This window comes from Salmo trutta, chromosome 38, assembly GCF_901001165.1.
Source record: "Salmo trutta chromosome 38, fSalTru1.1, whole genome shotgun sequence".
In the NCBI taxonomy this organism is placed as follows: domain Eukaryota; kingdom Metazoa; phylum Chordata; class Actinopteri; order Salmoniformes; family Salmonidae; genus Salmo; species Salmo trutta.
This window is the reverse complement of record NC_042994.1, coordinates 22,567,961-22,640,049: the sequence shown is the minus strand read 5'-3', so window position 1 is coordinate 22,640,049 and position 72,089 is coordinate 22,567,961. Positions and strand designations below refer to the sequence as shown.

Genomic DNA, 72,089 nt, shown 5'->3' with positions numbered 1-72,089 from the left:
ACCAGCTCTGAAACCAGATTGCATAGCGGAGAAGGTACGGTGAGATTCGAAATGGTCGGTAATCAGTTTTTTAACTTTGCTTTCGAAGACCTTAAAAGGCAGGGTAGAATAGATAAAAGTCTGTAGCAGTTTGGGTCTAGAGTGTCTCCCCCTTTGAAGAAGGGGATGACCGCGGCAGCTTTCCAATCGATGGGAATCTCAGACGATACGAAAGAGTTTGAACAGGCTAGTAATAGGAGTTGCAATAATTTCGCCAGATAATTTTAGAAAGAGAGGGTCCAGATTATCTAGCCAGGCAGATTTGTAGGGGTCCAGATTTTGCAGCTCTTTCAGAACCAAATCTGGATTTGGGTGAAGGAGAAGTGGGGGAGGTTTGGGCGAGTTGCTGTGAGGAGCGCAGGGCTGTTGACCTTGGTAGGGGGAGCCAGGTGGAAAGCATGGCCAGCCGTAGAAAAATGCTCATTGAATTTCTCAATTATTGTGGATTTATCGGTGGTGACAGTGTTTCCTAGCCTCAGTGCAGTGGGCAGCTGGGAGGAGGTGCTCTTATTCTCCATGGACTTTACAGTGTCCCAGAACTTTTTTGAGTTTGTACTACAGGATGCAAATTTCTGTTTGAAAAAGCTAGCCTTAGCTTTCCTAACTGCCTGTGTATATTGGTTCCTAACTTCCCTAAAAAGTTGCATATCACGGGGGCTATTCGATGCTAATGCAGAATGCCACAGGATGTTTTTGTGCTGGTCAAGGGCAGACAGGTCTGGAGTGAACCAAGGGCTATATCTATTCCTAGTTCTACATTTTTTGAACGGAGCATGCTTATTTAAGATGGTGAGGAAAGCACTTTTAAAGAATAACAAGGCATCCTCTACTGACGGGATGAGGTCAATGTCATTCCAGGCTACCCAGGCCAGGTCAATTAGAAAGGCCTGTTCGCAGAAGTGTTTTAGGGAGCGTTTGACAGTGATGAGGGGTGGTCGTTTGACCGCAGACCCATTACGGATGCAGGCAATGAGGCAGTGATCGCTGAGATCTTGGTTGAAAACAGCAGAGGTGTATTTGGAGGGCGAGTTAGTTAGGATGATATCTATGATGGTGCACTACTCACTACTCAGGCGATGCAGTATATTTTCTATTTATTTAACTAGGCAAGTCAGTTAAGAACAAATTGTTATTTACAATGACGGCCTAGGAACAGTGGGTTAACTGTCTTGTTCAGGGGCAGAACGACAGATTTTTACCTTGTCAGCTCGGGGATTCAATCTAGCAACCTTTCGGTTACTGGCCCAACGCTCTAACCACTAGGCTACCTGCCGCCCCAAATTATATTGACACTAGGATGTAACAAGGGTCATAGCTAAAGGTAATTCACTAACAGATCATTGTCGTTGTTCTAATCTGTCAACGTTTATATCTACCCGTGAATATTTGATTTAGAAGCACATTGGTATTCTTTTACACAATCTAACTCACTTCAGCTTCAGTTGAAAAGGGAAATCCAATTCAATGTCTCCGAGGGGATTGTAGCTCAGATCCAGCTCTTTCATCTGGAAGGGGTCAGACCTCAAAGCTATGACCAGTACAGAGGACACGTTCTCAGGCAATGTGATCAAACAACCAGAGAGTCTGTAAATTAATAGGGAAAATAATGATGAAATAAACATGTGTTTCACCTTTAAAACTAGGAACATTGAAGAACCATCTATAACAGGTCAGCAGAGTTCAGTGATTAAGGCAAACCCTTAATGTGTTATTGTCTAATTTGGCACCGCTGTACATACCTCAGTGCCTGCAGCGTGCAACGCTCGTGAAGGGCAAAAGCAAGGGACTCCAACCCCAAGTCCCCAAGGTCATTGCAGCTGAGGTCCAAGGTCAGAAGCTTTGAGGTGTGACCAATTAGCACTTTGCAGAGTTCCTTGACACCTTGCTCTCCAACATTGTTGTGGCTGAGGTTCAGAGTTTTCACCTTGCAGTTGGCGTTCCACAGCCCATCACAAAGGCGTTTCACCCCTCCATCGCCCAGGTTGTTGTGGCCCAGATCCAGGACTGTAATACAGGAATTCGGAGATCGGAGAACTGAGGCCACAGTTGCACATAGCAGTGGTGTCATGTGACAACAGTTGAGCCTGTGAAAGAGTTCAAAATTGCGGTTTTAATCTTTTCAATTTGAACATCACAATGCAAACTTAAACATGTTTGATATACACACTTAATGTAATGATACACATTTCACAGTGATACTTACAGTGCTGTAGTGCAAGACGGCAAAGCAGGAGCCAGTCTGTAGAAACCCTCCTCCGAAGTTTGTTTATTCCTGAAGTCAAACTCTTCAGGCTTCTCTGACATGAACATAAAAGCCAAGAGAGAGCACTGAAAGGGAGTTAGCGGTGTGTCTGAAGACGATACTTGGTTGTCATTCTGTAGTATAGTGCGGTCCTTCAGCTCAAGCAGACAGTGGATCAGGTTGATGCATCTCTCTGGGGAGAGGGACTTTCTTTTCAACACCTTGATGTATCCAATTAACTTCTTGTTGTGTTCTGAACTGCTGGGTGTCTCTCCCAGAAGTCCTTGAAGGAGGTCCCGGCTGGAGTCGTGAGAGATCCCGATAAGGAAGCGTGTGAAAAGGTCCAGGTGTCCATTTTTACTATCTAATGCACTGTCCAGAGCACCTTTGAGAAAATATAACAAATCAATGGGAGTGCTTCCATTCTTCTTTTTGATTAAGGCTTTCACTGAGTCAATCCTGCGGTTTTCAAATTCATGAAATGCGTACAGAGCTGCGAAGAACTCCTGAACACTCAGGTGTATGAAACAGTACAGTTTCTTGGGATACAGTCCATGCTCTAATTGTACAACTTCAGTACACAGGCCAGGGCATTTAGCAGCATCCATGACACTAATACCACAGTCCTTCAAGTCCTGTTCTGTGAAGTGCACGTTTTGAATTAACAGGTTCTGATACGCTAGCTGTCCCAATTTGAAAATGACATCTTTGTTTTGCTTCAAAGTATTTTCTTTACCATCTTCATGAGTTGAACCGTACTTCTTAAAACTGACAATTATTTGGTTCACTAGGTAATGGATGTACAATTCGGTAAGGGTTGTAGGTAAAGATCTAGACTTTGGGCCGACTTTACCCAGGATATCCTGAAAAACAGTTGCTGCTATCCAGCAGAACAACGGTACATGGCACATGATGTAGAGGCTCCGGGTTGATTTAAGGCCTGAGATGATTCGACTGGCCATCAATGGATCACTGATTTTCCTTGTGAAGTACTCATCCTTTTGTGAATCATTGAACCCTCTGATCTCTGTCACTCGATCACGACTCTCTGGAGGGATCAGATTGGCAGCTACTGGACGAGAGGTTATCCAGAGGAAAGCATTGGGGAGAAGATGGCCAGTGATGAGGTTTGTAAGTATAACATCCAGGGTAGCAGACTCTAACACATCAGATATAGGAATGTTTTTTTGAAACTCCAGTGGCAGATGGATCTCATCCAGGCCATCAATAATGAACAAAATCTTATGGTCATCATACAGCTTTATGTCTATGTCCTTAAGTTCAGGGTATAACACCTGAAGAAGTCCATGCATTGCCTATGTTTAAACAAATTTAGATCCCGTAAAGAAAGAAGAATTAAAAGGTCTAGATGTTGATTCTCTTTCCCATCTGCCCAGTCCAGGATGAATTTCTGGACCGCCACAGTTTTCCCAATGCCAGCTACTCCCTTTGTCACCACACATCTGATGGGTTCTTCTTCATCATGCTTGAAGATATCTTGACATTTTATGACGGAGGCCTCCGAGGTGTCTTGGAGGTGTGCGGTTTCAGCTTGCCACACCTCATGTTCTTTATTGACGGTGGCAGAATCACAAGTGACCATATAAGTCTCTGTGTAGACCTTGTTAAGGGCTGATTTACTTTGTGTCACACCCTCTAGTATGGTCCCGTACCTCTTCTTAAGGGCTAATTTGATCTTGCCTTTGAGGCGAATGGTGTCTGCAAAGAAAAACAAATATATATATATATATATATATATATATATATATATATATATATATATATATATATATATATATATATATATATATATATTACTTTGGGTGAAATTAATGGATTGTCTTATTTTTTCTTCATCTGAGGTACCAGCTGAATTTGACTTACTTTCTTCCTTCTTGCTCTGGTCATTCAGTGGCACCAGTCTTGGTTGTGTCATCTACAGGAAGTAAAGACAGAGCAGTAGATACATTTCCAAAACATGTAGAGCAATCTTATGAAGATTGTGTATAATAAATGATATCACAAAACCTATCCATTACCTGGTCAACCATCTCCGGTCCAGGGTCCACACCTGTCTGCCTGGCATGGCCTAGAGAGAGGGAACATTTTATAAAACACCTTCAAATGAAAACGGTAAATCAATCAAATCAAACTATCTTCTGTCCGGAGATGAGCTTCTCTCACCGTAATAAACGTTCAGGTCCCCTTTAACTGAATTCCGAGTTGTTATTGGTGCAAAAATATTGCTTCTATTAGTTGCTGTGATGGAAGTATGTTCAGCGAGTGCTCCTCCAGCCTGGTTGGCCTCAGACAGTGGTGTTACATCCATCGCCGTTGGTGTAGGAAAAGAAACAATAACAGCTTAGCCTCGTCATCACGTACACATCTAGAGGGGATATTCATCTCTCACTGGAATTAATTGACAATGTATTTACAGTACCAGTCAAAAGTTTGGACACCTACTCATTCAAAGGTTCTCTATATTTTTACTATTTTCTACATTGTAGAATAGTAAAGACATCAACTATGAAATAACATATGGAATCATGTAGTAACCAAAAAAAAGTGTTAAACAAATCAAAATATATTTTATATGAGATTCTTAAAAGTAGCCACCCGTTGCCTTGACAGCTTTGCACACTTGGCATTCTCTCAACCAGCTTCACCTGAAATGCTTTTCCAACAGTCTTGAAGGAGTTCCCACATATGCAGAGAACTTGTTGGCTGCTTTTCCTTCACTCTGCGGTCCAACTCATCCCAAACCATCTCAATTGGGATGAGGTCGGGTGATTGTGGAGGCCAGGTCATCTGATGCAACACTCCATCATTCTCCTTCTTGGTCAAATAGCCCTTACACAGCCTGGAGGTGTGATGGGTCATAGTCGCACTAAGCGCAAACTAGATGGGATGGCGTATCGCTGCAGAATGCTGTGGTAGCCATGTTGGTTAAGTGTGTCTTGAATTCTAAATAAATCAGTGTCACCAGCAAAGTACCATCACACCTCCTCCTCCATGCTTCACGGTGGGAACCACACATGCAGTGATCATCCGTTCACCTACTCTGCATCTCACAAAGACACGGCGGTTGGACTCATCAGACCAAAGGACAGATTACCCTTTGGTCTAATGTCCATTGCTCGTGAATCTTGGCACAAGCAAGTCTTCTTCTTATTGGTGTCATTTAGGAGTGGTTTCGTTGCAGCAATTCGACTATGAAGGCCTGATTCAAGAAGTCTTCTCTGAACAGTTGACGTGTCTGTTACTTGAACTCTGAAGCATTTATTTGGGCTGCAGTTAACTCTAATGAACTTATCCTCTGCAGCAGAGGTAACTCTGGGTCTTCCTTTCCTGTGGCGGTCCTCATGAGAGCCAGTTTCATCATAGCGCTTCATGGTTTTTGCAACTGCACTTGAACAAAGTTCTTGAAATTTTCCGGATTGACTGACTTTCATGTCTTAAAGTAATGATGGACTGTCATTTCTCTTTGCTTATTTGAGCTGTTCTTGCCATAATATGGACTTTGTCTTTTACCAAATAGGGCTATCTTCTGTATAACACCCCTACCTTGTCACAACACAACTGACTGGCTCAAACGCATTAAGAAGGAAAGAAATCCCCTAAATTAACTTAACAAGGCACACCTGTTAATTGAAATGCATTCCAGATGAGCACAAACCCACCGTCGCTGGACCAGACAGGAATGGCAAAGAGTGCTCTTCACTGACGAGTTGCGGTTTTGTCTCACCAGGGGTGATGGTCGGATTCGCGTTTATCGACGAAGGAATGAGCGTTACACCGAGGCCTGTTCTCTGGAGCGGGATCGATTTGGAGGTGGAGGGTCCGTCATGGTCTGGGACGGTGTGTCATAGCATCATCGGACTGAGCTTGTTGTCATTGCAGGCAATCTCAATGCTGTGCGTTACAGGGAAGACATCCTCCTCCCTCATGTGGTACCCTTCCTGCAGGCTCATCCTGACATGACCCTCCAGCATGACAATACTGCTCGTTCTGTGCATGATTTCCTGCAAGACAGGAATGTCAGTGTTCTGCCATGGCGAGCGAAGAGCCCGGATCTCAATCCCATTGAGCACGTCTGGGACCTGTTGGATCGGAGGGTGAGGGCTAGGGCTATTCCCCCCAGAAATGTTTGGGAACTTGCAGGTGCCTTGGTTGAAGAGTGGGGTAACATCTCACAGCAAGAACTGGCAAATCTGGTGCAGTCCATGAGGAGGAGATGCACTGCAGTACTTAATGCAGCTGGTGGCCACACCAGATACTGACTTACTTTTGACCCCTCCTTTGTTCAGGGACAGATTCCACTTCTGTTAGTCACGTGTCTGTGGAACTTGTTCAGTTTATGTCTCAGTTGTTGAATCTTATGCTCATACAAATATTTACACATGTTAAGTTTTCTGAAAATAAACGCAGTTGACAGTGAGAGGACGCTTCTTTTTTTGCTGAGATATATATATACACACACACACACACATTTTTTTAAAGCCCATTATGCCTACCTGTTGGTCATCCACCTCCTCGTTAATGGCAGTTGAGGTCAGATTTCCATCGTTCTCATTGCCTATGGACGAAAGGCGTTTCTTTATCTGAACTTGGTGAAAAACCTGCCAATAATTTACCACCCTTTTTAGTTAAAGGTCGACTTTGGGCACGAAAAACTGTCCAACTCCTCTTCCTCAACCTTCAAACAGAAATGGGGTGTGCCTTTGCTGGTTCATTGATGTGTCATTTTTGTCATGCACGCTGCGTTTGATGTAGCTAGTTTGCTAGCTAAACTAGCCACTGTAGCTAGCCAGTAACTCCTCCAGTATGTGTTGACATCATTTCACAGGGTTTGTTTTGGACGGACGCTGTTGTGATCGTTAAATGAAACTTTTGTAGCCAAATATCTTATTGTTTTCTTATTTTGTTTATAAAGTTTAAAGCTGTTATTTTTGCGGTTTTGCCCAAAGTCAACCTTTAAAGGAGTAGGTTCAATCTGGGTCCAGGAAACCGGCCCATAAAACACAGAATAACCCTGCATTGGTTTAACAGTTGTAAAATAAATCACACACACATTTTTTAATCTGAGGGGAGTTTAACCTGTCTGGGCTTCACGAAATAGTCGTCACATGCTAATGTAAAAAGCTGTTTTTTGATATAAATATGAACTTGATTGAACAGACATGCATGTATTGTATAACACAATGTCCTAGGTGTGTCATCTGATGAAGATCATCAAAGGTTAGTGCTGCATTTAGCTGTGGTTTGGGTTTATGTGTTTGATATGCTAGCTTGAAAAATGGCTGTCTGATTATTTCTGGCTGGGCACTCTGCTGACATAATCTAATGTTTTGCTTTCGTTGTAAAGCCTTTTTGAAATCGGACAGTGGGGTTAGATTAACGAGATTCTTGTCTTTAAATAGCTGTAAAATAGTCATATGTTTGAGAAATTGAAGTAATAGTATTTCTAACGATTCAAAAATCGCGCCACTGGAATTTCAGTAGCTGTTACGTAGGTGGGACGAGTTCGTCCCACATACCCCAGAGAGGTTAATGCCTATACTCACCCGACCGTTGACGCGTTTTAGAATTGAGGACACAACGTCACTAGCACCTCCTCTATACGTGTCTGTAATAACTGACACAATGGCTTTCACGTCCATCCTCCTCAGACTGACGTCATACATCTTCCTCAGACGGCGTTTAAATCGTTTTAACTTCCTTGAACTCAAACGCATCAATTTGGATTCCATGCTCCTCATCTTAAAATGAACACAAATAAATAAAAAGGTATTTAAAGTGGAACTGACAGCGTTTTAGCAACATGAACTCTGATAAATCTGTTCATATATACCCCCAGGAAGAATTACGTTTTTTTTATTACATTTTCTGACAAGCGAGCATTTATATGGCCATTTTCACGTTTTCATGAATTCATAGAATGTTTGGGAATGACGTATAGTAAGGCATTTGTGAAAATTCTATAGCGATGTAGTGAGAAATGATCAGACACCGCAGTAAATAAAACCACCTGTCTTGTCCAGGACCGGAGTCTACACAGATAGGTGCCATAGCCTGTATGCAAATAAGCCATTTGCCACACGGGCCTGCCATTATTCCCTTTGACCTGGACTGTGTTTTTACAGGAAGTAGCAACAGCTCAACTTTAGATCATTAGAATGCATTCGCCACAAAATACACCTGAATGGATTTCAGTAAATACCACGGGAGTCCGTTTACATTAGGGAACTTCCCAGTCCTATTGATCAAACAACCATGAAAAGGTAGTCTCTCTCTCCCTCAGTTGTCTACGCACATCAACAACTAATGCTAGCCAGAGTGAGAGAATCTAAAATCTAACAAGGGAACTGAAACCCTCTCAAACTTTTTCAGCTAGTTGGCCGTCAAAATGGCACTGATAACTGCGAACCTGCTCGTTCTTATACAACTAGCCTGCCAATGCATGCTTCTCCCAAACCACATTTTGACAAGTGAATGTGAACTTGCTTCCCCGCCCATTTGTTCAATGCCAAATTCATTTGATTGACAACTAAGAGATATGTTAACTGTGGATATCAGTCGTTTAAGTTCAGCCTAGCTAGCAAAGTGATTGGCATGTCTTGGTGGCTAACCAAATGACCCCTGCCTGCATCTTTAGCTGTAACCACCGACAAACAATGAGGAAAAAAGGTTGGTCACTCACCCACTCCAATGACATGATATCCTCCCAGCAGCTAGCTAGCTAACTGTTAGGCTTTGTGTGTTTAGTTTGCTAAATATATAGCTAGCTACATAATAGATATGCTAGCCCAGGGGTGTCAAACTGAATCAGCACATGGGCCATATTGGAATAAAAATGATGAATTCGCGGGCCAGACAAAGCCCATGTCTTTTTACAAAAGAAACTTGCAACTGCGACCCAACCTGGACATTGTTTGAAAAAATATGGCCCTTTCTAAAGTCCACTTACTGTATGTACATAGGATGCTGTATATAGCATTTTAACATATTAAAACAAACAAAAGAGATAAATCATATTCGTCCAGCCTTAGTTGCTATGCTTGCAGATGTGCATAATATTATGCAACACAAATCAAAAAGTATTTAATAACAAAAACGTACCAATAGGTTTTTTTGCACTACATGGATCACCAGTGTGGTTGAATGCAGCATAGCTGTATGGTGCACTCAAAATGTATTGTAGTTGAGTAGCCAGCCTAGGCTACAGCTCTAATGTTGCCATAATAGGTCTATATGTTTCTCCTTTGTGTGGTGTTTTGTTGCAGGTTTAGTTTTTTTGTTATTCATTGTCAAGCTTTTAAAACCGAAGACTGAGTACAATATTTTAGCAGCCTTGCTAGGACTGTGGCATGTGTGTGTACACTTTCCCTCCGCTGTGCGCTGTAAACGGGACACACGAAAGCAGCACAATTGAAGTTGAATTCACTGATGCATCAGGTTGTAATTTCATAAAGTAGATGACTCGACTGTTGACTCATTTATGTAGACCCACTTGTGTGTCCTATTCAGCCCGCGGGCCTTGTTTGGCACGCTGCCACCAGCCTATTAGCCCGGGTTATGACTGACTTGTGATCATTTCCCTTTCTAGTTGGATTGTATTAACATGCCCAGCCTTACAGTTTTTGTTAATTTATTTATTTTTATTTATTTCACCTTTATTTAACCAGGTAGGCAAGTTGAGAACAAGTTCTCATTTACAATTGCGACCTGGCCAAGATAAAGCAAAGCAGTTCGACAACATACAACAACACAGAGTTACACATGGAGTAAAACAACATACAATCAATGATGCAGTAGAAAAAAATAAGACTATATACAATGTGAGCAAATGAGGTGAGAATAAAAAATGCCATGGTGGCAAAGTAAATAAAGTATAGCAAGAAAAACACTGGAATGGTAGATTTGTAGTTTGAAGAAAGTTCAAAGTTCAAATATAAATAATATGGTGCAAAGGAGCAAAATAAATAAAATAAATAAATACAGTAGGGGAAGAGGTAGTAGTTTGGGCTAAATTATAGATGGGCTATGTACAGGTGCAGTGATCTGTGAGCTGCTCTGACAGCTGGTGCTTAAAGCTAGTGAGGGAGATAAGTGTTTCCAGTTTCAGAGATTTTTGTAGTTCGTTCCAGTCATTGGCAGCAGAGAACTGGAAGGAAAGACGACCAAAGGAGGAGTTGGCTTTAGGTGTGACCAGAGAGATATACCTGCTGGAGCGCGTGCTACAGGTGGGTGCTGCTATGGTGACCAGTGAGCGGAGATAAGGGGGGACTTTACCTAGCAGGGTCTTGTAGATGACCTGGAGCCAATGTGTTTGGCGACGATTATGAAGCGAAGGCCAGCCAACGAGAGCGTACAGGTCGCAGTGGTGGGTAGTATATGGGGCTTTGGTGACAAAACGGATGGCACTGTGATAGACTGCATCCAGCTTGTTGAGTAGGGTATTGGAGGCTATTTTGTAAATGACATCGCCGAAGTCGAGGATTGGTAGGATGGTCAGTTTTACGAGGGTATGTTTGGCAGCATGAGTGAAGGATGCTTTGTTGCGAAATAGGAAGCCAATTCTAGATTTCACTTTGGATTGGAGATGATTGATGTGAGTCTGGAAGGAGAGTTTACAGTCTAACCAGACACCTAGGTATTTGTAGTTGTCCACAAATTCTAAGTTAGAACCGTCCAGAGAAGTTATGCTGGACGGGCGGGCAGGTGCAGGCAGCGATCGGTTGAAGAGCATGCATTTAGTTTTACTTGTGTTTAGGAGCAGTTGGAGACCACGGAAGGAGAGTTGAATGGCATTGAAGCTCGTCTGGATGGTTGTTAACACAGTGTCCAAAGAAGGGCCAGAAGTATACAGAATGGTGTCGTCTGCGTAGAGGTGGATCAGAGATTCACCAGCAGCAAGAGCGACATCATTTATGTATACAGAGAAAAGAGTTGGCCCAAGAATTGAACCCTGTGGTACCCCCATAGAGACTGCCAGAGGTCCAGACAGTAGGCCCTCCGATTTGACACACTGAACTCTGTCAGAGAAGTAGTTGGTGAACCAGGCGACGCAAACGTTTGAGAAACCAAGGCTACTGAGTCTGCCGATGAGGATGTGGTGATTAACAGAGTCAAAAGCTTTGGCCAGGTCAATGAATACGGCAGCACAGTATTGTTTCTTATCGATGGCGGTTACGATGTCGTTTAGGACCTTGAGTGTGGCTGAGGTGCACCCATGACCAGCTCTGAAACCAGATTGCATAGCGGAGAGGGTGCGGTGGGATTCGAAATAGTCGGTAATCTGTTTGTTGACTTGGCTTTCGAAGACCTTAGAAAGGCAGGGTAGGATGGATATAGGTCTGTAGCAATTTGGGTCAAGAGTGTCACCTCCTTTGAAGAGGGGGATGACAGCAGCTGCTTTCCAATCTATGGGAATCTCAGACGACACGAAAGAGAGGTTAAACAGGCTAGTAATAGGGGTTGCAATAATTTCGGCAGATAATTTTAGAAAGAAAGGGTCCAGATTGTCAAGCCCAGCTGATTTGTAGGGGTCCAGATTTTGCAGCTCTTTCAGAACATCAGCTGAATGGATTTGGGAGAAGGAGAAATGGGGGAGGCTTGGGCGAGTAGCTGTGGGGGGTGCAGTGCTGTTGAATGCAGTAGGGGTAGTTAGGTGGAAAGCATGGCCAGCCGTAGAAAAATGCTTATTGAAATTCTCAATTATAGTGGGCTTATCGGTGGTGACAGAGTTTCCTATCCTCAGTGCAGTGGGCAGTTGGGAGGAGGTGTTCTTATTCTCCATGGACTTTACAATGTCCCAGAACTTTTTAGAGTTGGAGTTGCACGAAGCAAATTTCTGTTTGAAAAAGCTAGCCTTGGCGTTTCTAACTGCCTGTGTGTATTGGTTTCTAACTTCCCTAAAAAGTTGCATATCGCGGGGGCAGTTCGATGCTAATGCAGAACGTCACAGGATATTTTTGTGTTGGTTAAGGGCAGTCAGGTCTGGGGAGAACCAAGGGCTATATCTGTTCCTGGTTCTAAATTTCTTGAAAGGGGCATGCTTATTTAAGATGGAGAGGAAGGCATTTAAAAAAAATAACCAGGCATCCTCTACTGACAGGATGAGGTCAATATCCTTCCAGGATACCAGGGCCAGGTCGATTAGAAAGGCTTGCTCGTTGAAATGTTTCAGGGAGCGTTTGACAGTGATGAGTGGAGGTCGTTTGACCGCTGACCCATTACGGGTGCAGGCAATGAGGCAGTGATCGCTGAGATCTTGGTTGAAAACAGCAGAGGTGTATTTAGAGGGCACGTTGGTTAGGATGATATCTATGAGGGTGCCAGTGTTTGCGGCTTTGGGGTTGTACCTGGTGGGTTCATTAATAATTTGTGAGATTGAGGGCATCAAGCTTAGATTGTAGAATGGCTGGGGTGTTAAGCATGTCCCAGTTTAGGTCACCTAGCAGCACGAGCTCTGAAGATAGATGGGGGGCAATCAGTTCACATATGGTGTCCAGAGCACAGCTAGGGGCCGAGGGGGGTCTATAGCAGGCGGCAACGGTGAGAGACTTGTTTTTGGAGAGGTGGATTTTTAAAAGTAGAAGTTCAAATTGTTTGGGTACAGACCTGGATAGCAGGACAGAACTCTGCAGGCTATCTCTGCAGTAGATTGCAACACCGCCCCCTTTGGTCGTTCTATCTTGTCTGAAAACGTTGTAGTTAGGGATGAAGATTTCACAGTTTTTGGTGGACTTCCTAAGCCAAGATTCAGACACAGCTAGGACATCCGGGTTGGCAGAGTGTGCTAAAGCAGTGAATAAAACAAACTTAGGGAGGAGGCTTCTAATGTTAACATGCATGAAACCAAGGTTATTACGGTTACAGAAGTCATCAAAAGAGCGCCTGGGGAGTAGGAGTGGAGCCAGGCACTGCAGGGCCTGGATTCACCTCTACATCCCCAGAGGAGCAGAGAAGAATAAGTATGAGGGTACGGCTAAAAGCTATAAGAATTGGTCGTCTGTGACGTCCAGAATAGAGAGAAAAAGGAGCAGGTTTCTGGGGGCGATAAAATAGCTTCAAGGTATAATGTACAGACAAAGGTATGGTGGGATGTGAGGAGGTAAACCTAGGCATTTAGTGATTATGAGAGAGATATTGTCTCTAGAAACATAATTGAAACCAGAAGATGTCATAGCATGTGTGGGTGGAGGAACTGAGAGGTTGGATAAGGTATAATGAGCAGGGCTAGAGGCTCTACAGTGAAATAAGCCAATAAACACTAACCAGAACAGCAATGAACAATGCATATTGACATTAAGGAGAGGCATGCTTAGCCGAGTGATCAGAGGGTCCAGTGAGATTCAGACAGCTAGCCGGGCCATAGGTAGCAAGCTGGTGGAAGATGGGAGGGAGGTCTGTTTTTAGCCACCTCGTGCGTTTCCGTCTGTGGGTTAGTGGGGTTCCGTGTGGAAGGGGGGACCTGTCCAAGTTGGCAAAATAGTTAGTTATAGTGGCCCAAGAAAAGTGTCCGATAGACCTATTCAGATCGCAGCCAAAAAGACAGCTAACGATTAGCCGGCCGCAGATGGGCGATCCGGTTAAGTCGCGATGGAGGGGCCAGTTGGATAACTCCCTCGGGCAGATAACGTCGGTGGTCCAGTCGTGAAGACCCGATAGGGCTCCGCATCGGCAGTAAAACGGGTCAGGATAGGTGAGTTGTAGCCCAGGAGACACTTCAGCTGGCTAGCTCAGGAATAGCCCACGAGTGGCTGACGGAACTCTTCAGCTGGCTAGCTGGCTAGCTCCGTAATAATGTGTGTTAATTCCGTGACCGACGTTGCCAATATTCACTCAGGTAGCAGCTAGTTAGCTGCAAGATCCAGGTGTAAATGTCCAGAGCCTGCGGTAGAAATCGAGGAAAGGAGAGAGAATAGGTCCGATATGCTCTGGTCTGAGTCGCGCTGTACAAAAACTGCCGATAGCTTTTCGAGCTAATGGATAGCTGAGGACAGCTAACCGTGGCTAGCTGAACTTCAACGTTAGCCAGTGAAAATGGCTAACCTCTGGCTAGCTTCTAGTAATTGAGTAATTGAAACAAACAGTTTTAATGTTTGTACTTTTCTCTTAACTAATGTCTGTGTTCTATTCATGTGCTGTTCTAATAACCAATTTCTGTGTTCATGCAAGTGGCTGACTGTACAAATCCTCACTTATCAGTAGCTGCCATTTGGCAGTACGCCCAGACGTTGTTTTGAGATGATCTCAGTTTCAAGGTCTCAGCTTAGAGAGAAAGACTCCTTGTGAGATGTTGGTATGTCACATGTTATGAACCAGTATTGGTTGGTCACATGAATGAAACAAAACGCTAATGATGAATGAATTATGCTAAATCATGCAAATATAACTTGTCTGTGTATAGCCGTATATAAGACACCTGCTGGGACTGCCCCAGCAGAGCTCCTGATTAACATGTGTACTGTTGTGCATTGAGTTGGTCTCCAGCACGCTGACAATAAACAATGATTCAGTTAAGATCGACTTTGAGTGTCCCTGTGTAAGAATTTCCACGACACAGTGCATCCCCATTGGGTGGAGGCAGCAAACAATGTACCAGGCCAGCTGTGATTTACCTCATAGCAACATTTTTTATGGACTACCAATAAATGTGATGGTGAATTATACTAATCATGCATTGAACTGCATCCATCTTTTCTGCCAACAATGCAATATAACCTATTTTTAAAACCTCTTATATAAAGTTGGTTTTGAAGCATAAACTAGGAATTTGATCTTTTTGACTGGTATTAGGATTGTCTGTTTCATATCTGCAAAGTAGTTAAAATGCTGTCAGTTCCACTTTAAAGTACATACAGTCTGGTTATTGTTACTCTCTATTTCACAATGTGAGTAGCCATGTGAAGTTTAGGCCTGTACCTTCAATCCCTTATCCCTCCCTGCCCTGGTTCCACTGGTGACCACACAGACTCTCCATAATGTCCACTTTTATTATTTGGTTTAATGTGAGAAATTCATGCAGGTCATTTACCTGGGATGATAATAACTAGTACACATCGTAGCAAACAGCTGCAAAACATTCAATGAAAATTAGAGTTTATATTGGACAAATTCAGGTAAGTCCCTCCCCGTGTACTTCCTAGTGAAAACACCCCCAGAACAGGTAGACTTTAATTATCCCTGTCTTAGTTCACCACGTAAATAATGAGTCATGTAATCTTTGTTGCTCATGTATCAGAAAGTACTTTCAATGCTGTGTGTGGCCTACATTTCCTGAACCACACTCACCACTAAAAAGGACAAGCCGGCAAGAGCGAATAATCGAGAACCTATGCTCTCTTACAATGGCGCGCAAAAACGAAATCCTACATTTGAGCTACTGTGCAATATGGTTCAAGCCAGTCTCAGAAGCCCTACAGCCATGATGAATTGACTAAAGTAACTTTATGAATTATTTAAATGAACGACTTAATACTTAACTTCTCGGTTTACTACTGTATTGGCTGCACAAAAACAAGCACATTTCCTTGTTGGCTGCAACACAGACGCAAACATTGGCATGGAAGGACAATGAAGCTTTCAGATAAAGTGCATTATTCAACGAATAACGTTAAGTGAAATTCAATCTGACAGTAAGTTATAATGAAAGACAAACAGTTGTTTCACTCACATCTAGACTACTTTAAAAAGTGTTACCTGCATTCAGATTTGGTGATTTCCCTGCTCAGCTCCAGGAAAGTAGCCTATTAGCCTAACAAATTAAATTCTGCCAATAAAGCTTGTCTTTCTGACTGTGTTGTAAGCAATTTTTTTTAAGCTCAACTTCTCGACGAATGTATCAAACGCCGTTGGCTAAAAGAACTCATATGGATATAACAGGTGTGAGGGGGGAAAATGGCGATAGGTGCATTTCTAAGAGCCTGGCTGACACGCAAACAATGTGTCACCCAGAATATCAGAGCCTGCCTCCTCAGCGTGGGAGGCGGGTGGAATTCAACTTGGGGCATTCAAATGGATCGCCGTTTGGGTCATAAAGCACGTGGTCAAAACGTGATATTTTTAATGCTACGCGTGTAAAGTAAGCGGGTGCAGGCGCTAAATGCACGCGTTGAGTTAACGCCTACACGGTCAAATAAGCGCGTGCAAATGTGCTAAATAAACGGCTGCAAGCGGTCCTGCACACTTCTAATTAAACACCTACAGCTGCTAAATATACACGCTAACTTTTGTCTTTGAAAATTGTTGTTACTGAATCATACAGTTTATTAGCTAGTTTACAGTGGAAGGATCTGTTTCTAATCACTGGCTATAAAATTCAGCTAACATTAATCTAGCACCATGATCAGCAGTGTTTAACATAAACTAAGTCAGATACTGGCTAGCTAATTTAGCTAACATCGGTAGCCTCTAACCCCAGCCATGTTATATCATATAGTTAGCCTCAAACTCTGACCGGCCACACTGCTAGCCGCAGTGAACAGCGCAGTCTTGTGTTTTATTAAGAAAAAACATGCCAACACATAACAGCCACGGAAACACATTGGACTATGTTAATACTATCGAGGTAAATTACATACTAGCAAGATTGTTGCTTGAATGCAGGGCCAGGCATACATAGATTAGACAACGGAGATACTCCAAAAACATAATGTTCAAAATCCTGCTAGTTGTCGATTTTTGGACTGTTTTGGACAAACTACCTAAATGTGACTAATAGGCTAGTACTGAAGCAGGACATGTTTTGTTGTTGTTGTATTTAAGCTAAACAACAGCTGAAGGTAGGCAACTTCTTCAGCCTGACTTTCTGTCATTTCAATGCTAGCGTTAGCCGTGCTACCTCTCGATTAGCATGAACACACTGAAAAGCTCACAAAGCAAATTTGGCCAGTGACAACCTTGTAAAACCTTTGCTAACATCTACAACATATCAACTTTCGAACAGAATATACTTTAATGTGCATGTTCACTTCGTTTTCAGAATATTTACATCCCATTGAAGCCTATTAGGGTAAAATAACACCTTCCGGCATATACCCAGTACGATATAGTACTGCTTCAAAGGAATAGGGTTCCTATTCCTTCTGCTTTATTTTCACACAATTGTGTCTTTCAGAAGGGAACCATAAAGAGGAGCTTGGAGTGGGCAAGTGGTAGGCTGATAAAGCAGCAGAGAAGTCCTGATTCATCAAGTATCACGCTTAATTCTGGTGATTCTCATCTGGTTGGCATGCACAACACTGCAAGGTATGCACCATTAAACCCAATCAAATATCCAATGTTATTAAAACATGTATCCCAATCTACTGTCAAGCAATGTTTAATGTCAGTTGTGCGTAAATGTTATGAACTACAAACAATCTATGGTTCTTGGAGTCAATGAATCAATTGAAAGTGACAACAATTAAACATTATTTTAAAACCACTGTGCCAGTAAAGATGACAAAGGAATCTGCTCTTATGTTTCTGTTAGAATTTTTCCATACACTTCAATCTGACACTCTTGTTAATGTTTGACGTCAGGCAAAACGTCTTCACCTACCGTAGGATGGAGAGCCACTGGTTGGCAGTGTTGACTGCAGTGTCTGTGTGGGTGTACCAGGAAAGAACGTTAGAAGTTAGGTCCCCATGATATCGCAGCGTCTTACCATCTCCACTGCAGCCCAGTTGATATCGATTTTAAAAACTGGAACAATAGATATCGTGTAGCACATGGTAGCAAAAATTCACTGGACCAACTTCAGTTTGCTTATTGTCCCAACAAATTTGTCAATTATGCATTTTACATATGTCAGAGTGCGTTTTCTTTTATAGCTCTGCTTTCAACACCATCCTGACCCACAAACTGGTTAGCAGACTCAGGCCTCTGGGTGTAAACCCTGTAATAACAAATTCGATTTTTTACATTATCACAAGAATGTGTATCCCCAGAATGGACGCAACACCTAAACATGCTGACAACCCTACCATGGTACACCTGATCACCAGTACATGAAGTAGCTGTGGGACCTGACATAAGGGTGATAGGACAACAGCCTCAGCGTAAGCAAAACGGTGAGACTTAATGACCATTCTCCCATCTACTGTACATTACCATGGAGATGATCAGCAGCTTCAAGTTCCTGGGCACCCTGATATCCTTTTCTGCCCTCAGTCACTTCACTCATAAAGTCCCACCAGTGCTTCTCCACCACCCTCATCAACTTGCTGCACCACGACCAATGTACCAACTACAGTGTCTGTTTCTATGGCCATAACACATGTAAATGAAATGTCCATATTTACTGTAAGATGTATTTATGGTAACATTGCATATATTGTAACATTATAGTCCCTTGACATACACTAGGGGCAGCAGGTAGCCTAGTGGTTAGAGCATTGGACTAGTGACTAGGTTGCAAGATTGAATCCCCGAGCTGACAAGGTAAAAATCTGTTGTTCTGCCCCTGAACAAGGCAGTTAACCCACTGTTCCTAGGTCGTCATTGAAAATAAGAATTTGTTCTTAACTGACTTGCCTAGTTAAATAAAGGTAAATAAAAAAAAATACACGACTTAACTACTTTGCATAATGCTCAGTTTACCCACTAAGAAATCATACATTTATTAAAGCTGCATTATGTATTACTGTGTCCAACCTTTTTTGCTGATGGCCGATCCTGTTGGAAACTTTCATATTATCCACCGTTTTGGGACACATCACCAATTAAGATTGGCTGCAGTATTCTGAACTTTACTACGTAGTCATGCAATAAACATTTTGGATAATTCCCCTTAAATGAATTCCCTTTAAATCAAATACAATTTTATTTGTCATATGCTCCGAATACAACCGGTGTAGACCTTACAGTGAAATGCTTACTTCCAAGCCTTTAACCAACAATGCAGTTAAGAAAAATACATAAAAAATAAATAAATAAAAGTAACAAATAATTAAAGAGCAGCAGTAAAATAACAATTGCGAGGCTATATACAGAGGCTACCGGTACAGAGCCAATGTGTGGGGGCACCGGTTAGTCGAGGTAATATATACATGTAGGTAGCGTTATTAAAACCTGTTGGGGCTAGGGGGCAGTATTTGCACGGCCGGATAAAAAAAACGTACCCGATTTAAACTGGTGACTACTCTTGCTCAGAAACGAGAATATGCATATAATTAGTAGATTTGGATAGAAAACACTCTAAAGTTTCTAAAACTGTTTGAATGGTGTCTGTGAGTATAACAGAACTCATATGGCAGGCCAAAACCTGAGAAGATTCCATACAGGAAGTGCCCTGTCTGACAATTTGTTATCCTTCTGTTGCATCTCTATCGAAAATACAGCATCTCTGCTGTAACGTGACATTTTCTAAGGCTTCCATTGGCTCTCAGAAGGCGCCAGAAAGTGGAATGACATGTCTCCTGTCTCTGGGCAAAGAACAGCAGGAGATTTTGTGAGTGGTCAGGCTGGGAACAGTGACACTGGAGATGCGCATTCATGAGAATTCTCAATTTTTTTCTTTCAGCCTTTGAATGAATACAACGTCGCCCGGTTGGAATATTATCGCTATTTTACGAGAAAAATAGCATAAAAATGTATTTTAAACAGCGTTTGACATGCTTCGAAGTACGGTAATGGAATATTTAGCTTTTTTTTGTCACGAAATGCGCTCGCGCGTCACTCTTCGGATAGTGACCTGAACGCATGAACAAAATGGAGCTATTTGGATATAACTATGGATTATTTGGAACCAAAACAACATTTGTTGCTGAAGTAGAAGTCCTGGGAGTGCATTCTGACGAAGAACAGCAAAGGTAATCCAATTTTTCTTATAGTAAATCTGAGTTTGGTGAGGGCCAAACTTGGTGGGTGTCAAATTAGCTAGCCGTGATGGCTGGGCTATGTACTCAGAATATTGCAAAATGTGCTTTCGCCGAAAAGCTATTTTAAAATCTGACACCGCGATTGCATAAAGGAGTTCTGTATCTATAATTCTTAAAATAATTGTTATGTATTTTGTGAACGTTAATCATGAGTAATTTAGTAAATTCACCGGAAGTTTGCGGTGGGTATGCTAGTTCTGAACATCACATGCTAATGTAAAAAGCTGGTTTTTGATATAAATATGAACTTGATTGAACAAAACATGCATGTATTGTATAACATAATGTCCTAGGAGTGTCATCTGATGAAGATCATCAAAGGTTAGTGCTGCATTTAGCTGTGGATTTGGTTTTTGTGACATATATGCTTGCTTTGAAAATGGCTGTGTGATTATTTTTGGCAGGGTACTCTCCTGACATAATCTAATGTTTTGCTTTCGCTGTAAAGCCTTTTTGAAATCGGACAATGTGGTTAGATTAACGAGAGTCTTGTCCTTAAAATGGTGTCATATGTTTGAGAAATTGAAGTTATAGCATTTTTGAGGTATTTTTATTTCGCGCCAAGCGATTCCACTGGCTGTTGACTAGGTGGGACGCAAGTCACTGCTTCCAGGCTCTATCACAACCGGCCGTGATCGGGAGTCCCATCGGGCGGCGCACAATTGTCCCAGGTCGTCCGGGTTTGGCCGGAGTAGGCTGTCATTGTAAATAAGAATTTGTTCTTAACTGACTTGCCTAGTTAAATAGAAAAATAAAGAAAAAATAAAGAAAACATGTATATATGTGTGTGTGTGTGTGTGTGTGTGTGTGTGTGAATATGTATGAATTGAAATAATAAAAGTGTATGTGAATTTTTTTTAATAAAAAATTGTTGCAGATGGCCCCTTTATAGCCTACATGAGGAAATAACTAAATAAGCAGGCTACAGTTTGAAGTCAAATGTTGTGTTTGTTTATTGAAGTGACGGGAAACTCACATGGTGTCCATTTGACACGGCTAGTCTATTTATTAGCCTACATTAACCCCTGCTGGCGTAAACTGCTTACTGCAGGGTAAATAGACAATCATTAGACAATGAGCATCATCAGAGTTATTTATTGACATCATCAAATCACAGCATACACACACAGCAACTCAGGTTTGGGGAAATGATCAGTCCTAAAACAATGCAAGTCTATGTGTATACAACATACACAGTACAATGAAATCACACTGTAGTGCATAAATTCTTTACAATATTCAATTAAAGTAATTCTGTACCCTTGACAGTTATTTGGTTGTGCTGGGCTGTACGTCGGGATGGAGATCAAGGGAGTAGTGGAGGAAGGAGCTCATCCTTCATATGACGTTCCCAAGGCTCACTCCAGACTCTGGGCCCCTGGGGAGGTTCCCAAGGCTCACTCCAGACTCTGGGCCCCTGGGGGGGTTCCCAAGGCTCATTCCAGTCTCTGGGCCCCTGGGGGGGTTCCCAAGGCTCACTCCAGACTCTGGGCCCCTGGGGAGGTTCCCAAGGCTCACTCCAGACTCTGGGCCCCTGGGGAGGTTCCCAAGGCTCACTCCAGACTCTGGGCCCATGGGGGGGGGGGGGGTCAAAGAGAATCAGACAGTTAGAGAGGAAACACACCAGAGCGACGGCCGAGTGCTTCTGACTAGAATATTATAGTGGGAGAGATGATGATCTTCATGGACTCTGTGACTGGCTGAAGTGGGAACACAGCGTGTGGTCAAACACAATGTATGGCATTACTTAGAGAAATAACCATGCTTTACAGTTCAAAGAGCACAGGACATCCTGAGCTCAACCTCCTTCCCGCCATGTACAGGAGATTCCATTTGTCCCCAGCCGCCCTCAAGGCTGACAGTGATAAAACTGGACCTGACGTTGTGAATGTAATTGTGTGAATTAAATTGTCGTGTTTAGTTTGTTTTGAAATCTTATCAAGAGCTGCATATTTTTATGTGCCTTATTGTATCGTATGCATTCCGGTGTTCAGTGTCTTCAGACAGTATTCACACCCCTTGACTTTTTCTACATTTTGTTGTGTTACAGCTTGAATTTAAAATGTATTAAATTTAGATTTTGTGTCATTGGCCTACACACAATACCTTAAAATATCGAAGTGGAATTAAACGTTGTTTCTTTAAATTGTACAAATTAATTGTTTTGAGTCAATAAGTAATCAACCCCTTTGTTATGGCAAGCCTAAAAAAGTTTAACAAATCAGATTATAAATTGCATATACCCACACTGTGTGAAATAATGTTTAACATGATTTTTGAATGACTACCTCACCTCTGTACCCAACACATACAAGTATCTGGAAGGTCCCTCAGTCAAGCAGTGAATTTACGACACAGATTCAACCATAAAGCCCAGGGAGGAAGATGGGCACCTATTGGTAGATGGGTAAAACAAAACAAAAAGCAGACATTGAATATCCCTTTCAACATGGTGAAGTTATTAATTACACTTTGGATGGTGTGTCAATACACCCAGTCACTACAAAGATACAGGCGTCCTTCTTAACTCAGTTGCCGGAGAGGAAGGAAACTTCTCAGGGATTTCACCATGAGGCCAATGGTGACTTTAAAACAGTTACAGAGTTGAATGGCTGTGATAGGAGAAAAGTGAGAATGGACCAACAACATTATAGCTACTCCACAATGCTAATCTACACTGAGTATACCAAACATTAGGAACCCCCCCCACCCCTCACCCTCCCCTTTTCCCCTCAAAACAGCATGGACTCTACAAGGTGTCGAAAGCGTGATCCTGGCCCATGTTGACTCTAATGCTTCCCAGAGTTGTGTCAAGTTGTCTGGATGTCCTTTGGGCCGTTCTTGATACACACGGGAAATTGTTGAGCGTGAAAAAAAACAGTAGCGTTGCAGTTCTTGACACAAACCAGTGCACCTGGCACCTACTACCATACCCTGTTCAAAGACACATTTTCTGTCTTGCTCGTTCACCCTCTGAATAGAACACATACACAATCCATGTCTCAATTGTCTCAAGGCTTAAAAATCCTTCTTTAGCCCCCTAGAGTCGATTGACGTGCTTCAATCTAAGTAACATAATAAAAACTCCCCATCAATATTTGTCAGTTTAAGCGAGATATGAGATATGTTTTTTTTTGCATTGGTTGCTTCTCAATCCACCACATCCTCCAGTGTCGCACGTCCGCATCTATGGTGAAAGGTCCCGAAAATCGGTCTTCTCATGGAAACGTCTGTAGCGTCCGAACCGTTTGGCCTACCATTCTATTGAAAGGGGAGACTCTCACGAACATGATGGTGGTCTCCATTTTGCTCTATGACCCCCACAAGTGTCATGGGACTCGTCTGAAGGTAACCCGGTAACACTAAAAATAATGAATGAAAGTATGGAGGGAGTTTTGTACCTATCCAAAAAAATGGGGTTAAATACAAAAAAACACATATTTGCTGAGCGTTCTTATTTCTCCTAGATAAAGGACAGACAATTCAAAATTGTTTTCATTATGATTTTTTTTATACTGTCTTTTGTTTGCTATTTATTAATGTGTTATTCGATGCGTTTCTATGGGCTATAGTAGTAAAGGCCAAATTAAATATTTTATGAAATATTTTGTATTATTTTTTGGGGAAACCTAAAGGGGTCCTAAAATTCCAAATCAAATAGCTAAATGATCTATAATATGAACATCTTTAAAACCATTCCATATGTCAGCTCAGAACCCCCCAACGGCTTAGACTCTTAGGAATTAACCTGTCTACTCCCCTTCACCTACACTGATTTGAAGTGGATTTAACAAGTGACATCAATAAGGGATCATAGCTTTCACCTGGATTCACCTGGTCAGTCTGTCTTGGAAAGAGCAGGTGTTCTTAATGTTTTGTATACTCAGTGCAAGTGACAGAGTGAAAAGAAGGAAGCCTGTATAGAATAAAAATATACATTCCTGAGGCACTGAAGTAAAACGGCAAATAATGTTAACAAAGAAATTAACTTTATGTCCTGAATACAAAGCTTTATCTTTTGGGAAAATCCAACACATCTCTGAGTACCACTCTTCATATTTTCAAGCATGGTGGTATGTTTGTCATTGGCAAGAATGAAGGAGTTTTTTTTCACCTTCAGCAGGACAATAACCTAAAACACAAGGCCAAATCTACACCTAAGTTGCATACCAAGACGACATTGGATGTTCTTGAGGGGCCTAGTTACAGTTTTGACTTAAATTGTCTTGAGAATCTATGGCAACACTTGAAAATAGCTGTCTAGAAATGATCAACAACCAACTTGACAGAGCTTGAAGACTGTTTAAATAATAATATGCAAATATTGTACAATCCAAGTGTGCAAAGCTCTTCGAGACTTACCCAGAAAGGTTCACAGCTGTAATCGCTACCAAAGGTGATTCTAACACGTGTTGGCTTAGGTGGTTGAATACTTACAGCGCATTCGGTAAGTATTCAGACCCCTTCCCTTTTTCCACATTTTGATACGTTACAGCCTTATTCTAAAATGGATTCAATTAATTGTTTTCCTCATCAATCTACACACAATACCACATAACGACAAAGTGAAAATACGTTTTTAGAAATCTTTGCAAATGTTTAAAAAAGTTACAACTGAAATACCTTATTTACAAAATAGACGCTGTGCCACTCGGGAGAATATCATTAGATTTGAGATTCAACACATGAAGAAAGAATATTAAAAGAACAATTACTCCACTGTTCAACCTCATTCATTATCTCCAGCACGATGTCATTATCGATGTACAGTGTGGAAGATGATCAATTATGATCAATTAAATCATTCAAATACTGTGCTATATTGTATGCTATATTTGGGGGGAAATTATGTAAGAGATTAACGCAGACGTTCTGTATATTACCTCGGAAATAACTGATGACGCAGCGGGACGAGGTGGAGCCGAGTTTGATTACAAGGTGTTCCGATATCTTATTTTATTTTTTTGTTTGTTTGTTTTAATGTCCATTCTAGAATGCCCTTCTAGCCAATCATAAACTAATATTCAACAATGCTGTTGTATAAACTATTTTATACTAATACAATTGATCAGATACAAATATATATAGTAATACTTTTAATCTCAAAAAGGTATTTTAGTTGCACCCTTAAAGAATTCTTATCAATAAAGTAGTCAAAAGTTTAGTATTTGGTCCCATATTCCTAGTACCCAATGACTACATCAAGGTTGTGATTCTACAAACTTGTTGGATGCATTTGCAGTACGTTTTGGTTGTGTTTCAGATTATTTTCTGCCCAATATAAATTAATGGTAAATAATATGTTGTCATTTTGGAGTCACTTTTATTGTAAATAAGAATATAATATGTTTCTAAACACTTCTACATTTAATGTGGATACTACCATGGTTACGGATAATCCTATATGAATCGTGAATAATGATGAGTACCCCCGAGACATGCTAACCTCTCACCATGACCAATAACAGGGGAGCTGAACATGTCATGGGGAGTATGGGACAAAATACTAAACTTTTGACTACCTTATTTATAAGAATCTTTAGGGGTGTCAATAATTTTAACCCCAACCATTTTGAGAGAAAAAAATATTACTTGTTAACCAAATTTCTTTCTCTGAGTAAGTGTATTAGTATAAAAAAATATAATTTCCCTTTTTTTTAAGCATTAAATATAGCTCAGTATTTGAATGATTTATTTTTAAACAGTTATTATTGCTCATCTTTATCAAGGATGTCAATCATTTCGGACCTGGCTGTATGTGAAAATTGCATGTTTCTATGATCGGTGGTTAAAAAGAGAAAAAGAAGAAAGGTCCTTTAAAAATGGTATAAAATTGAAAAAAAATTAATAATCTCATAGTATTTGAAAATCAATATTTTTTAAATGTTTAACTTTATATATGATTTCTACAAAACGTCGAAATTTTCAGTTTTCACATATGTAGACAATGGTATTGTGCTGGAGATAATGAAAATGAGGTCGAAAATTGGTGGAATTGCCCGTTAATTATTTAATTAATAAAAAAGTATTTGTAAGTCTGCTGCTGTTGTGTTGTGATGGTGCAGACTTCTACCAGTGTTTCTGTGGTAATACTGACACCTACTGGTTCATCGTTGTCTTGACCGATCCCAAAGAGAAAGAACTCAGCTATAGCTGTAGTACACTACATGCCCAGTGCATTATTCATACATTAATACATTTATACATTTATTTATCATTTATATTTTATTAACACTATTCAATTACTGCACATACAAAGCATTTTGGAGAAATGTGATTAAATAATATTCTAGCAGCAGTTTAAACTACAAAAGGGAGATGTTTGTGTTGGTTAAAAAATAAATGTTTTCCCAATTATTCTAGCTGTAAGAAAAATAGAAAAATATCCTTAAAAGATCATTATTTATAACTGGATGTATGTAAGATGTTAAATATGAAATGGCTTGGTTTAGGACAAATTATGTATAGGTGAGATAGGTTTATGAACTTCACATAAATCATTTAGATAACTGTATTCATTGTTTATTTAGGATACAGGAATACAGGAAGCAAGTTCAATCTTCATTCTGGGACCCTGAAAGTCAAAAACAAATACCCTGTTAGTTATTTAGTAAGTTAGTTAGTTAGTTACATGAGCGTCCATCACTGACATCAACATAATTTGTTTGATTGACATCTATTAAATGATTGGTTTTGATTGATAACTTATGAGGTCATACTCACAGGTGATTGGTCCGATGGTGAGGGGTTCGAGGGGAACGGAGGGGGTGACAGAGCGGTATTTCCTTTTGGCGCGCACCTGAGGAGAGAGACGAGAAGGAGTCAGAGAGACCAGACACTGAGACAGAGAGAGTCAGAGAGACTGGAGAATCAGAGTGACCAGACACTGAGACAGAGAGACGAGAAGGAGTCAGAGAGACCAGACACTGAGTCAGAGAGACGAGAGAGAGTCAGAGAGACCAGACACTGAGACAGAGAGACGAGAAGGAGTCAGAGAGACCAGACACTGAGTCAGAGAGACGAGAGAGAGTCAGAGAGACCAGACACTGAGACAGAGAGACGAGAAGGAGTCAGAGAGACCAGACACTGAGACAGAGAGACGAGAAGGAGTCAGAGAGACCAGACACTGAGACAGAGAGACGAGAAGGAGTCAGAGAGACCAGACACTGAGACAGAGAGACGAGAAGGAGTCAGAGAGACCAGACACTGAGACAGAGAGGAGAAGGAGTCAGAGAGACCAGACACTGAGACAGAGAGACTCAGGAGAGTCAGAAACCACCACACACAAAATTAGTGAGAAGGGAGAGAGACCACAAACAGAGTGGATGAGCCAGCGGGAAAGATGCAGGACTCACTGGAGTGCAGGAGGAGCTCCTCTGGTCACAAAGGCTGAGTCTGCAGTGCAGGAAGATGTCCCGGTAGTCTCCCTGGTACAGGAACAGCAGAGCAGAGAAGCGAGCCCTGAGAGACGAGCCGCTCTCCTCCACCCTCACCTGACGGAATTCAGTCGGACATCTAGGAAACAGGGAGGGCCAGGGTTTAGGTTAGATAACGCAACAAAAATACACAAATATTAGGGTTCGGTTTCCCAGACACAGATTAAGCCTGGTCCTGGAGTAAAAAACATTCACAATAGAGAAGCTCCATGTAAAGTGTTGTTAGTCCAGGACCAGACATAATCTGTGTCTGGGAAACCTCCTCCATATGTTCCTTGAGTATGAACAAAGACACACATACTTGTTCTGAATGATGTAGTATCGCATGATGTCTTTAGGGTCGGGGGATTGCGTGGCATAGCAGTCCTCCAGAACGACCACAAAACGCTCCGTCTCGGACTCCTCTACGGACACACCCACGTGCAGCACGGAACCCACCGGCAAGGTGACTCCGCCCGCTGGGTAAGCCTTTGTGAAGTTGTCGCTGTGGTACAGAGTCATGTTGGAGCCCACTTTGGAGCCCTTACCGACTTGGACATCCTTCAGCCTGTCAAATGGGCGAATATGAGATTTGGTTAATAAGAGATGCAGTGTGAGAAATGCACTTAACAGGCTAAATAAAATGAATCGTTATTATCATTATTTAGAATAATAATAAAAAATATACATTCTTTTTGAAGCACTTTTCAAGATACCCAAAGTCACTTTAGATCGGTAAGATAAGAAATTCTTATTATTATTCTTATTATTATTGTTATTATAGTTTCAACACTATTACACAGCCAGCTTCAGCTACGTATCTTGGTGGAACAACCAGTACTGTGATGAGTGGACAGAGGAGGTGCAAAACTCTTAACTAGTTATCTAAAGGATCATCAAGAACCACAGGTTTAGAGTAATAACTGTCTATACATTAACAGAATACTGACAGTCCGACACGTGTTAGCCTGCATTGTGTTACGTTATGTTACAGGGTTTGGTTTTAGAAGTGGGGGGGACATAATTATTATCATTTTTAAATCCAGTCGGATAAACAGCCTACCAAACCACTCGGAGGCGTCCGCATGGTCCTAAAGTACACCATTGCCTCGTATTGTATCACATTCCAATGATAAAACTGGTCAAACTTGTGCCCCTGTTGTGTTACATTGTCCATGTTTTACATTGTTTACTGTAACGTAACGTCTCCACTTACGACAGGTAGGGTTTGATGGCCACATCCAGGCTGGTCTCTGATTCCAGAGGGTAGGCACAGGAGAAAGGTACGCTCACGGGTCGGCTGAAGGACACGTTGTGAATGTGGTAGATGAATGAACTGTTGGAAAAGATGGCTTCAGTTCCGTTTGTCTGGTGAAAGGGGGAAAAGGGAAGAAGATTAGAAGCTAGGAGAGGACCTCTCACCAGTTCTCAGAATAATACAATTCTTGGACTATTGTATTTCAGTTTATCTGTTCATAATTTTCTGTTGATGGCAACATGTCTCACATCAACAGTTCTCTATTGAAAGTTCCGGTGAGGAACGGGTCGGCGTCTGTTCTCACCTCCAGAGTGTTTCCGCAGGCGCCCTCTGTGCGCTCCACCTGGTACCATACTATGCCGCCACGCTCTTCGTGAGCGTTACACTGGGGGTCGGCCAGGTTAGCGGTGGTGGCGTCCAGACCAGCGGCCTCCAGGTTAGTCCTGTTGAGACCCACCTGTACCAGGCTCCGCCCACACACCACCTCTGGGCGCAGCAAAACAGGCTGATCTGTAAGAGAGAAAGAGAGCGAGAGAGGGATGAGAAAAGAAAGACAACGGGAGAGTGTTATTCAAGAATGAAAAGAAGGAATTACAAATTCTCATATGCACTCATAGAAAAAATTATTCCAAAAGGGTTCTTCGGCTGTTTCCATAGGAGAACCCTTTTGGTTCCAGGTAGAACTGTTTTTGGTTCCAGGTCGAACCCTCTAGGGAAGGGGTTCTACTTGGAACCCAATTGTCACGATTCCCACCGACGGTGGCGCCCCCTCCTGCTCGGGTGGTGCTCGGCGGTCGTCGTCACCGGCCTATTAGCTGCCACCGATTGCCTTTTGCTTTTCCCTTTTTTTTAAATTTTAGACACCTGTGGTCAATTAGCCATTAGAGGGGCGTGGAGGCTGGGGTGGGTGCCGTGCTATCACAGCGCTCGGGTACGCCATCGAAACTCCGCCCCTGCGCTTTCTTTTCGAAGAAGCTCAGTTCGGCGGAGCGTAACTACGATGTGGGGGACAGGGAGTTGCTAGCGGTGGTCAAAGCACTGAGGGTGTGGCGGAAACTGGCTTGAGGGGGCTAAGCACTCCTTTCTCATCTGGACTGACCACCGAAACCTGGAGTACATCCCGGCAGCGAGGAGACTGAATCCACATCAGGTGAGGTGGGCCATGTTCTTCGCCCGGTTTAGGTTTACCATCTCCTATAGACCGGCTTCCCTGAATACTAAAGCCGACGCGCTGTCCTGTCTCTATGACACGGAGGACCGGCCCATCGATCCAACTCCCATCATTCCAGCGTCTAGGCTGGTGGCACCAGTGGTATGGGAGGTGGACGCGGACATTGAGCGGGCATTGGTGTTGGAACCTGCGCCTGCGCAGGTGCCCGTGGGGCGCATGTATGTGCCGCTCGGTGTTCGTTTGATTCGGTGGGCGCACACGCTACCTACTGCGGGTCATCCTGGTGAGGCGAGGACAGTGCGGAGTCTAAGGGGGAAGTACTGGTGGCCCACCTTGGCTAAGGACGTGAGGTCCTATGTCTCTTCCTGTTCGGTGTGTGCCCAGAGTAAGGCTCCTAGGCATCTACCGAGAGGGAAGTTACAGCCCCTCCCCATTCCACAACGACCATGGTCGCACCTGTCCATCGACTTCTTGACAGATCTTCCCCCCTCTCAGGGGAACCAGGCGATTCTGGTGGTTGTGGATCGGTTCTCTAAGTCCTGCCGTCTCCTCCCATTGCCCGGTCTCCCTACGGCCCTGCAGACTGCGGAGGCCCTATTTACCCACGTCTTCTGGCACTACGGGGTGCCGGAGGACATTGTCTCTGATCGAGGTTCCCAGTTCACATCCAGGGTCTGGAGAGCGTTTATGGAGCGGCTGGGGGTCTCGGTCAGTTTGACCTCCAGTTATCACCCCGAGAGCAATGGGCAGGCGGAGAGGGTGAACCAGGAGGTGGGCAGGTTCCTGAGGTCGTATTGCCAGGACCGGCCAGGGGAGTGGGCGAGGGATATTCCCTGGGCTGAATTAGCCTAGAACTCACTTCGCCACTCCTCTACTAACATATCACCCTTTCAGTGTGTGTTAGGTTACCAGCCGGTCCTGGCACCATGGCACCGGAGCCAGACCGAGGCTCCTGCGGTGGAGGACTGGGTCCAGCACTCCAAGGAGACCTGGAGAGCCGTCCAGGACTCATTAAAGGAGGCCAGTGCGCGGCAGAAGAGGAGTGCTGACCGCCACCGCAGTGAGGCGCCCGTGTTCGCACCGGGAGACAGGGTCTGGCTCTCGACCCGGAACCTGCCCCTCCACGTGCCCTGCCGGAAGCTGGGGCCGCAGTGTGTGGGGCCCTTCAAAGTCCTGAGGAGGATAAACGAGGTGTGTTATCGGTTGCAACTCCCTTCCTATTACCGTATTAACCCCTCGTTTCATGTGTCTCTCCTCAGGCCGGTGGTAGCTGGTCCCCTTCAAGAAGATGAGGTGCCGGAGGTCCCTCCGCCCCCTCTGGACATCGGGGGGTCCCCGACAGACAGCATACGGGCCATACTGGACTCGAGACGCCGGGCGAGGGGCCTGCAGAACCTCGTGGACTGGGAGGGGTACGGCCCGGAGGAGAGGTGCTGGGTGCCGGCGGAGGACGTCCTGGACCCATCTATGTTGAGGGATTTCCACCACCTCCGTCCGGATCGCCCTGCGCCTCGCCCTCCGGGTCGACCTCGAGGCCGGTGTCGGCGCGCTGCGGGAGCCGCGCGTCAGGAGGGGGGTACTGTCACGATTCCCACCGACGGTGGCGCCCCCTCCTGCTCGGGTGGCGCTCGGCGGTTGTTGTTACCGACCTATTAGCTGCCACCGATTCCCTTTTGCTTTTCCCTTTTTTTTATTTTAGACACCTGTGGTCAATTAGCCATTAGAGGGGCTATTTAGTTTAGCTGGCCCGCTCATTGTTGTGCGGGATTAATTGTTGTATGTCGACTGTCTTGTTCGTGTCGGCTTGGCATTGTCGCACATTGTATTTATTCCCCTGTGTTTGGGAACTTTGTTTTTTCTTCAAAGTGTTATTAAAAACTCCCTGTGTTCGTTGCTTCCTGCGCCTCATTCCTGCAAACGCGACTACCAAAGCCGTTACACCAATAGGGTTCTACCTGGAACCAAAAAAGGGTTCTTCAAAGGGTTCACCTATGGGAGCAGCCGAAGAACCCTTATAGGTTCTAGATAGCACCTTTCTTTCTAAGAGTGTACATAGGTCCTCAAGCAGGTGTTTTCTGAGAACTCACCTGGCCTCTCACACCGCAAGTGACCCCATCGGTGCTCACGCAGGTCTCCCCCGCTCTGCATGTACCACACATTGCTTTTGGCGTAGTTGTGGCAACCTGTGACTGTGTTGTTGTTGTGGTGCGATTGTTGTCTACTGGTGTTTTTGTTGAGGTGACAACATCTACTGGTGATTTTGTCATAGTGGTGATATTTATGGATGTTTGTGTTGTCGTGGTGATCTTAATAGGTGTTTGTGTTGTCGTGGTGACCTTAACAGGTGTCTGCATTATCGTGGTGATCTTAACAGGTGTTTGCGGTGTTGTGGTGATCTTAGCAGGTGTTTGTGTTGTCGTGGGTATCGTAACAGGTGTTTGTGTTGCTGTGGTGGCTTTTACAGGTGCATTTGTTGTCTTGGTGACCTTTACAGGTGTTTGTGTTGTCGTGGTGACCTTTACAGGTGTTTGTGTTGTCGTGGTGACCTTTACAGGTGTTTGTGTTGTCGTGGTGATTATTACAGGTGCTTTTGTTGTTGTTGTGGTTGTTGTTGTGACTGGTTTTGGTGTTGTGGTGGGAGCTGACACATCTGGAACAAGGAGTTAAACAGGAGACACAGTTATGAGGGAACATTCATCGCTCATGTTTTGAAAGAACTAGCATGCTGGTATTACCAGAATCATACAATACGCCTATATGAATGAATGGATGAATATGCTGAGTACTGTTGATATCTAGGGCCATAAGGAGAACATCATGGTTTATATAACCAGCTGGTGAATGACTAAGCAGTAAACAGTTAAAAAAAGAAATACAATAACTTCAATTCAAAAGATAGAACAACAACAAGCCCCACTCAGAACTCGGCAGAGCAGGGGGCGAAACCTTACATGCACAATAGGCGAAGTAGCACCCAGGAGGCATGACGAACTTGTACACAAAGTAGTTCCCAGGGCATGCCTTGACCTGGATGGGCTGAGACTGCACCCAGCAGCAGTCCCCTCTGAAGCTGGCGCAGACTGCACTCTGGACAATCTCATCCACCTGCTGGGGGGGAGGAAACGCCAGCCACAAGGGAGCCTGGGTGCCGCACATTAACGAATCCACACACTTGTCCGGCATGGACACGCTGGTTGCCGATGAACATGCGGTTAATAGCCGTCCAGTGGACGTTGCGGTCACAGTGTTTCTCGCCCTCATTGTTGTTGGTGGAACGCCACAGGTCGTTCAGGACCGTGTAGCTCTTGCAGGGGTTGGCGCACTGCTGGATGCCGTCGACCGTGATACAGTCCTCCCCATCAGCGCACTCATCAAGCCGCAGCTGAACCGAACATGGGCAAGGTTGGTGTTGGAGGTGGGGTAGGAGCGGCGGACACGGCGAGGGGCGTGGTGGTGGTCGTCGGTGGCGGTGTGGCCAGGTAAGCAGATGAGGCCGTCTCCAGAGAAGCCCTTCTTACATTTGCATGTGATGTCACCTGCCGTGGGCGAGGTGCTGCAGACGGCTTGTTCGTGACACGCCTCGCAGCTGGTGACAATCGTTCCTGTGGGAATTTGGGAATATATGGGTTCATCGTCTTTTTAGGTTGAGGTATCATGATACACCTGCATTGTTTTGATGCCTCCATTTTTAGGTTCTGAGACTAGAGAGCAGAGAAAATACAGAAGTCAGTTGTGTGGTGGGTTATTTAAGCAATAAGGCATGAATATATGTATATGGCCAATATACCACAGCTAAGGGCTGTTCTTAGGCACGATGCATACCACAAACCCGAGTTACCTTATTGCTATTATAAACTGGTTACCAATGTAATTAGAGGAGTAAAAATAAATGTTTTGTCATACCCCTGGAATACGGTCTGATATTGTAACGCCCTGGCCATAGAGAGGGGTTTTTGTTCTTTATTTTGGTTAGGCCAGGGTGTTACATTGGGTGGGCGTTCTATGTTCCTTTTTCTATGTTTTTGTATTTCTTTGTTTTGGGCCGTGTGTGGCTCCCAATCAGGCACAGCTGAAGCTCGTTGTTGCTGATTGGGAGTCACACATAAGGAGCATGTTTTTTCCTTTGGGTTTTGTGGGTAATTGTTTCTGTTAGTGTTTTGCACCTGACAGGACTGATTGGCTGTCAGTTTTCTTGTTTTGTTTGTATGGTGTTCTTTCTGCTATTAAATATTCAATGATGAACACTAACTCCGCTGCACCTTGGTCTACTCTCTCTCACGACAGCGTTAAGGGCTCGAACCACCCAGTTTATAAATACTATTATACTCTATAAAAGTACTTAGTAAATACAATACTTAATACATAATACATGTATCCCTATACTGTCTAACCAAATATATTTGATCTCTTAACTAACCTCCAGACGAGCTTCAATGCCGTACAACTCTCCTTCCGCGGCCTCCAACTGCTCTTAAATCCAAGTAAAACTAAATGCATGCTCTTCAACCGATCGCTGCCCGCACCTGCCCATCCCGTCCAGCATCACTACTCTGGACAGTTCTGACTTTAAATATGTGGACAACTACAAATACCTAGGTGTCTGGTTAGACTGTAAACTCTCCTTTCAGACTCATATTAAGCATCTCCAATCCAAAATGAAATCTAGAATCGGCTTCCTATTTCGCAACAAAGCCTCCTTCACTCATGCAGCCAAACATACCCTCGTAAAACTGACCATCCTACCGATCCTCGACTTCGGCGATATCATTTACAAAATAGCCTCCAACACTCTACTCAACAAATTGGATGCAGTCTATTACAGTGCCATCTGTTTTGTCACCAAAGCCCCATATACTACCAACCACTGCGACCTGTACGCTCTCGTTGGCTGGCCCCCACTGACTCCAGGTCATCTACAAGTCTTTGCTTGGTAAAGCCCCGCCTTATCTCAGCTCACTGGTCACCATAGCAGCACCCACACGTAGCACTCCCAAAATTCACTGGTCATCCCCAAATCCAATTCCCCCTTTGGCCGCCTTTCCTTCCAGTTCTCTGCTGCCAATGACTGGAGCGAACTGCAAAAATCACTAAAGCTGGAGACTCATATCTCCCTCACTAACTTTAAGCACCAGCTGTCAGAGCAGCTCACAGATCACTGCACCTGTACATAACCCATCTGTAAATAGCCCATCCAACTACCTCATCCCCATACTGTCATTTATTTATTTATTTTGCTCCTTTGCACCCCAGTATCTCTACTTACACATTCATCTTCTGCACGTCTATCACTGCACTGTTGAATTGCTATATTGTAATTACTTCACCACTATGGCCTATTTATTGCCTTACCTCCCTTATCTTACCTCATTTGCACACACTGTATATATACTTTTTCTATTGTATTATTGACTGTATGTTTGTTTATTCCATGTGTAACTCTGTGTTGTTGTTTGTGTCACACTGTTTTGCTTTATCTTGGCCAGGTCGCAGTTGTAATTGAGAACTTGTTCTCAACAAACCTACCTGGTTAAATAAAGGTGAAATAAAAAAATAAATAAAAAACACAGACGCTGGACAGAAGAAATTAGCTAACACAATGGATTAGCTAACACAATGTGCCATTGAAACACTGGAGCGATGGTTGCTGATAGTCCATAAAAAACGTTTCTGGCTACAATAATCATTTACAACATTAACAATGTCTACACTGTATTTCTGATCAATTTGATGTTATTTTAATGGACATAAAATGTGCTTTTCTTTCAAAAACAAGGATATTTCTAAGTGACCCCAAACTTTTGAACGGTAGTGAATATCTGACAGGTCATCAGTTGTGTCTGTACTGTGTGTTTCTGTTTGACAGCTCTGTGTGTTGTGGAGTCAGCTGTCACTAAGGAAGTGGTAGGAGGACAAGTCACTGTGGGCTGCTCATTCACATTGGCAGGGAACAACAACAAATACTTCTGCAAGGGGACATGTTCTGGTAAAGACATTCTGGTTGAAACTAAGAGGAGCAAGAATGTAACTCAAAGTAGATACAGTATAGAAGACAAGGGAGATGTATTCTATGTGACCATCAAAGACCTGATGAAGTCAGACACTGGGAACTACTGGTGTGGAGTGGGGAGGTATGGCCATAGACACTTACCAAGAGGTGCATCTCACAGTTACAGATGGTAAGTTAACACTCAATCACATTTGTCTTGAAAAATTCAAAGCTTTTTTAGAGGCTTCCTGGCTTCCTGAGAAGAAAACAAAATGGTGACTTTATTTGTGTCCTCTCTTTCTATTCACACACAGCTCCTCCCACTTCTACAACCTCAACTGTCTCCTCTAGACCTCATTTCTCCACAACCCTCCCAAACCTCTCTACAACATATTCTAACATCTCCACAACCCTCCCAAACCTCTCTACAACATCCTCTAACCTCTCCACAACGTTTCTGGCATCTGGAAACAACAGTGGTCCTCCTTCATCAACATGTATGATGAATCTCCATCAGACATTACTACTAATATGTTGTGATATGATGAATCTCTCATCTCAGACATTACTACTAATATGTTGTGATATGATGAATCTCTCATCTCAGACATTACTACTAATATGTTGTGATATGATGAATCTCTCATCTCAGACATTACTAACTATGTTGTGATATGATGAATCTCTCATCTCAGACATTACTACTATATAATGTGATATGATGAATATCTCATCTCAGACATTACTACTATATGTTGTGATATGATGAATATCTCATCTCAGACATTACTACTAATATGTTGTGATATGATGAATCTCTCATCTCAGACATTACTACTAATATGTTGTGATATGATGAATCTCTCATCTCTGACATTACTACTAATATAATGTGATATGAATGCTGTAATGTTGTAATGCTGGGGAAGTAACTTGGATCTGTTCAAGCACTGGACAGATGTCTCTCTCTCTCTCTCTCTCTCTCTCTAACACTGTCTGTCTGTCTGTCTGTCTGTCTGTCTGTCTGTCTGTCTGTCTGTCTGTCTGTCTGTCTGTCTGTCTGTCTGTCTGTCTGTGTCTGTCTGTCGTCTGTCTGTCCGACCATATAAATGACCAACCTTCCAACCTACCTACCTTAATCCAATCCAGCGACCTATTGACCAAATTAAAGTTGTAGCTATCCATTTATGATATTTATAGTCTGGAAAGTGTCACCAGCATTGTTTCAACCCTCATAAAGTCTCTCCTCCTGTCTGTGGTCAGGTCTGATGGTATCTATGATATATACAGTACTCTGTAAAGTCTCTCCTCCTGTCTGTGGTCAGGTCTGATGGTATCTATGATATATACAGTACTCTGTAAAGTCCTCCTGTCTGTGGTCAGGTCTGATGGTATCTATGATATATACAGTACTCTGTAAAGTCTCTCCCCTGTCTGTGGTCAGGTCTGATGGTATCTATGATATACAGTACTCTGTAAAGTCTCTCCTCCTGTCTGTGGTCAGGTCTGATGGTGTCTATGATATATACAGTACTCTGTAAAGTCTCTCCTGCTGTCTTTGGTCAGGTCTGATGGTATCTATGATATATACAGTACTCTGTAAAGTCTCCTCCTCTGTGGTCAGGTCTGATGGTGTCTATGATATATACAGTACTCTGTAAAGTCTCCTCCTGTCTGTGGTCAGGTCTGATGGTATCTATGATATATACAGTACTCTGTAAAGTCTCTCCTCCTGTGGTCAGGTCTGATGGTGTCTATGATATATACAGTACTCTGTAAAGTCTCTCCTCCTGTCTGTGGTCAGGTCTGATGGTATCTATGATATATACAGTACTCTGTAAAGTCTCTCCTCCTGTCTGTGGTCAGGTCTGATGGTGTCTATGATATATACAGTACTCTGTAAAGTCTCTCCTCCTGTCTGTGGTCAGGTCTGATGGTATCTATGATATATACAGTACTCTGTAAAGTCTCTCCTCCTGTCTGTGGTCAGGTCTGATGGTATCTATGAGATATACAGTACTCTGTAAAGTTCTCCTCCTGTCTGTGGTCAGGTCTGATGGTATCTATGATATATACAGTACTCTGTAAAGTCTCTCCTCCTGTCTGTGGTCAGGTCTGATGGTATCTATGATATATACAGTACTCTGTAAAGTCTCTCCTCTGTCTGTGGTCAGGTCTGATGGTATCTATGATATATACAGTACTCTGTAAAGTCTCTCCTGTCTGTGGTCAGGTCTGATGGTATCTATGATATATACAGTACTCTGTAAAGTCTCTCCTGTCTGTGGTCAGGTCTGATGGTATCTATGATATATACAGTACTCTGTAAAGTCTCTCCTCTGTCTGTGGTCAGGTCTGATGGTATCTATGATATATACAGTACTCTGTAAAGTCTCTCCTCCTGTCTGTGGTCAGGTCTGATGGTATCTATGATATATACAGTACTCTGTAAAGTCTCTCCTCCTGTCTGTGGTCAGGTCTGATGGTATCTATGATATATACAGTACTCTGTAAAGTCTCTCCTCCTGTCTGTGGTCAGGTCTGATGGTGTCTATGATATATACAGTACTCTGTAAAGTCTCTCCTGCTGTCTTTGGTCAGGTCTGATGGTATCTATGATATACAGTACTCTGTAAAGTCTCTCCTCCTGTCTGTGGTCAGGTCTGATGTGGTCTATGATATACAGTACTCTGTAAAGTCTCCTCCTGTCTGTGGTCAGGTCTGATGGTATCTATGATATATACAGTACTCTGTAAAGTCTCTCCTCCTGTCTGTGGTCAGGTCTGATGGTGTCTATGATATATACAGTACTCTGTAAAGTCGCTCCTGTCTGTGGTCAGGTCTGATGGTATCTATGATATACAGTACTCTGTAAAGTCTCTCCTCCTGTCTGTGGTCAGGTCTGATGGTATCTATGATATATACAGTACTCTGTAAAGTCTCTCTCCTGTCTGTGGTCAGGTCTGATGGTATCTATGATATATACAGTACTCTGTAAAGTCTCTCCTCCTGTCTGTGGTCAGGTCTGATGGTATCTATGATATATACAGTACTCTGTAAAGTCTCTCCTCCTGTCTGTGGTCAGGTCTGATGGTGTCTATGATATATACAGTACTCTGTAAAGTCTCTCCTGTCTGTGGTCAGGTCTGATCGTATCTATGATATATACAGTACTCTGTAAAGTCTCTCCTCCTGTCTGTGGTCAGGTCTGATGGTATCTATGATATACAGTACTCTGTAAAGTCTCTCCTCCTGTCTGTGGTCAGGTCTGATGGTATCTATGATATATACAGTACTCTGTAAAGTCTCTCCTCCTGTCTGTGGTCAGGTCTGATGGTATCTATGATATATACAGTACTCTGTAAAGTCTCTCCTGTCTGTGGTCAGGTCTGATGGTATCTATGATATATACAGTACTCTGTAAAGTCTCTCCTGTCTGTGGTCAGGTCTGATGGTATCTATGATATATACAGTACTCTGTAAAGTTCTCCTCCTGTCTGTGGTCAGGTCTGATGGTATCTATGATATATACAGTACTCTGTAAAGTCTCTCCTCCTGTCTGGTCAGTCTGATGGTGTCTATGATATACAGTACTCTGTAAAGTCTCTCCTCCTGTCTGTGGTCAGGTCTGATGGTATCTATGATATATACAGTACTCTGTAAAGTCTCTCCTCCTGTCTGTGGTCAGGTCTGATGGTATCTATGATTACAGTACTCTGTAAAGTCTATCCTCCTGTCTGTGGTCAGGTCTGATGGTATCTATGATATATACAGTACTCTGTAAAGTCTCTCCTCCTGTCTGTGGTCAGGTCTGATGGTGTCTATGATATATACAGTAACTGTAAAGTCTCTCCTCCTGTCTGTGGTCAGGTCTGATGGTATCTAGATATATACAGTACTCTGTAAAGTCTCTCCTCCTGTCTGTGGTCAGGTCTGATGGTATCTATGATATAACAGTACTCTGTAAAGTCTCTCCTCCTGTCTGTGGTCAGGTCTGATGGTATCTATGATATATACAGTACTCTGTAAAGTCTCTCCTCCTGTCTGTGGTCAGGTCTGATGGTATCTATGATATATACAGTACTCTGTAAAGTCTCTCCTCCTGTCTGTGGTCAGGTCTGATGGTGTCTATGATATATACAGTACTCTGTAAAGTCTCTCCTCCTCTCTGTGGTCAGGTCTGATGGTATCTATGATATATACAGTACTCTGTAAAGTCTCTCCTCCTGTCTGTGGTCAGGTCTGATGGTATCTATGATATATACAGTACTCTGTAAAGTCTCTCCTCCTGTCTGTGGTCAGGTCTGATGGTATCTATGATATATACAGTACTCTGTAAAGTCTCCTGTCTGTGGTCAGGTCTGATGGTGTCTATGATATATACAGTACTCTGTAAAGTCTCTCCCCTGTCTTGGTCAGGTCTGATGGTATCTATGATATATACAGTACTCTGTAAAGTCTCTCCTCCTGTCTGTGGTCAGGTCTGATGGTATCTATGATATATACAGTACTCTGTAAAGTCTCTCCTCCTGTCTGTGGTCAGGTCTGATGGTATCTATGATATATTAGTACTCTGTAAAGTCTCCTTCTGTGGTCAGGTCTGATGGTGTCTATGATAATACAGTACTCTGTAAAGTCTCTCCTGCTGTTTGGTCAGGTCTGATGGTGTCTATGATATATACAGTACTCTGTAAAGTCTCTCCTGCTGTCTGTGGTCAGGTGATGGTATCTATGATATATACAGTACTCTGTAAAGTCTCTCCTCCTGTCTGTGGTCAGGTCTGATGGTATCTATGATTTACAGTACTCTGTAAAGTCTCTCCTCCTGTCTGTGGTCAGGTCTGATGGTATCTATGATATATACAGTACTCTGTAAAGTCTCTCCTCCTGTCTGTGGTCAGGTCTGATGGTGTCTATGATATACAGTACTCTGTAAAGTCTCTCCTGCTGTCTGTGGTCAGGTCTTATGGTGTCTATGATATACAGTACTCTGTAAAGTCTCTCCTCCTGTCTGTGGTCAGGTCTGATGGTATCTATGATATATACAGTACTCTGTAAAGTCTCTCCTCCTGTCTGTGGTCAGGTCTGATGGTATCTATGATATATACAGTACTCTGTAAAGTCTCCTCCTGTTGTGGTCAGGTCTGATGGTATCTATGATATATACAGTACTCTGTAAAGTCTCCTCCTGTCTGTGGTCAGGTCTGATGGTATCTATGATATATACAGTACTCTGTAAAGTCTCTCCTCCTGTCTGTGGTCAGGTCTGATGGTATCTATGATATTACTCTGTAAAGTCCTCCTGTCTGTGGTCAGGTCTGATGGTATCTATGATATATACAGTACTCTGTAAAGTCTCCCTGCTGTCTGTGGTCAGGTCTGAGGGTATCTATGATAATACAGTACTCTGTAAAGTCTCTCCTCCTGTCTGTGGTCAGGTCTGATGGTATCTATGATGTTACAGTACTCTGTAAAGTCTCTCCTCCTGTCTGTGGTCAGGTCTGATGGTATCTATGATATATACAGTACTCTGTAAAGTCTCTCCTCCTGTCTGTGGTCAGGTCTGATGGTATCTATGATATATACAGTACTCTGTAAAGTCTCTCCTCCTGTCTGTGGTCAGGTCTGATGGTATCTATGATATATACAGTACTCTGTAAAGTCCTCCTGCTGTCTGTGGTCAGGTCTGTGTCTATGATATATACAGTACTCTGTAAAGTCTCTCCTCCTGTCTGTGGTCAGGTCTGATGGTGTTATGATATACAGTACTCTGTAAAGTCTCTCCTCCTGTCTGTGGTCAGGTCTGATGTGTCTATGATATATACAGTACTCTGTAAAGTCTCTCCTGCTGTCTGTGGTCAGGTATGTGTCTATGATATATACAGTACTCTGTAAAGTCTCTCCTCCTGTCTGTGGTCAGGTCTGATGGTATTATGATTATACAGTACTCTGTAAAGTCTCTCCTCCTGTCTGTGGTCAGGTCTGATGTATCTATGATATATACGTCTGTAAAGTCTCTCCTCCTGTCTGTGGTCAGGTCTGATGGTATCTATGATATATACAGTACTCTGTAAAGTCTCTCCTGCTGTCTTGGTCAGGTCTGATGGTATCTATGATATATACAGTACTCTGTAAAGTCTCTCCTCTGTCTGTGGTCAGGTCTGATGGTATCTATGATATATAGTACTCTGTAAAGTCCTCCTGTCTGTGGTCAGGTCTGATGGTGTCTATGATATATACAGTACTCTGTAAGTCTCTCCTGCTGTCTTGGTCAGGTCTGATGGTATCTATGATATATACAGTACTCTGTAAGTCTCTCCTCCGTCTGTGGTCAGGTCTGATGGTATCTATGATATATACAGTACTCTGTAAAGTCTCTCCTCCTGTCTGTGGTCAGGTCTGATGGTATCTTGATGTTTACAGTACTCTGTAAGTCTCTCCTCCTGTCTGTGGTCAGGTCTGATGGTATCTATGATATATACAGTACTCTGTAAAGTCTCTCCTCCTGTCTGTGGTCAGGTCTGATGGTATCTATGATATACAGTACTCTGTAAAGTCTCTCCTCCTGTCTGTGGTCAGGTCTGATGGTGTCTTGATATATACAGTACTCTGTAAAGTCTCCTGCTGTCTTGGTCAGGTCTGATGGTATCTATGATATATACAGTACACTGTAAAGTCTCTCCTCCTGTCTGTGGTCAGGTCTGATGGTATCTATGATATATACAGTACTCTGTAAAGTCTCTCCTCCTGTCTGTGGTCAGGTCTGATGGTATCTATGATATATACAGTACTCTGTAAAGTCTTCCTGCTGTCTTGGTCAGGTCTGATGGTGTCTATGATATATACAGTACTCTGTAAAGTAACTCCTGTCTGTGGTCAGGTCTGATGGTATCTATGATATATACAGTACTCTGTAAAGTCTCTCCTCCTGTCTGTGGTCAGGTCTGATGGTATCTATGATATATACAGTACTCTGTAAAGTCTCTCCTCCTGTCTGTGGTCAGGTCTGATGGTGTCTATGATATATACAGTACTCTGTAAAGTCCTCCTGCTGTCTGTGGTCAGGTCTGATGGTCTATGATATACAGTACTCTGTAAAGTCTCTCCTCCTGTCTGTGGTCAGGTCTGATGGTATCTATGATATACAGTACTCTGTAAAGTCTCTCCTCCTGTCTGTGGTCAGGTCTGATGGTCTATGATATACAGTACTCTGTAAAGTCCCTCCTGCTGTCTGTGGTCAGGTTGATGGTATCTATGATATACAGTACTCTGTAAAGTCTCTCCTCCTGTCTGTGGTCAGGTCTGATGGTGTCTATGATATATCAGTACTCTGTAAAGTCTCTCCTCCTGTCTGTGGTCAGGTCTGATGGTATCTATGATATATACAGTACTCTGTAAAGTCTCTCCTCCTGTCTGTGGTCAGGTCTATGGTATCTATGATATATACAGTACTCTGTAAAGTCTCTCCTCCTGTCTGTGGTCAGGTCTGATGGTATCTATGATATATACAGTACTCTGTAAAGTCTCTCCTCCTGTCTGTGGTCAGGTCTGATGGTATCTATGATATATACATTACTCTGTAAAGTAACTCCTGTCTGTGGTCAGGTCTGATGGTGTCTATGATATATACAGTACTCTGTAAAGTCTCTCCTGCTGTCTTGGTCAGGTCTGATGGTATCTATGATATATACAGTACTCTGTAAAGTCTCTCCTCCTGTCTGTGGTCAGGTCTGGGTATCTATGATATATAGTACTCTGTAAAGTCTCCTGTCTGTGGTCAGGTCTGATGGTATCTATGATTTACAGTACTCTGTAAAGTCTCTCCTGCTGTCTTGGTCAGGTCTGATGGTATCTATGATATATACAGTACTCTGTAAAGTCTCTCCTCCTGTCTGTGGTCAGGTCTGATGGTATCTATGATATATACAGTACTCTGTAAAGTCTCTCCTCCTGTCTGTGGTCAGGTCTGATGGTATCTATGTTATACAGTACTCTGTAAAGTCTCCTCCTGTCTGTGGTCAGGTCTGATGGTATCTATGATATATACAGTACTCTGTAAAGTCTCTCCACCTGTCTGTGGTCAGGTCTGATGGTCTATGATATATACAGTACTCTGTAAAGTCTCTCCTCCTGTCTGTGGTCAGGTCTGATGGTGTCTATGATATATACAGTACTCTGTAAAGTCTCTCCTGCTGTCTGTGGTCAGGTGTTATGGTGTCTATGATATATACAGTACTCTGTAAAGTCTCTCCTCCTGTCTGTGGTCAGGTCTGCTGGTATCTATGATATATACAGTACTCTGTAAAGTCTCTCCTCCTGTCTGTGGTCAGGTCTGATTGTATCTATGATATATACAGTACTCTGTAAAGTCTCTCCTCCTGTCTGTGGTCAGGTCTGATGGTATCTATGATATATACAGTACTCTGTAAAGTCTCTCCTCCTGTCTGTGGTCAGGTCTGATGGTATCTATGATATATACAGTACTCTGTAAAGTCTCTCCTCCTGTCTGTGGTCAGGTCTGATGGTATCTATGATATATATATTACTCTGTAAAGTAACTCCTGTCTGTGGTCAGGTCTGATGGTGTCTATGATATATACAGTACTCTGTAAAGTCTCTCCTGCTGTCTTTGGTCAGGTCTGATGGTATCTATGATATATACAGTACTCTGTAAAGTCTCTCCTGCTGTCTGTGGTCAGGTCTGAGGGTATCTATGATATATACAGTACTCTGTAAAGTCTCTCCTCCTGTCTGTGGTCAGGTCTGATGGTATCTATGATGTTTACAGTACTCTGTAAAGTCTCTCCTCCTGTCTGTGGTCAGGTCTGATGGTATCTATGATATATACAGTACTCTGTAAGTCTCTCCTCCTGTCTGTGGTCAGGTCTGATGGTATCTATGATATATACAGTACTCTGTAAAGTCTCTCCTCCTGTCTGTGGTCAGGTCTGATGGTATCTATGATATATACAGTACTCTGTAAAGTCTCTCCTCCTGTCTGTGGTCAGGTCTGATGGTGTGGACCAGTGCTGGTCTGGTATACAGTACTCTGTAAAGTCTCTCCTCCTGTGTGTGGTCAGGTCTGATGGTATCTATGATATATACAGTACTCTGTAAAGTCTCTCCTCCTGTCTGTGGTCAGGTCTGATGGTATCTATGATATATACAGTACTCTGTAAAGTCTTCCTCCTGTCTGTCTTTGGTCAGGTCTGATCTTGTCTGATATATATCAAAATCAAATCAAATCAAATTTATTTATATAGCCCTTCGTACATCAGCTGAAATCTCAAAGTGCTGTACAGAAACCCAGCCTAAAACCCCAAACAGCAAGCAATGCATGTGAAAGAAGCACGGTGGCTGGGAAAAACTCCCTAGGAAAAACTCCTGAGAAAGGCCAAAAACCTAGGAAGAAACCTAGAGAGGAACCAGGCTATGAGGGGTGGCCAGTCCTCTTCTGGCTGTGCCGGGTGGATATTATAACCATGGTCAAGATGTTAAAATGTTCGTAAATGACCAGCATGGTCAAATAATAATAATCATAGTAATTGTCGAGGGTGCAACAAGCACGTCCGGTGAACAGGTCAGGGTTCCGTAGCCGCAGGCAGAACAGTTGAAACTGGAGCAGCAGCATGGCCAGGTGGACTGGGGACAGCAAGGAGTCATCATGCCAGGTAGTCCTAGGGCTCAGGTCCTCCGAGAGAAAGAAAGAAAGAGAGAATTAGAGAGAGCATATTTACATTCACACAGGACACCGGATAAGACAAGAGAATACTCCAGATGTAACAGACTGACCCTAGCCCCCCGACACATAACTACTGCAGCATAAATACTGGAGGCTGAGACAGGAGGGATCAGAAGACACTGTGGCCCATCCGATGATACCCCCGGACAGGGCCAAACAGGCAGGATATAACCCCACCCACTTTGCCAAAGCACAGCCCCCACACCACTAGAGGGATATCTACAACCACAACTTACCGTCCGAAGACAAGGCCGAGTATAGCCCACAAAGATGTCCGCCACGGCACAACCCAAGGGGGGGCGCCAACCAGACAGGAAGACCACGTCAGTGGCTCAACCTACTCAAGTGACGCACCCCTCCCGTGGACGGCATGGAAGAACACCAGTAAGTCAGTGACTCAGCCCCTGTAAAGGGTTAGAGGCAGAGAATCCCAGTGGGAAGAGGGGAACCGAAAGGCAGAGACAGCAAGGGCGGTTCGTTGCTCCAGCCTTTCCGTTCACCTTCCACTCCTGGGCCAGACTATACTTAATCATAGGACCTACGGAAGAGATAAGTCTTCAGTAAAGACTAAAGGCTTGAGAATGAGTCTGCGTCTCTCACATGGGTAGGCAGACCATTCCATAAAAATGGAGCTCTATAGGAGAAAGCCCTACCTCCAGCCGTTTGCTAGAAATTCTAGGGACAATTAGGAGGCTGGTCTTGTGACCGTAGCGTACGTGTAGGTATGTACGGCAGGACCAAATCGCGAAAGATAGGTAGGAGCAAGCCCATGTAATGCTTTGTAGGTTAGCAGTTAAAACATTGAAATCAGCCCTGCCTTAACAGGAAGCCAGTGTAGGGAAGCTAGCACTGGAGTAATATGATCAAATTTTTGGTTCTAGTCAGGATTCTAGCAGCCGTATTTAGCCACTAACTGAAGTTTGTTTAGTGCTTTATCCGGGTAGCCGGGAAAGTAGAGCATGCAGTAGTCGAGCCTAGAAGTAACAAAAGCATGGATTAATTTTTCTGCGTCATTTTGGACAGAAAGTTTCTGATTTTTGCAATGTTACGTAGATGGAAAAAAGCTGTTCCTTGAAGCCAGTCTTGATATGTTCTTCAAAAGAGAGATCAGGGTCCAGAGTAACGCCGAGGTCCTTCACAGGTTATTGAGACGACTGTACAACCATCCAGATAATTGTCAGATTCAACAGAAGACTCTTTGTTTCTTGGGACCTAGGACAAGCATCTCTGTTTTGTCCGAGTTTAAAAGTAGAAAATTTGCAGCCATCCACTTCCTTATGTCTGAAACACAGGCTTCTAGCGAGAGCAATTTTGGGGCTTCACCATGTTTCATTGAAATGTACAGCTGTGTGTCGTCCGCCATAGCAGTGAAATTTACATTATGTTTTCGAATGACATCCCAAAGAGGTAAAATATATAGTGAAACAATATGTGGTCCTAGAACGGAACCTTGAGGAACACCGAAATTTACAATTGATTTGTCAGAGGACGAACCATTCACAGAGACAAACTGATATCTTTCCGACAGATAAGATCTAAACCAGGCCAGAACTTGTCCATGTAGACCAATTTGGGTTTCCAATCTCTCAAAAGAATGTGGTGATCGATGGTATCAAAAGCGGCACTAAGATCTAGGAGCATGAGGACAGATGCAGAGCCTCGGTCTGACGTCATAAAAGGTCATTTACCACCTTCACAAGTGCAGTCTCAGTGCTATGATGGGGTCTAAACCAGACTGAAGCGTTTCGTATACATTATTTGTCTTCAGGAAGGCAGTGAGTTGCTGCGCAACAACTTTTTCTAAAAATTTTTATATACAGTACACTGTAAAGTCTCTCCTCCTGTCTGTGGTCAGGTCTGATGGTATCTATGATATATACAGTACTCTGTAAAGTCTCTCCTCCTGTCTGTGGTCAGGTCTGATGGTATCTATGATATATACAGTACTCTGTAAAGTCTCTCCTGCTGTCTGTGGTCAGGTCTGATGGTGTCTATGATATATACAGTACTCTGTAAAGTCTCTCCTGCTGTCTGTGGTCAGGTCTGATGGTGTCTATGATATATACAGTACTCTGTAAAGTCTCTCCTCCTGTCTGTGGTCAGGTCTGATGGTATCTATGATATATACAGTACTCTGTAAAGTCTCTCCTCCTGTCTGTGGTCAGGTCTGATGGTATCTATGATATATACAGTACTCTGTAAAGTCTCTCCTCCTGTCTGTGGTCCGGTCTGATGGTATCTATGATATATACAGTGCTCTGTAAAGTCTCTCCTCCTGTCTGTGGTCAGGTCTGATGGTGTCTATGATATATACAGTACTCTGTAAAGTCTCTCCTCCTGTCTGTGGTCAGGTCTGATGGTATCTATGATATATACAGTACTCTGTAAAGTATCTCCTCCTGTCTGTGGTCAGGTCTGATGGTATACTATGATATATATATACAGTGCTCTGTAAGTCTCTCCCTCCTGTCTGTGGTCAGGTCTGATGGTATCTATGATATATACAGTACTCTGTAAAGTCTCTCCTCCTGTCTGTGGTCAGGTCTGATGGTATCTATGATATATACAGTACTCTGTAAAGTCTCTCCTCCTGTCTGTGGTCAGGTCTGATGGTGTCTATGATATATACAGTACTCTGTAAAGTCTCTCCTCCTGTCTGTGGTCAGGTATGATGGTATCTATGATATATACAGTACTCTGTAAAGTCTCTCCTCCTGTCTGTGGTCAGGTCTGATGGTATCTATGATATATACAGTACTCTGTAAAGTCTCTCCTCCTGTCTGTGGTCAGGTCTGATGGTATCTATGATATATACAGTACTCTGTAAAGTCTCTCCTCCTGTCTGTGGTCAGGTCTGATGGTGTTGACCAGTGCTGGTCTGGTAGTCATGGTGACAGTGTCTCCTCCAACACACAACCTGACCCTACTGGAGATGTGAGAGATACAAGGGTGTGTGTGTGTGTGTGTGTGTGTGTGTGTGTGTGTTGTGTGTGTGTGTCCATAATAAAGTGTAATGTAGAGGTGATAGACAGTGAGGTGGTAAACATAAACATTACGAGTTGAGTATGTGAGTCTACAGCCTCTAGTGGGTTTCTACTGTAGTCTGTTATCATTCCTCAATCTGTCAACATGAAGAACCTCTACAAATAACACTTGTTCATTAGACAGCTCAGTTTCACAGATAATGAATTCTCAGACTCATAGGCTGCGTAACACAGGCAGTCCATTTGATCTTAATGATTGGTCTTTTGACCAATCAGATTAGATTTAGCCAATTAAAGGTCTGCCTGTGTAAATGCAGCCATATTAACAATTTGGTTCTTAATTTACATTTTTTGGTTTGAACCCTTGACTCACATTGGCTGAGGGCCCTCTACGAACCTACCCCACTGCTGGCCACGCCTCTACAACCCCTACCCTGCTGGCCAAGCCTCTACAACCTACCCTGCTGGCCAAGCCTCTACAACCTACCCTGCTGGCCAAGCCTCTACAACCTACCCTGCTGGTCAAGCCTCTACAACCTACCCTGCTGGCCAAGCCTCTACAACCTACCCTGCTGGTCAAGCCTCTACAACCTACCCTGCTGGTCAAACCTCTACAACCTACCCTGCAGGTCAAGCCTCTACAACCTACAACGCTGGTCAAACCTCTACAACCTACCCTGCTGGTCAAGCCTCTACAAACTACCCTGCTGGCCAAGCCTCTACAAACTACCCTGCTGGTCAAGTCTCTACAAACTACCCTGCTGGCCAAGCCTCTACAAACTACCCTGCTGGTCAAGTCTCTACAAACTACCCTGCTGGCCAAGCCTCTACAACCTACCCTGCTGGCCAAGCCTCTAGAAACTACCCTGCTGGCCAAGCCTCTACAACCTACCCTGCTGGCCAAGCCTCTACAACCTACCCTGCTGGTCAAGCCTCTACAAACTACCCTGCTGGCCAAGCCTCTACAACCTACCCTGCTGGCCAAGCCTCTACAACCTACCCTGCTGGCCAAGCCTCTACAACCTACCCTGCTGGTCAAGCCTCTACAACCTACCCTGCTGGCCAAGCCTCTACAACGTATCCTGCTGGTCAAGCCTCTGCAATCTACCCTGCTGGCCAAGCCTCTACAACCTACCCTGCTGGCCAAGTCTCTACAAACTACCCTGCTGGCCAAGCCTCTACAACCTACCCTGCTGGTCAAGCCTCTACAACCTACCCTGCTGGCCAAGCCTCTACAACGTATCCTGCTGGTCAAGCCTCTGCAATCTACCCTGCTGGTCAAGCCTCTACAACCTACCCTGCTGGCCAAGCCTCTACAACGTATCCTGCTTGTCAAGCCTCTACAACCTACCCTGCTGGCCAAGCCTCTACAACCTACCCTGCTGGCCAAGCCTCTACAAACTACCCTGCTGGCCAAGCCTCTACAACCTACCCTGCTGGTCAAGCCTCTACAACCTACCCTGCTGGCCAAGCCTCTACAACGTATCCTGCTGGTCAAGCCTCTACAACCTACCCTGCTGGCCAAGCCTCTACAAACTACCCTGCTGGCCAAGCCTCTACAACCTACCCTGCTGGTCAAGCCTCTACAACCTACCCTGCTGGCCAAGCCTCTACAACTTACCCTGCTGGCCAAGCCTCTACAACCTACCCTGCTGGCCAAGCCTCTACAACCTACCCTGCTGGCCAAGCCTCTACAACCTACCCTGCTGGTCAAGCCTCTACAACCTACCCTGCTGGCCAAGCCTCTACAACCTACCCTGCTGGCCAAGCCTCTACAACCTACCCTGCTGGCCAAGCCTCTACAACCTACCCTGCTGGCCAAGCCTCTACAACCTACCCTGCTGGTCAAGCCTCTACAACTTACCCTGCTGGCCAAGCCTCTACAACCTACCCTGCTGGTCAAGCCTCTACAACCTACCCTGCTGGTCAAGCCTCTACAACCTACCCTGCTGGCCAAGCCTTACAACGTATCCTGCGGTCAAGCCTCTACAACCTACCCTGCTGGCCAAGCCTCTACAACGTATCCTGCTGGTCAAGCCTCTACAACTTACCCTGCTGGCCAAGCCTCTGCAACCTACCCTGCTGGCTCTGCCACAGGTTATTCCACAGATTCATGTGTAACTGTCATGTGTTTTGTCATATCATCTTGGCTTCATTTTGTCTGTTATAATAATGAAGACAGTAATACCATAATAGTCAGTTGTACCTTTGAGATTTACATATATGTTTAATCAGTGTACATATGGAGTGTTTGTGTGTGTGTGTTCATGTGTGTGTGTGTGTAGTGTGTGTTTGTCAGTGTGTGTTTGTCAGTGTGTGTGTGTAGTGTGTGTTTGTCAGTGTGTGTGTGTGTGTGTGTGTGTGTGTGTGTGTAGTGTGTGTTTGTCAGTGTGTGTTTGTCAGTGTGTGTGTGTAGTGTGTGTTTGTCAGGGTGTGTGTGTGTGTGTGTTTGTCAGTGTGTGTGTGTAGTGTGTGTTTGTCAGTGTGTGTGTGTAGTGTGTGTGTCAGTGTGTGTGTGTGTGTTTGTCAGTGTGTGTAGTGTGTTTGTCAGTGTGTGTGTGTGTAGTGTGTGTTTGTCAGTTTGTGTGTTTGTCAGTGTGTGTGTGTGTGTGTAGTGTGTGTTTGTCAGTGTGTGTGTGTAATGTGTGTTTGTCAGTGTGTGTGTCTCTTTCTGCCTCTAGTAGGGCATGGCTACTTACTGGGCAAAGTATCATCAAAACAATGATCTCGTTAGAAAATTTTAATAAAATTCTTAACAAAAATATTCTCTCTAGTTTACATAGCGTCTATTGGATTGAAACTTGACTTATACATTCCACATTCTACATTCTACATTCGGATGTTAGATATATTGTTCCAAAGTTAGAGTTCCAATCCCAATACTAAAGGGAAGAGAGACAAAGTCTCCCCCTCCAGAGATTTACAGCAGGTGTGTGAAGGTGATGAATCAACAGCTCCCCCTCTCCTCTCTGTTAGAGAGAGAGAGGCCTGGTTACTGTCACCCCCCCATCAGTCTGATCCTCACAGGACAGTCATGACAACTGGGAAATGAGACTATTGTGTATTCATCAATAAAGCACCAATATATTCTATGTGTTTGATTACGTTCCATTTTAGACCATTACTATAAGTAGTCCTCCCCTCACCAGCCTCCGCTGGTGCTGTCAGTAAACTCAGTTTGGATTTGAGTTTATTTTATTTTTACAGGGACAGTGCACATTAATCAACGTTTCAGTAAAAGTGCCGGTTTTAGCCAGCCGGCTAATTTTCAAACCGCAGTCCCTGGCAGGTTATTAAAAACAATTACAAAATAGCAATCATTGAACAGTGGAGCCCACGCAGAGTAACATAGGACAAGCAAGACATAGCATACAGACAGAGCAACATAGAACAAAAAGCAACAAGACAAAATCCATAAAAACAACAAAGTGTTTTCCACACCTCACAAGCTTACAGACAACAGACAACATGGAAAGTGGCAATACAGAGCTAGTGATTATGTTCACAATCTGATTGACCTTTAGCCATGTCTTCATGCATTTTGGTGAAAGTGTGATATGTGGTGCAGTTATGTGTCTGATGGCAGTGTATTCCAGACATGGGACGCTCTCACAGAGAAAGCGGATTTACTAAAGGTGCTTTTCCTGTAAGGGAACTATACAGTCACCTCTCATGGCAGACCTTGTGGATCTGCTGCCATATGTTTGGGTTTTCTGTTTAACAAAAATACTGAGTGGAGGGGGAGCCAGGCCATTTAGGATCTTGAATACAAGACATGCGTCGGTGTATTGCACCAGATTTTCCCAACTCAGGAGCTCATGCTTTCTGAGGATGTAACAGTGATGATGGCTATTGGGCTTCCTATCGAGCACTTTGAGAGCCTGTTTGTAGACAGACTGAATAGGTTTTAATGTTGTACAGCAAGCTTGGGCCAACTAGTCAAGCAGTATGTTAAGTGGGGAGTATCATCGATTTGAAGTACAGTCTTGCTACCTCTGTGTCAAACAATTTCGTATAAATCGGAAATTAGCTAGGTTGAATTTGGTTATTTGAATTACCTTTTTCACGCTTTTTAAAAGAGGTTGAATCAAGTATGATGCAAGGTACTTAAAATCAGATACCACCTGGAGCTTCTCCCCTGATACACAGACATCTGGTTCAGTAGCATCTGATACCACCTGGAGCTTCTCCCCTGATACACAGACATCTGGTTCAGTAGCATCAGATACCACCTGGAGCTTCTCCCCTGACACATAGACACCTGGTTCAGTAGCATCAGATACCACCTGGAGCTTCTCCCCTGACACATAGACATCTGGCTCAGTAGCATGTTGCCCTCTTTGTGAAGAACATGCAAACAGTTTTTTTCACATTGAGATGCAAACACGAGTCACTGAGCCACTTTGTAACCTGGACCATTACAGTAGTGAGTTCTTGTGCAGCTTGTTGTTTGCTCTTTGCATGCACATATATCACTGTATCATCTGCATGCATTTGAACTTCAGACCCAGTGCAGACAGAAGGCAGATCATTAATGTACAGGCTGAACAGGAGGGGCCCCAGTATTGACCCTTGGGGCACACCCACATCATAGCTAAGAGTGGGTGACAGCTCATTGCTCACTATGACACACTGAGTTCTGCCTTCAAGGTATGATTTCATCCATCTCAAGGCATCGGGGGAAAAGTTGAACTTGGACAATGTTGTGATGAGAATCTCATGGTTAACAGTATCGAAAGCCTTCCTTAGGTCCAGAAACACAGCCCCAACAACGCCCCCTTTGTCCATCTTGGACTTCATATTTTCCAGAAGAAAGCAGTTGGCCGTTTCTGTGGAGTGTTTCGCTCTGAAGCCAAACTGCATGGAGTGTAATGTGAAGGGGCTGTTGTTGAGGTGGGCAATCAGTTGTTCTGCTACACACTTTTCAACAACCTTCGACACTACAGGTAGTATACTAATGGGCCTGTAGTTACTCACGCTCAGCAGGGTCGCCATTTAAAGATGGCCGTTATTATGGCTGACTTCCATACCCTTGGAAACACCCCCAGACCAATAGATGTGTTGGTGACCTTAGTAATGGGGCCAATGAGTGACTCTTTGTAGTTTTTAAGAAAGGTAGAGTCCAGCCCAAACACATCTTTGGCTTTAGAGTTCTTTAGTGAGCTAATCACCTTGTTCACCTTTGACTCAGAAATCTCCCTTCTGATGAAGACAGGTTGAGCGTCATTTACTAGCACTGAGCCCAATAAACCAGTGGAGGGGTTCTGTGTCAGTACCCTGACAGAGTCAATAAAGTAGGAATTGAAGGCTATTGCTATTTTGACTGCATCCTGTGTTAGATTGTTATTCACCATGATTTCTAGTCTTTTTGCATTATTACTATGGTCTTTCCCTGTTAACTTTTTTAGATTCTCCCAGATCAATTTAGAATTTCCTGTCTCAAGTAACTGTCTCATCAGCATGTACCACTGTCATAAGACACACAGAGCTGATATTGAGGGATAGATGGAGGGAGTGCGCCCTCCAGTGACAGAATAACTCTGGTTCTCTCCTCTATAGACAGCCTCCAGTTGTAGAATAACTCTGGTTCTCTCCTCTATAGACAGCCTCCAGTGACAGAATAACTCTGGTTCTCTCCTCTATAGACAGCCTCCAGTGGTAGAATAACTCTGGTTCTCTCCTCTGTAGACAGCCTCCAGTGGCAGAATAACTCTGTTTCTCTCCTCTGTAGACAGCCTCCAGTGGCAGAATAACTCTGTTTCTCTCCTCTGTAGACAGCCTCCAGTGACAGAATAACTCTGGTTCTCTCCTCTGTAGACAGCCTCCAGTGGCAGAATAACTCTGTTTCTCTCCTCTGTAGACAGCCTCCAGTGACAGAATAACTCTGGTTCTCTCCTCTGTAGACAGCCTCCAGTGACAGAATAACTCTGTTTCTCTCCTCTGTAGACAGCCTCCAGTGACAGAATAACTCTGGTTCTCTCCTCTATAGACAGCCTCCAGTGGCAGAATAACTCTGTTTCTCTCCTCTGTAGACAGCCTCCAGTGACAGAATAACTCTGGTTCTCTCCTCTATAGACAGCCTCCAGTGACAGAATAACTCTGGTTCTCTCCTCTATAGACAGCCTCCAGTGACAGAATAACTCTGGTTCTCTCCTCTATAGACAGCCTCCAGTGGTAGAATAACTCTGGTTCTCTCCTCTATAGACAGCCTCCAGTGACAGAATAACTCTGGTTCTCTCCTCTATAGACAGCCTCCAGTGACAGAATAACTCTGTTTCTCTCCTCTATAGACAGCCTTCAGTGACAGAATAACTCTGGTTCTCTCCTCTGTAGACAGCCTCCAGTGACAGAATAACTCTGGTTCTCTCCTCTGTAGACAGCCTCCAGTGGCAGAATAACTCTGTTTCTCTCCTCTGTAGACAGCCTCCAGTGGTAGAATAACTCTGGTTCTCTCCTCTATAGACAGCCTCCAGTGACAGAATAACTCTGGTTCTCTCCTCTATAGACAGCCTCCAGTGGCAGAATAACTCTGTTTCTCTCCTCTGTAGACAGCCTCCAGTGACAGAATAACTCTGGTTCTCTCCTCTGTAGACAGCCTCCAGTCTGCATGAAAGTGTATTGATGTGTTTCTGATGCGTTGATCCATAGATGCCTCTCTCTCCGTCTTTTCTATCACCTCTCTCTCTCTCCTCTCTCTCTCTCTCTCTCTCTCTCTCAATCTCTCTCTCTCTCTCTCTCTCTCTCATCTCTCTCTCTCTCTCTCTCTCTCGTCTCTCTCTCTCTCCCTCTCTCTCTCTCTCTCTCTCTGTCTTTTCTATCACCTCTCCCTCTCTCGACAGAAGGTTAGTGATTAATTTTAGCTGTATTTCTGGTTTTTGTGACGCCTCTCCTTGCTTGGAAATTGGCTGTGTGGTTTTTTCTTGTTCAGGTGCTGTCCTAACATAATCTAATGTTATGCTTTCGCCGTAAAGCCTTTTTGAAATCGGACAATGTGGTTGGATTAAGTTGTTATGGATAGGGGGCAGTATTTTCACGTCCGGATAGAAAACGTACCCGATTTAATCTGGTTATTACTCCTGCCCAGAAACTAGAATATGCATATAATTAGTGGATTTGGATAGAAAACACTCCAAAGTTTCTAAAACTGTTTGAATAGTGTCTGTGAGTATAACAGAACTCAAATTGCAGGCCAAAACCTGAGAAGATTCTGTATAGGATGTACCCTGTCTGACCATTTCTTGGCCTTCTTTGTCATCTCTATCCAAAACAGAGGATCTCTGCTGTAACATGACACTTTCTAAGGCTCCCATAGGCTCTCAGAAGGCGCCAGAACGTTGAATGATGACTCTGCAGTCTCTGGCTGAAAAACAGTAGCGCATTTGGTAAGTGGTCGATCTGAGAACAATGAGACGGGCGCGAGCGTGCACGTGAAGAGTCCATTTTCTTCTTTGAGTCTTTGAACGAAAACAACGACTCCCGGTCGGAATATTATCGCTATTTTACGAGAAAAATCGCATAAAAATTGATTTTAAACAGCGTTTGACATGCTTCGAAGTACGGTAATGGAATATTTTTAAATTTTTTGTCACGATACGCGTCCGCGCGTCACCCTTCGTTACCCTTCGGATAGTGTCTTGAACGCACGAACAAAACGCCGCTATTTGGATATAACTATGTACTATTTGGAACCAAACCAACATTTGTTGTTGAAGTAGAAGTCCTGGGAGTGCATTCTGACGAAGAACAGCAAAGTTAATCAAATTTTTCTTATAGTAAATCGGAGTTTGGTAAGTGCCAAACTTGGTGGGTGTCAAAATAGCTAGCCTGTGATGGCCGGGCTATCTACTCAGAATATTGCAAAATGTGCTTTCACCGAAAAGCTATTTTAAAATCGGACACCGCGATTGCATAAAGGAGTTCTGTATCTATAATTCTTAAAATAATTGTTATGTTTTTTGTGAACGTTTATCGTGAGTAATTTAGTAAATTCACCGGAAGTGTTCGGTGGGAATGCTAGTCACATGCTAGTCACATGCTAATGTAAAAAGCTGTTTTTTGATATAAATATGAACTTGATTGAACAAAACATGCATGTATTGTATAACATAATGTCCTAGGATTGTCATCTGATGAAGATCATCAAAGGTTAGTGCTACATTTAGCTGTGGTTTTGTTTTTTGTGACATTATATGCTAGCTTGAAAAATGGGTGTCTGATTATTTCTGGCTGGGTACTCTCCTGACATAATTTAATGTTTTGATTTCATTGTAAAGCCTTTTTGAAATTGGACAGTGTGGTTAGATAAAGGAGAGTCTTGTCTTTAAAATTGTGTAAAATAGTCATATGTTGAAAAAATTGAAGTTTTCGGATTTTCAAGGAGGTTGTATTTCGTGCCAACGCCCAATCATTGGATATTGGAGCGGTGTTCCGCTAGCGAAACGTCTAGATGTAAGAGGTTAATGAGAAGTGCATCTTAAAATGGGATATTATAGGTTGTATGTTGAGAAATTTGAATTATGAGATTTTTGTTGTTTTGAATTTGCCGCCCTGCTATTTCACTGGCTGTTGGCAGTGTGTGCCGCGGGAGTCCCAGAAAGGTTATGGTATTTTCTGCTTCTACTCACCTTGCTCAGTTCCTCCCTAATTCTGGCATTCTATAAGGTCTTCCAAATACCTTCTGAATGGAGATAACCCATCTATGTCAGGGGTTATTCTTATAGTCAGTAACACTATGGGCAAACACTGTATCCAATTCTTTCCTGTGCTATAGCGTCCCACATGTCACAGAGAGGTTAACAAATTCAGAAAATGTGAAATGTCCTGACTTTTCAGATTTTTCTTGTTTTCCTACAGGACGGTTCATTTCTTTCATTTATCACCCCTCATACCTCCCTGTATTCCAGGACCTCAGTGGTGATCATTGTGTGTGTGAGTCTGGCTGTGTTGGTGTTTGCTGTTATCCCCCTCATATTCTACAGGCGTTTGCAAAGCAGCAAGGCTCTAGGTGAGATACCATCAATATCACACACACACACACACACACACACACACACACACACACACATACACACAGTCTATTGTGTATTTCACAGGGTCAATCTCTCACAGGCCTGATGCAGACACAGGAAGCACTGAAGAGGGGCGAGAGAGAGTGTGTGTATGTGCGCATGCGTGTGTGTGTTTCTGTCTTCACCTAGTGGTAACAGTCATGATTCTCCTCACTGTCTCAAAGGTTGATGATGAGGAAGATGGTAAGGATGAAGAAAATATAACTTCCACCCACAATGCAGCGGCCCCTCAGCCCGTGTCTACCGCTGACCCAGAATGCATTGCTCATGTCCCCGCCCTCTACCAATCAGCCTTTTAAGCACTTGACCCTAAAGCATTGGACCAGAACCTCAACAATATCACAACTACTGACTCCGGATAGACTCTGTACCACAGAGATCCTAATAAAATCTGATTTACATGGAAACACATTTGAATATGTAATGAAGTTCTAATATGTAATTAGATTCTAATATGTAATTATATGCTCTGTATTCTGAAGAGAAGAGGTCGCCTGATGGTTTTGACCCAAAAGTGTTATCATTACCAGAGCTGGGGTCCAATTGAATAGAATTCAATTAAATTCATTAAAATAATCACAATTCAATTTATCAATGATGCCAATTATTTCCCATGTGGACTTTTCAATCCATTAATGGAATTTCACTTCACTTCCTGAATTGACTGAGTTGAAACATATAGTTCATTAGAATAACTGTAACCTTGTCCCCCAGGCTCAATAGAGAGAGAGAGATGACTGGTGGTGGAGATTATAGTAGATTTATTCATCAGTACTGATAACATTCTGTAGGGGGCGATGTGGAGGTCGTTCTATTGGTTTACTGAGATCTCAGTAGCTTGTCTGTTATGTGATGACATCATTCATTAAGGGGAGTTGGGTTGTAGAGGAGGGATGTTTCTTCTGTTCAGAAACTCATCTGTTGAGTTGATCATTTACAAAGACTGTATTTGGATCAATTAAATGTCAGAAAAAGTTATAAAATATATTGATGTTTACTTTAACTATATTGTCATCATCTCAACAATGTGTTCCTTCTCTGCTGAAACAAACATGGTACTTTAGAACATTGAAGTTGACTGTTTAACCACTTAGTCACCTACAGGAAGCTGAGTTATCTTGTGGTTTAGAAGTCTAACCTCCGGCCGGTTTGAACAGTTTCACTCTGCAGCACATAGACCTGGAGACACTGAGGTCACTTCAGAGAAATTAGATGTGCATGCTAATGCCCAGCCCTTCACGACCACCATCGCTTTCTCAATCTCTCTGACATGCTATGGCAATGTAACATGTTTCCCATGCCAATAAAGCCCTTTGAATTTACTTTCATTCAGAGAGCGAGGAGAGAGGATGAGAGGAGAGGAGGAGATGAGAGAGTACGAGAGGAGAGAGAGAGAGAGAGAGAGAGAGATGAGAGAGAGAGAGAGAGAGAGAGAGAGGAGAGAGAAGAGAGAGAGAGAGAGAGAGATGAGAGAGAGAGAGAGAGAGAGAGAGAGAGAGAGAGAGAGAGAGAGAGAGAGAGAGAGAGAGACACACAGATAGATTGAGAGAGAGAGAAAGAAAGGGAGACACAGAGACAGAGAGAGAAAGAGCCAGTGAAGAACAGACACCATTGTAAATACAACCCATATTTATGTTTATTTATTTAACTTTAGCAATTTGCACATCGTTACAACACTGTATATAAACATAATTGAACATTTGAAATGTCTTTATAAATTTTGGAACATTTATAATATTTACTGTTCACTTTTGTTTATCCCATTTAACTTGCTTTGATAATGTTAACATATGTTTCACATGCCAATAAAGCCCCTTGCATTGAATTGAATTGAGAAAGAGAGAGAAAGAGACAGCAAGAGAGAGAGAGAGAGAGACAGAAAGAGGAGTGGGGTGTCAGAAGGAGGATCTTCATTTAAGACAGACAGAGCACTTCAGAAACACCCTGCTGTCAAATGAGTAGCTGACAGACAAGCTGTTGTGGACCTGTGCTAGCTGATAGTATAGCAAAGTAACTTCAACAGTGTAGTAACTTTAATAGTAAAGTAACTTTAACAGTATAGTAACTTTAATAGTAAAGTCACTTTAACAGTATAGTAACTTTAATAGTAAAGTCACTTTAACAGTATAGTAACTGAGGAGTAACTGTCCAGAATGAAGATACTCCATGTTGTCTCATCCTGTCTCCTCTTAGGTGAGTCTTTTACCTGGGTTTGTGCAGAATTGAAGTCAGATTTGTAGAGGGTTGAAGTTAGATTTGTGCAGAGTTCAAGTAAGATTTATGCAGGGTTAAAGTAAGATTTGAGCAGGGGTTAAAGTTAGATTTGAGCAGGGTTAAAGTTAGATTTGAGCAGGGTTAAAGTTAGATTTGAGCAGGGTTAAAGTTAGATTTGAGCAGGGTTAAAGTAAGATTTGAGCAGGGTTAAAGTTAGATTTGAGCAGGGTTAAAGTAAGATTTGAGCAGGGTTAAAGTAAGATTTGAGCAGGGTTAAAGTTAGATTTGAGCAGGGTTAAAGTTAGATTCATGCAGGGTTAAAGTAAGATTTGAGCAGGGTTAAAGTTAGATTTGAGCAGGGTTAAAGTTAGATTTGAGCAGGGTTAAAGTAAGATTTGAGCAGGGTTAAAGTTAGATTTGAGCAGGGTTAAAGTTAGATTTGAGCAGGGTTAAAGTAATATTTGTGCAGGGTTAAAGTAGGAGTTCAGCAGAGTTAAAGTTAGATTTGAGCAGGGTTAAAGTTAGATTTGAGCAGGGTTAAAGTTAGATTTTAGCAGGGTTAAAGTATATCTCACAGGTCATCAGTTGTGACTGTACCGTGTGTTTCTGTTTGACAGCTCTGTGTGTTGTGGAGTCAGCTGTCATTAATGTGAAGGATGTGGTAGGAGGACAAGTCAAAATCAAATGCTCTCACACATGGGCAGGTGACAATGAAAAATATTTCTGCAAAAGAGAATGTTACTATAGAGATTATCTTGTTCAAACTGAGGGCAACAAGCATTATCTTGAGAAAGAGAGATACACCATAGAAGACTTAAGGAAGGGAGTCTTCTATGTGACCATCAAAGACCTGAGGAAGTCAGACTCAGGGACCTACTGGTGTGGAGTGGGGAGATATGGCCCAGACACATACCAAGAGGTGCATCTCACAGTTACAGATGGTGAGTGAACCTTTAATCACATTTGTCTTGACAAATTCAGATGTTAATGTTTGTTAAATGCTTCATGACTTCATTAGAGAACAGTAAAATGGTGACAGTATTTGTGGATACCTGTTCTTTTGTTTTACATACAGCTCCTCCTAAACCATCAACTATCACATCCAGACCTCATTTCAACACAAACCTCCCAAACCTCCCTGCAACATTATCTAACATTTCTACAACCCTTCCAAACCTCTCTGCAACATTATCTAACATCTCTACAACGTTTCTGACATCTGGAGAAATCAGTGGTCCTCCTTCATCTAGAGCAGGTATGATGAATCTCTCATCTCAGACATTACTACTAATATGTTGTGATATGATGAATCTCTCATCTCAGACATTACTACTAATATGTTGTGATATGATGAATCTCTCATCTCAGACATTACTACTAATATGTTGTGATATGATGAATCTCTCATCTCAGACATTACAACTAATATGTTGTGATATGATGAATCTCTCATCTCAGACATTACTACTAATATGTTGTGATATGATGAATCTCTCATCTCAGACATTACTACTAATATGTTGTGATATGATGAATCTCTCATCTCAGACATTACTACTAATATGTTGTGATATGATGAATCTCTCATCTCAGACATTACTACTAAAAGGTTGTGATATTAAATGCTGTAATGCTGGGGGAAATCAATTGTTACTGTTCATGCTTTGGACAAATCTCTCTCTCTCTCTCTCTCTCTCTCTCTCTCTCTCTCTCTCTCCTCTCTCTCTGCTCTCTCTCTCTCTTCTCTCTCTCTCTCTCCTCTCTCTCTCTCTCGTCTCTCGCTGTCGGGGATAGATGCTCCTATCCCTCAGACTACTCTCCTGGTGCAGGACAGAGTCGGAGTGCAGGTAAGTTTCATGTCTACTGATTTCAGTGGTGGCAGAATCTCCGGTAGCATCAGATTTAGCTAAAGCTAATTTACATTTGTCCCAGGGAAGATTTGAGGCCATGTAGATGTCTCTCAGAGGCCCACAAGAAGTGATGCAACATTTGATGTTTTGTAGAGAGCTGCTGCTGACACCAGGTCCTCTGTTGCTATGGTTACTCTGATCAGATGGTTACTCTACTCATAGTCTCTTCCTTTATCACACCTTGATTATGTGTCTGTCTGTCTGTCTGTCTGTCGTCTGTCTGGCTGTCTGTCTGGTCTGTCCTGTCTGTCTGTCTGTCTGTCCTTGCTGTCTGTCTGTCTGTCTGTCTGTCTGTCCTGTCTGTCTGTCTGCTGTCTGTCTGTCTGTCTGTCACCTAACAGACCCTACCAACCAACTGACTGATTAAACAACTGACCAACCTTCAATCTACCTTACTTACCTTATTGACCGACCTATCCTCCAATCTACCTTACTTTACCTTATTGACCGACCTATCCTCCAATCTACCTTACTTTAACCTTATTGACCGACCTATCCTCCAATCTACCTTACTTTACCTTATTGACCGACCTATCCTCCAATCTACCTTACTTTAACCTTATTGACTGACCTATCCCTCCAATCTACCAACCAACCCCACCAGAAGACCCTGGTAACGATCCATCAGTATGATATCTTTAGACTGTAAAGCATGGGAATCAGTTATTCTGGTCATTACTGGAAAAGCCTGGATGATTGGGGAAAGTTACTGAAATGTTTAAACCCTCATAAAGCTCCTCTCTTCCTGTCTGTGGTCAGGTCTGATGGTATCTATGATATATACAGTACTCTGTAAGTCTCTCCTCCTGTCTGTGGTCAGGTCCTGATGGTATCTATGATATATACAGTACTCTGTAAAGTCTCTCCTCCTGTCTGTGGTCAGGTCTGATGGTATCTATGATATATACAGTACTCTGTAAAGTCTCTCCTCCTGTCTGTGGTCAGGTCTGATGGTATCTATGATATATACAGTACTCTGTAAAGTCTCTCCTCCTGTCTGTGGTCAGGTCTGATGGTATCTATGATATATACAGTACTCTGTAAAGTCTCTCCTCCTGTCTGTGGTCAGGTCTGATGGTATCTATGATATATACAGTACTCTGTAAAGTCTCTCCTTCCTGTCTGTGGTCAGGTCTGATGGTATCTATGATATATACAGTACTCTGTAAAGTCTCTCCTCCTGTCTGTGGTCAGGTCTGATGGTATCTATGATATATACAGTACTCTGTAAAGTCTCTCCTCCTGTCTGTGGTCAGGTCTGATGGTATCTATGATATATACAGTACTCTGTAAAGTGTCTCCTCCTGTCTGTGGTCAGGTCTGATGGTATCTATGATATATACAGTACTCTGTAAAGTCTCTCCTCCTGTCTGTGGTCAGGTCTGATGGCATCTATGATATATACAGTACTCTGTAAAGTCTCTTCTCCTGTCTGTGGTCAGGTCTGATGGTATCTATGATATATACAGTACTCTGTAAAGTCTCTCCTCCTGTCTGTGGTCAGGTCTGATGGTATCTATGATATATACAGTACTCTGTAAAGTCTCTCCTCCTGTCTGTGGTCAGGTCTGATGGTATCTATGATATATACAGTACTCTGTAAAGTCTCTCCTCCTGTCTGTGGTCAGGTCTGATGGTATCTATGATATATACAGTACTCTGTAAAGTCTCTCCTCCTGTCTGTGGTCAGGTCTGATGGTATCTATGATATATACAGTACTCTGTAAAGTCTCTCCTCCTGTCTGTGGTCAGGTCTGATGGTATCTATGATATATACAGTACTCTGTAAAGTCTCTCCTCCTGTCTGTGGTCAGGTCTGATGGTATCTATGATATACAGTACTCTGTAAAAGTCTCTCCTCCTGTCTGTGGTCAGGTCTGATGGTATCTACGATATATACAGTACTCTGTAAAGTCTCTCTTCCTGTCTGTGGTCAGGTCTGATGGTATCTATGATATATACAGTACTCTGTAAAGTCTCTCCTCCTGTCTGTGGTCAGGTCTGATGGTATCTACGATATATACAGTAACTCTGTAAAGTCTCTCCTCCTGTCTGTGGTCAGGTCTGATGGTATCTATATATATAGCAGTACTCTGTAAAGTCTCTTCTCCTGTCTGTGGTCAGGTCTGATGGTATCTATGATATATACAGTACTCTGTAAAGTCCTCTCCTCCTGTCTGTGGTCAGGTCTGATGGTATCTATGATATATACAGTACTCTGTAAAGTCTCTCTCTCCTGTCTGTGGTCAGGTCTGATGGTATCTATGAATATACAGTACTCTGTAAGTCTCTCCTCCTGTCTGTGGTCAGGTCTGATGGTATCTATGATATATACAGTACTCTGTAAAGTCTCTCCTCCTGTCTGTGGTCAGGTCTGATGGTATCTATGATATATACAGTACTCTGTAAAGTCTCTCCTCCTGTCTGTGGTCAGGTCTGATGGTATCTATGATATATACAGTACCTCTGTAAAGTCTCTCCTCCTGTCTGTGGTCCAGGTCTGATGGTATCTATGATATATACGTACTCTGTAAAGTCTCCTCCTCCTGTCTGTGGTCAGGTCTGATGGTATCTATGATATATACAGTACTCTGTAAAGTCTCTCCTCCTGTCTGTGGTCAGGTCTGATGGTATCTATGATATATACAGTACTCTGTAAAGTCTCTCCTCCTGTCTGTGGTCAGGTCTGATGGTATCTATGATATACAGTACTCTGTAAAGTCTCTCCTCCTGTCTGTGGTCAGGTCTGATGGTATCTATGATATATACAGTACTCTGTAAAGTCTCTCCTCCTGTCTGTGGTCAGGTCTGATGGTATCTATGATATACAGTACTCTGTAAAGTCTCTCCTCCTGTCTGTGGTCAGGTCTGATGGTATCTATGATATATACAGTACTCTGTAAAGTCTCTCTTCCTGTCTGTGGTCAGGTCTGATGGTATCTATGATATATACAGTACTCTGTAAAGTCTCTCCTCCTGTCTGTGGTCAGGTCTGATGGTATCTATGATATATACAGTACTCTGTAAAGTCTCTCTCCTGTCTGTGGTCAGGTCTGATGGTATCTATGATATATACAGTACTCTGTAAAGTCTCTTCTCCTGTCTGTGGTCAGGTCTGATGGTATCTATGATATATACAGTACTCTGTAAAGTCTCTCCTCCTGTCTGTGGTCAGGTCTGATGGTGTCTATGATATATACAGTACTCTGTAAAGTCTCTCCTCCTGTCTGTGGTCAGGTCTGATGGTGTCTATATATACAGTACTCTGTAAAGTCTCTCCTCCTGTCTGTGGTCAGGTCTGATGGTATCTATGATATATACAGTACTCTGTAAAGTCTCTCCTCCTGTCTGTGGTCAGGTCTGATGGTATCTATCATATATACAGTACTCTGTAAAGTCTCTCCTGTTGTCTGTGGTCAGGTCTGATGGTATCTATGATATATACAGTACTCTGTAAAGTCTCTCCTCCTGTCTGTGGTCCGGTCTGATGGTATCTATGATATATACAGTACTCTGTAAAGTCTCTCCTCCTGTCTGTGGTCAGGTCTGATGGTATCTATGATATATACAGTACTCTGTAAAGTCTCTCCTGCTGTCTGTGGTCAGGTCTGATGGTATCTATGATATATACAGTACTCTGTAAAGTCTCTCCTCCTGTCTGTGGTCAGGTCTGATGGTGTGGACCAGTGCTGGTCTGGTAGTCATGGTGACAGGGTTAGGACTAGTCCTGCTCCTGTTCTACAGACAGAGGAGAGGAACCAGGAGAACACCACCACCACCACCAGTCTCCTCCAACACACAACCTGACCCTACTGGAGAGGTGAGAGATACAAGGAGGTGTGTGTGTGTGTGTGTGTGTGTGGTGTGTGTGTGTGTGTGTGTGTTGTGGTGTGTGTGTGTGTGTGTGTGTGTGTGTGTGTGTGTGTGTGTATCCATAATAAAGTGTAGTGTAGAGGTGATAGACAGGGAGGTGGTAAACTAAACATTAAGGGTTGAGTATGTGAGTCTACAGCCTCTAGTGGGTTTCTACTGTAGTCTGTTATCATTCTGTAGCTTGTTGTCATTACATGAAGAAAAACAGTGGCAAACAACACATGTTGATGGTTGAGGGCCTCCACTTCTTTTCATATCTGAACATGTATTTATTGTCATTGGTTCTGTTTGCAGGTTGACTGTGTGTATGAGGAGATCAGAGAGGCAGACAGACAGACAGACACACTCCCTGTGGTCATCTCTTCAGTCTACTCTACTGTCAACTCACCTACCAACTCTACAGCCTACCCTGCTGGCCATGCTATCGGTGTCCCACACTGTGACATCTATGCTAACGCTAGCTGCCACAAAGATGATATAAATGCAAGCTATTCTACTGCAGATCACCCAGCTTCTCTCTTCTACTCCAGCGTGGATCTACCCAAAGATTCGAGAGTCTCTTCAAGTCCTCCAACAGCCAGTGGAACCCAGGATGATTCCATCTACTCTACAGCCCAGCTACCCAAAGATACTGTGGAATCTACAAGATACCCTGCTGTAGACCGCTCCAAAGACACCCCAGAAGACGCCATCTACTCTACAGCCCAGCTACCCAAAATAATGTAGTACTATAGAATCTATACAAGGGATGCGTCCAAAGTGGCACCCTATTACCTATCCCCCATATGGACCCTGGTCAAAGGCAGTGCTCTATTGGGAACAAGGTGACATCTGGGATGAAGGGAAGCTCCCTGTAGAGAAGTGAAGGCTTGTCACCACAGATTGGAAATGAACATCTGGGTTTAAAATCCCTTTTATCTCCAGATTTAGTGAAAGTCAACCAGCATTATTGGAAATATTTGTGTTTTGTCATATAATTTTGGCTTCATTTTGGCTGTTATAATAATGAAGACAGTAATACCATAATAGTCAGTTGTACCTTTGAGATTTACATATCTATTGTATATGTACATAAATTATGCCTTTTAAAGCTTTTCATTAAACTCATCAAAATATTTAAAACAGTGCGAATGTGTAGTATTCGTGTGTTTTTCAGTGTGTGTTTGTGTCTGGACATAAAGAGGAAGAGTGTCGACTAGAACCACCTGAGATACACACACACCCTGAAAAGCCACAGAGAGAGCAGACTCAGTAGCATCTTCCACCAGACCAGAGCGGCGTCCGGCTACTAAGGTGTAGTGCAATTCCTATGGCTTCCACAGGGTGTCAGCAGTCTATGTTCAAGTTTCAGGCTTGTAACTTCCAAAACCAAATAACAAATATCAGTTTTAGTACAGGGACACAGTCTTGGAAAACAAGAAGTACCCTATTTGAGATGTGAGGTATCACAATCTCTTTCAGTAATGGCAGGAATGGAGGAGGACTTTTATTCAGTGAGATTGCTAAAGCGAACACACCGACATGTTTAGTTTTGCCCAACCTAGATCGAGGCACAGACACGGTCTCATCGGGATAGCTGAGCTGACTACACTGACTGTGCTAGTGGCAGACGCCACTAAGCTGGCAGGCTGGCTAACAGCCTGCTGCCTGGCCTGCACCTTATCTCACCCTAGAGGAGTTAGAGCCCTGTCTATGTTCGTAGATAAGATGAGAGCACCCCTCCAGCTAGGATGGAGTCCGTCACTCCTCAACAGGCCAGGCTGGTCCTGTTTGTGGGTGAGTCCCTAGAAAGAGGGCCATTATCTACAAATTCTATCTTTTGGGAGGGGCAGAAAACAGTTTTCACCAGCGATTGAGTTGTGAGACTCTGCTGTAGAGCTCATCACTCCCCCTACTGGGAGGGGGCCAGAGACAATTATCGATGCCGACACATCTTCTAGCTGATTTACACGCTGAAGCTATGTTGCGCTTGGTGACCTCTGATCCTAACATCGTTGGTGCTGACGTGGATAACAATATCCTTATACTCTCTACACTAAAACAGTGTATGAACGCTGATGATTCGTTTTAAGTCTAATACTGCGGGTAATGGAGTCGCCAATGACCAGGGTTTTCAATTTGTCAGAGCTAATGGTGGGAGGCTTCGGCGTCTCAGACCCCATAACGGGAGGAGTAGAGACCAGAGAAGGCTCGGCCTCTGACTCCGACCCGTTGCTTAATGGGGGGGGGGACCGGCTGAAAAGTTTCTGGTCGGCTGAATGAGCGTCACCGGTTGAGCATTCCTACAGCATTCCTTCCAGAAGCCATTAGAAAGTTGTCCGGCTGCGGGGACTGTGGCGAGGGGATTTATAATACTATCTGTACTTACTGGTGGCACAGACGCTGTGTTATCCTTTCCTACACTTAAAATTACCCTCGCCTAACGATTGTGTCTGAAGCTGGGCTTGCAGCACAGCTATTCTCGCCATAAGTCGATCGTTCTGCTGTATATTATGAGTACAGCGACTGCAATTAGAAGGCATAATGTTAATGTTACTACTTAGCTTCGGCTGGTGGAGGTCCTGACGAACCACGTCCAGATAAAGCATCCGGGGTGAAAATGAAAAAAAGTTGAATTAAAAACGTTGAGCGACGGAAAAACAAAAAATAGAAATGCTAATTGCCAAGTAAAAACCGTAAAGTTGGCAGGAAGCAAAGTAAGGTTAGCAACAATAATAATGTCATCTATTACAAGCAAGTTATTGACTTCATGGACCTTGTTTCTTAGGCTACATATGTTAATGTTTGGTATACTTTTCTGGGTTACTTGATTGTTTTAATGCTTTAATGGAAAGCTTATCAGAGGTAGATTTACTCATGTTATTTACAGTTGTTGCCAAAAGTTTTGAGAATGACACAAATATACATTTTCACAAAGTCTGCTGCCTCAGTTTGTATGATGGCAAATTGCAAATACTGCAGAATGTTATGAAGAGTGATCAGTTGAATAACAATTAATTGCAAAGTCCCTCTTTGCCATGAAAATGAACTGAATCCCCAAAAAACATTTCCACTGCATTTCAGCCTTGCCACAAAAGGACCAGCTGACATCATGTCAGTGATTCTCTTGTAAACACAGGTGTGAGTGTTGACGAGGACAGGGCTAGAGATCACTCTGTCATGCTGATTGAGTTCGAAAAACAGACTGTAAGCTTCAAAAGGAGGGTGGTGCTTGAAATCATTGTTCTTCCTCTGTCAAACATGGTTACCTGCAAAGAAACACATGCCACCATCATTGCTTTGCACAAAAAGGGCTTCACAGGCAAGGATATTGCTGCCAGTAAGATAGCATCTAAATCAACCATTTATCGGAACATGAAGAACTTCAAGGAGAGTGGTTCAATTGATTGTGAAAAAGGCTTCAGGGGCGCCCAAGAATGTCCAGCAAGCGCCAGGATTGTCTCCGAAGTTGATTCTGCTGCGGGATCGGGCACCACCAGTACAGAGCGTGCTCAGGAATGGCAGCAGGCAGTTGTGAGTGCATCTGCATGCACAGTGAGGAAAATACTTTGGAGGATCGCCTGGGTGTCCAAGAATGGCAGCAAGAGAAGCCACTTCTCTCCAGGAAAAACATCAGGGAGAGACTGATATTCTGCAAAAGGTACAGGGATTGGACTGCTGAGGACTGGGTAAAGTCATTTTCTCTGAATGAATCCCCCTTTCCTATTGTTTGGGGCATCTGGAAAAAAGCTTGTCCGGAGAAGACAAGGTGAGAAGCTACCATTCAGTCCTGTGTCATGCCAACAGTAAAGCATCCTGAGACCATTCATCTGTGGGGTTGCTTCTCAGCCAAGGGAGTGGGCTCACTCACAATTTTGCCTAAGAACCAGCCATGAATCAAGAATGGTCCTAACACATTCTCCGAGAGCAACTTCTCCCAATCATCCAGGAGCAGTTTGGTGACGCACCTTGCCATAAGGCAAAAGAAGATAACTAAGTGGCTTGGGGAACAAAACATCGATCTGTTGGGTCCATGGCCAGGAACTCCCCAACCTTTAATCCCATTGAGAACTTGTGGTCAATCCTCAAGAGGCGGGTGGACAAACAAAAACCCACAAATTCTGACAAACTCCTAGCATTGATTATGCAAGAATGGGCTGCCATCAGTCAGGATGTTGCCCAGAAGTTAATTGACAGCATGCCAGGGCGGATTGCAGAGGTCTTGAAAAAGAAGGGTCAACACTGCCAATATTGACTCTTCGCATCAACTTAATGTAATTGTCAATAAAACCTTTGACACTTATGAAATGCTTGTAATTGTACGTCAGTATTCCATAGTAACATCTGACAAAATATCTAAAGACACTAAAGCAGCAAACTTTGTGAAAATTAATAGTTGTGTCATTATCAAAAACTTTTGGCCACGACTGTACATTGGAGCTGATAGTACAGGGTGAACTGCATAAAGTGGTCTTATTACTATTGTACACCGCCTCAGTGCTAACAGTGTAACTCTGGTTTATAGGCTCATCATTACAGCTTACAATAGCTGTAGGATAAACAGATGTATTCGGTGCAATTAGGGGTACATAAATTAAAGGACTTACATTGTGTTTGCCTATGCCCCTAAGATCATGTACATTTGGTAGGGATTAACTGAGTTGGTCTTGGTCCCATTTACCAGTCATTGTCTTTACCAGTTATTGTCTCAACGCAGTCTTGAAATGCGTGGACAGAGTCCAGGAGCCAAGATGATTTGTGTGGAGTCCGTCATTCCTGTAGAGTATCTTCTGTTTCCAGAAGGTGTCAAAGTTATCACTAGAAGTGACTCCAGCAGTGTCACGTCCTGACCCTAGTAAGATGTAATTTTCTATAGTAGAGTAGGTCAGGGCGTGACAGGGGGTGTTTTGGGTGGTTTTTCTATGTTTTCTATATCTATGTTTAGTTCTAGTTTTCTATTTCTATGTTTTTTTGGAGGGGGTTGATCTCCAATTGGAGGCAGCTGGTCCTCGTTGTCTCTAATTGGAGATCATATTTAAGTTGGGGGGTTTTCTATTGGGTTTGTGGGCAGTTGTATTCTGTTCAGTTGTGTTCTGTGTAGTCGTCAGTACCTGACAGAACTGTTAGCTGATCGTTTTCTCTTTGTTATTTTGGCATCTGTGGTAGAACAGTCGGAAGCAGCCTTGTTATGTCCTGTACTCGTGCTCTTGGGTAGCACAGGGTTTTTGCCTTGGGGACCGAGACGTTTCTCACGATAGAGCTGCCCATGATGACAGCTGGTGGGCCGGTCTCTCAGGCAGCCTCACGGTCTGGTGAGGAGCTCTGAGGATCTGAACCCGAGGTAGAAGCCACCGGAGAGGGAGACAAAGACGCTGGTACCTCCGGATCTGATCTTAATTGGGAAGCCACCAAAGACAAAGGCGCCGGAACCTCTGGATCCAGGGCGGCAAAGTTGTTTCTGGTCTGTGCCAGTTCCGGGCTCAACATCTCCATGGTAGACCCCCATTGCCAGAGGATACTGTCTTCAACTTCCACGGCGAGTGACGTACCTCCATGGCTGGTCGGATTGGGTCGAGATCAGCTCTGTTCTCCAGGGAAGGGGGAGACCCCTTCAGGGATGGAACTCTGCTAGCACCGGCCAGTCGGTTGTGGAGAGCCGCCACGGCGGTGAAACTTCCACCAGACCAGGCGGCGTCCGGCTACTGGGGTGGATGAAAAATAAAAAGTAGATGGGCGTGGGTTCCCCACGAGCTTATGTATGTTTTCTACTTGCTTGCTAAGAGTACCTACTTCCCTCCTGTTGTCCTCCGTAAGCAAGCATTTGCTACATTGAAAGTCAGCATGGTCCACATTGTCCCTGTGTCACGGAGGCTCTCCGCACTGCTAAAGCTAACTCTCTCTCCTCTGCTCTCATCCTTCTAGACCTATCTGCTGCCTTTGATACTGTGAACCATCAGATCCTCCTCTCCACCCTCTCCGAGTTGGGCATCTCCGGCGCGGCCCATGCTTGGATATCAACATACAGTAGAGAAAGAGGAACTGACGATTACAATCGAGAGAGAGAGAGAGAGAGACAGAGAGAGAGCAAGAACAAGAGAAAGAGAGAGAGAGACTGGACTAAACAGCTACCAGAACTCATAAACATGGTCAGAGTTGTGTTCATAGCTACTAGGAGTGACTGGGAGAGAGCCTGAGTATCTGGGACTAGACTGGTAGTGACTGGTAGAGAGTCTGAGTATCTGGGACTAGACTGGTAGTGACTGGAAGAGAGTCTGAGTATCTGGGACTAGACTGGTAGTGACTGGTAGAGAGTCTGAGTATCTGGGACTAGAATGGT

General features: G+C 43.4%; 3 long non-coding RNA genes and 1 pseudogene across 3 annotated transcripts; 2 read left to right on the top strand and 2 right to left on the bottom strand.

The window, feature by feature from the left end:
* Positions 1 to 7,346, bottom strand: part of LOC115178371 (NACHT, LRR and PYD domains-containing protein 12-like) — a 10,160-nt pseudogene extending 2,814 nt beyond the window's left edge.
* Positions 7,347 to 7,857: 511 nt separating this feature from the next.
* LOC115178686 (uncharacterized) lies at positions 7,858 to 16,255 on the bottom strand. The gene is made up of 2 exons (XR_003872663.1): positions 15,989 to 16,255; positions 7,858 to 8,040 (listed from the first exon to the last, which is right to left on the bottom strand). It is a non-coding gene; the product is annotated as an uncharacterized LOC115178686 (long non-coding RNA).
* A 43,610-nt stretch (positions 16,256 to 59,865) lies between these two features.
* On the top strand, positions 59,866 to 61,582 carry LOC115177852 (uncharacterized). Its single transcript, XR_003872517.1, has 3 exons — positions 59,866 to 59,969; positions 60,608 to 60,931; positions 61,066 to 61,582. It is a non-coding gene; the product is annotated as an uncharacterized LOC115177852 (long non-coding RNA).
* Positions 61,583 to 65,630: 4,048 nt separating this feature from the next.
* Positions 65,631 to 66,899, top strand: LOC115177851 (uncharacterized). The gene is made up of 2 exons (XR_003872516.1): positions 65,631 to 65,720; positions 66,068 to 66,899. It is a non-coding gene; the product is annotated as an uncharacterized LOC115177851 (long non-coding RNA).
* The last annotated feature ends 5,190 nt before the right edge of the window (positions 66,900 to 72,089 follow it).